Source organism: Ambystoma mexicanum, chromosome 1p, assembly GCF_040938575.1.
Source record: "Ambystoma mexicanum isolate Mex_15411 chromosome 1p, UKY_AmexF1_1, whole genome shotgun sequence".
NCBI lineage: Eukaryota > Metazoa > Chordata > Amphibia > Caudata > Ambystomatidae > Ambystoma > Ambystoma mexicanum.
In genome coordinates this window covers 1407637727-1407709815 of record NC_090921.1, presented here as the reverse complement: position 1 = coordinate 1407709815, position 72089 = coordinate 1407637727, and positions in this window count along the sequence as shown.

Below are 72089 nucleotides of genomic sequence, written 5' to 3'. Positions count from 1 at the left end.
AAAACACATTATTGTTTTCGGAGATCTTCTTCAATTGACACCAGTGAAAGGCGAGCCTATTTTTAAAACCTTAGGACACAAACTCTGCCGTAAAACTGTTGGCAGCATCGGAAATGTCAACCTTTGGCAACATTTCGTATACAGAGAATTAACAGAAAACATGCAGCAATCTGCAGATCTCACTTATGCCAACATCTTAAAAAGTATTAGAGTTGGCACATTATCTCAAGAAGCACAAGCAATATTGAAAACCCGGCACATTCATGCACTTTATGGCGACAATGCATGTGCTACGGATGTTATGGAACAATTAGCCTACAAAAATGTCAATTGTATGGCCGTAATGACAACTCTTGCAAGCTGTTTGAAATTCAATAAAACAATGCTAAAAAAAGAAATGCAACCAATAATTGAAATTAACGCCACAGTCAAACTAGACATACATGGTATGACAGTACCCATGTGTGAACAAGCCACACCAAGACTATATAGTTTAGAAAATTCAATCTCCAACACAGCTGGATTGGAAATAATATTAGAATTACCCTTAAATTGCAGAGTAATGCTTAAACGTAACCTTAACGTGGATCAAGGACTAGTTAATGGAGCACTGGGTACAGTTGTTGGCTTTCAAACATACCAACGTGACAACAACATTCAGTTTGTCAATATTCTCTTTGACAAACTTTCAGAAGTGAAAAGGATAGGACGCTCAACAGCTCGATTCCTTCTCTTCAAAGACATGTATGTACGCAGAGAACAATTTCCTCTAACTCTTGCATACGCAGTCACCATTCATAAATCACAAGGTCTTACCCTAGACAAAGCATTGATAGACATTGGTAACACAGTCTTTAAAGAAGGCATGAGCTACGTAGCACTATCACGCTTACGTACACTTGACGGTCTATTTCTAATCAACTTTGATGCAAGTAAACACTGATATTCCTTGCATTTTAGAATACAATAGACTTTGTTCACTATACACTCCTCCATCTAAAAACATATCCTGTTCCACATAAAGTGAAATGTTCTAAAAGAAAACTAAATCAAACAGAAATGCAACAGGATGTCACTGCAAATCCTCCAAAGAGATTAAAAGAAACTAATACTTCATCAAGTACCACAATCAAAAAAGAACCTATTAGGGAAAGTAAACCAGGTACTTCTTCAAAGAAGGAAGACAAACTCCAAAAAAAACACTCAGATACAGAACTACCTGGTCCATTTAAACTTTCAAATGTAATTGGTATAAGTTGCTACGCAAATGTAGCAATGAATATTCTATTTCAATTACCACCAATTGTTGACAACATTTACTTACACAGTACAGACAAATTGTGTTTGCAAATGTTAGTACTTCATAGAAACGCAACAAACAATCCTGACAACACGTATAGTGTTTATGGAATAAGACAACAATTGGACTACTGTGCTGGAATGTTGAAATTCACTATAAACTCACAGGAAGATCCACAACAATTTCTAATGGACTTACTACAAGTACTGGAAAACAAAAACATACCTACAAATGAAATCTTCCAGATTTCATACATGTGGAAACATACATGCACTCTCTGCAACAATGTGACACAAGAACAAATCCCCACTGAGCGCTTTGTGTATGTATCAATACCTAATTGTGAATCTGTTCCATTTCAGCAAATTGTACAAAATGCAAACCATGGTAGATTATGTACTACCTGCAATTCGGATAATCGCTCCACCTTACTAATACAATCACATAGTAAATACGTAATACTAATGCTTCTGCGTTACAATGCAGATGGTACCAAAAACAACTGCAAACTGACTGGATTCACACATGGTCAAATATCACCTGGTAAGAAAACCTTCACAACAATAGGTATAATGTACCACACTGGGGCCACAACCAATGCAGTTGTCTATACTGCATATATAAAAAATGATAGTACCATTACTCTAAAGCAGATATTACCTGCAAATCTTACAAACGCTTATTTAATGTTCTTAAAACCAAAATTTATTAACTAAACTGTACTTAAATATTAACTAAACTTCTATTAAAAAACTATAAACTGTTACAATATGCCAACAGCTATATAACTGCCCCAAGATTCTACAACAACTAACCAGATAAATGAATACTACTAAATTATATCTAAAAATAGATAGTTAGAATACGCCAACTGGTATCTAACTGCCCCAAGATTTTACAATAACCAAACAGATAAATCAATACCACTTAATTATAAAAAGCTATAAACAGTTAGAATATGCCAACAGGTATCTAAATTCCCCAGGATTCTCCAACAACTAAACAGATAAATGAATACCACTAAATTATATACAAAAATAGACAGTTATAATACGCCAACTGGTATCTAACTGCCCCAAAATGTTACAATATCCAAACAGATAAATCAATACCACTTCATTATAACAAAAAATAGACTGTTAGAATATGCCAACAGGTATCTAACTGCCCCAAGATTCTACAACACAACTAAACAGATAAATGTTGTGAATAAATTCCAGTCCGAAACAACTGTGGCGAGTTTCCTGTTCTGATAATGATTTAATCAGATGATATAGTATGCAGGACCTGTGTCTGTTCCACTGCGACTGACCAGTGTGAGAGTTAAGTACAGGAAGAAATAATAAAGACAGTGGTGCGCACCAATATGTTCATTTTGTATTTTATTTGATAATTTTGAGTTATTTTTTGAGACGTAAGTTTCAAAGATAATCTGTATTATATTCATACAGGAATAATGGTTTCCACACAATTTCTTCAATTTCAAATAAAAGTTTCAACATGTAATTTTTGAGTTAGTCATTCAAATCATAGACGCTGTCGCAAAAACAAAGAAGTCCCCTCAACACGTGTTTCCCCATCCAGTTTGGATGGTTCATCAGGAGGGTTTAGAAATTTACAATTGTTGTTAACACAAGACCTTATTTTTCAATTTTGAAGTTAAGCCTATAAAAAAAAACGGAACAAGAAGCAATATATTCATATTCTTGAGGTCACAATAGCCGTTTTGAATGTGAAGAATGAATGTAAAGGATTGACTTACTCGTGTTAGTGAGCTGAATATAAATATTCTGATTTGTATAGATCCATTAGTGTAAACCGTTAGGTTTGTCTCCCATTTTCTGTGTCTAAACCTGGTAGAAAATGTCCCACTGATGAAAAGAAAATATGAGGAGAAAAAAAGAGAGAAAAGCTTTGTAGACACGGGGGGAAGGATACACTGAATTAAATTGTAGATTGTTTAAGCCCTTATGTGGTTTAAACATGACCTAGTGTTGGCCCACTATGTCTGTTTACCTGGATATTCCGCTTTCGCCTGCTGTTGCTTGTGTTTCTTGGGCCACATGGGAGATCCGATCGACATCCTCGATTCGGATCTCTCAAGATGGCCGCTATTTTTAAACATCATCACGTTCCAATGTGCTGACGTCATCGCGTGCTCAATCGTGCGCGCGTGTTTGTAAGTAGTTAGATCACAACTTGCTGGTCACTATCTGTATTTGGCTGATATATGCATTGGGATGATCATACAGACTGGTAGGCAGGGCTGTATTTATGTTATTACGGGATGATTGTGTACTCAGAGTCTCTTCATGATGTATGCTAAAAAGGCATAGATAGTTGGCAGTTGCAGGAAAGGGCATGCTAACATGTTCTTATTATCAGCTTGCGTTACATATGATTTCACCTCGTTTTACTCATAGTTTCATTTTCACCTTATTTGTTGACATAAAAGTTGCAAGTATTAAAGATTACAAATTCTTATGCATTATATATTAATGTACAAGTATTTCAAATTGCAGGTTCTTATATGTTAGGTCCCAATATTTTATAGGAAATGCCCAAGTTCAGAGTCAAAATTCAAACCACTATAACAACAGTCCAGATTGCAGATCCAATACGCTTCTCTCTGGCGTATTCTTTTCTCTCTATTTCCACCCCTGGGTGGTGATTTGACAATTTCCAATCCAAAAAACGATATGCCTTCCAAATTGTCCTGATTGTGTTCCATGACAATATGTTTGCCTAGAGGATATCTGATGTCACAATTTTTTATGGCTCTTAGATGTTCTGATATCCTGTTTTTAAGTGCTCTAATTGTGCTCCCCACATAGAGTTTCTTACAAATACATGTGATGACATAAATCACATATTTTGAATTGCAATTTATGAAATCATTCATTTCATGTTTCTTGCCATTAGGTAAGGTTATACTTTTTTTTGGCATTTTCTGAGAATTTACAGACATTGCATGTACTACATTTGTAGTTGCCCCTGAAGGCAAGCGTCCCCAACCAGCACGAGCCTCCCCGCAATGAGAGACAATGATGCGCTCTACCAGAATGGGAATAAGGCCAAGACAAAGTGCGGGTGAGCGTAAATGGAAGTTTATCAATCAGAATAGGGCATGCAAAGAACTCTGCAAACTCCGAGAGCGCTCTGTCTGACAATAGCAAAGACAGGCGTATATATTTACAAAAAACGTCATCAAAACCTACACACTATAGGGGGCACAAGTTCAATGGGATTGGGTGGTGACGACTAGCTATAGGTGTTGCTGTGATGTGGTTGGTCTTGGCTGGAGGACAACACTGGTCAGCCTCGTGGGTTGGGCTGGGCCTGGCGGGTCAGCTGGGTTCATCCGGGCGGTGTTGTTGTGCCACTGTGGCCAGTGTCAGAGATGAATGTCTTTTCCTGACTTCTTTGCCCTAGGCCATGCACACCGCAGTCATTCAGCCATTTGCAATATTATCTTCTTTAGTAAATCTTCCAATAGGTTATTCTACAGGTTAATGCAACACAGGAGGAATGCACCTTGAGAGGGGTTTGAATGCGATTCATCAGTACATGGTTACCAGTGTCCTGTTGACCGGGTACCATAGGTCGTGGGGCTGGGTCTCAGGGCATGGGACAGGCGGTACATGTCCTCCTGTCTTGTTAAAAGTCATTATGAATGTGTTGCTGTAATGTTGCCATAATATTGGGTGTCCTTATCTTACCGGGGCCATTAACCTAAGGTGATCCGGTGGGTTGTGGGGCTTAAGAGAGGGCGCCTCTGGATTTGTGTTTTCAGGCGGAGGTTTACTGCTGGGCTGTAAATAATACAGGTGGCGGGCCGTGGCCTTGGGTGCTGCAGAGGGAACTACAAATCTTTGAAGCGGCTCCAGCCTAGTTGGGGGAGGTGGTGCAGCGCGGCGCGGGCCTCTGCTCTCTCGTCTGGCAGGCTTCACAGGGAGGGAGGGGGAACGGCCTTGCATATAATCACAAAGGTATCTTCCTCGTGTGTTGCCGATTTTAGGTGAAAGCATCATAAACATTCAAATAATATACAATACTAATTGAGTCATTCCAAGGCTCACATTTTAACTTTGCTAATGCCTCTCAAATATCGCTAGTCCGAGCACATTATTTGTACACTGTGTTTTAACAACTACAACATTTTGTTATATGCATATACATTTGCAGTAAGTGAGGTAGTAGTGAGGTTGGTGGAGCGCATAGGAACGACTCGCCATCGTACGTGACGGTAGTGGCACATAAGGGGCTTGGAGATACACACATGAAGGGTGCATTCTCGCGCCCTTTACATGAGCCCTCAATATGGTTGCATTTGTCTTTCTCTGCACTCTAGCAGCATTATTTCGGTTATGGCGCGGGACCGTGGGGTGTAAACTTTTCAATGATACGCATAACAAATAATCCCCCGGGACGCTTTCACTATTTGTACATAACTGCAGTTGTGTGGGTGCTTCATTGCTAATGCCATATGAACATGCATTCTGCCATATCTATACATTTTACAGGTTTTTTAGTCAAAGAGGTTTGTGGAGAAAATGCGTCCATCGCAGGTAGTTTTGTCATTAGTATTTGGGAACTTTTGCTTTTATCTGAGGGCCATTTTACAGTTCTCTTTCCACCCAGGCTCTGCTGGCCGGGTCATGCTGGAAGCAGCGATACACTGCGGAAGGTGAAATGTTACAGTGTTGGTATTTTACACTAGCTCATGCCCGTCTTGTTTGTCTGAAAGGGCTCACGGCGGATCTGCCAGGGAGCTGCGGCCACGGGGATAATTGAAACTCTCCAAAGGTGGGGGCCGCGCTGCAGTGCGCCGAGCTCACACCATCTTTATTAGACAAAATGGTTTCTGAGGCCTAGCTAAATTCAATATGTGTGGGCGATGTCTTCAGCAGGTGAGCCATCCACCACCTGGGCCCTGGTGGTAAGGAGGGGACACCTGATGAGCCATGGCCCTCACCGGGGGAGGGGTTGTAGGCGAGGGGGGTCTTTTGGACCAATCCTCCCCTACATTTCCCCCCTTTCGTTACTTAAGTAACAAATTCTTTAAATCCTCCAATCTCCTGCACTCTTCCTCGTCAATTATTGCGTCATCCCATGCAGGTGTGCCTTTTATGGGCATCCATGCTCTGCACACCCCCCTTAAGCTCTCACCTCTCCTAGCATATTCATCTGGGGTACAAGTCAGGTATATACATCCGCTCTTCCTTCCAATTCTACCCATACCTCCTTGTACCATTCTAGTATACAGGGCTCTCTAATGGTAGTATGCCACAGTTTATCTACTATATCCTTGTCGTGATACCTAGGCACTAGCTGATATCTTGGTGTGTCATCTGTTCCTGTTTGTACCTGCACTTCCTGCATGACTTGTATTGTACCACGGGTGTTGCCCATTGTCACCATCATCATTGCACCATTCGGTACTTCGTTAGCACAACACCGAAGACCCACCTGGCACAGGCAAAAAATAAAGAGGAGGAACACCACAGCCGGCATCAAAAATTTCACAGTCATTCCCAGCCATGATGGATCCCAGGAGAAAATATTGTCGAACCAAGTGCTTTCTTCCGCTCCACCTTCCATTCTCATTCTTTCACCTAGGTTATGTACTGCTTCGATCACATGGGACAGGGATCCATTGTCTGCGTCTTCGGAAGGTATGAAAGTGCAGCAGGCACTTACGATTTTTCGGCAAACACCTCCATCCATCGCTGTCAACAGGTCCAAGACATACCTGTTTTGCATGGTCATCAGCTGTAATGCTCTTAGTTCCACTTTTATTACGTTGAACCCTTCTTCAGTGTCATTCGCCAGCTGGATCAGCTCCCAACATGTTATCTGGAGCCATTTTGCGTTTGCTCGTGCCTGGATACTTGGGATGAGTGAGGCGAAGAATGATTCTGCAGAGCTAAATAATCGATACCTGTCTGGGATCTGTGCCAGCAACTCTGGCGATGCCTTTGATATGTAGTTCGATGCTCGTCTGTTTCGGGACAGCACCTCTTCCTTGTTCCCGGAAGACAGGACATAGATTTGTGACTCTGCAGTTGGCTGGGCCGCATTCTGTTGGGTGTTTTCTCACGTCCTTTTGCTCCCATCAATGTGGCTTTCCGGGATTACCATTAGTGCTGAGTGCAGAGTGGCCATCGAGCAGCTGCCACTCCATGATTGTGGGAGGTGCAGGTATGCCTGGTTGCCACATACCCAATACGTGCCCATCAGGGCTGCTGTCCCTTTTCTTAAATCTGGGATGGTGAGGGTCTTGTTACAGTTCTTGTTTGTCCCCATGGAGGATTTCCCCTCTCCTTTAAAACACAGTTCATAGTCTATTTCCTTCTGCAGCTTGAAGGGTTTTTCAATGGCTGTTACCCAAGTTAGTTTTGAAATGTGTTCCTTCCATACTGGTGTGCACGTTTCTTCTATCCATTGCAATTTCTCTAGTGCCACACCCCTCAGCGCTTCAGCCTTACACATTACTTCTTCGTCCTTCCACTTGTTGTCTGAAAAAAGTGTCCCTTGTATTATAAAAAATGGTTCTTCCAGACATACCACTCCTACTGTCTTTGGATAGCAGGTTTTCTCGTTCTGCAGCATTCTAAAAGTAACTTCATGTGCCTGGAAGGTGTTCTTAATTCTGCACAACGTGAGATGAAGGAGACATTGGGCATCTACAATAGGCAACTCTTTAGGTAACAATACTTTGGGCGTGCCTGAAGCATAGGGAATGAGGGAGCAGACATAACAGCTCTCATTTGTTGTTTGTTTAGCTGTTGCACTCATATCCGCATACCATTTATTTGTCTGGTGGGGGTGTCGCGGGTCTTCCATTTTATCTAGCCCTAACCCATAATACTCATCATACTTCCTCCTCCCCGCCTCCCTTTTTCGTCTGTTATTTCTGTTCCTAATGTACTTCCCGGCTTCATGGGCGATGGACAAAGTGGGCCCCCCTTTCTCCTTCCCGCCCCCCTTTGCCCAGTCATCAAATAATATTTCATGTGTTGCTGTCATTTTTTCATTTTCTTCCTTTCTGTTATCTGACAGTGTATTTTTGGCTATGGGGGCAGGCTGGCTGGTGGGGGTGTTATACAACCAGGATATGGCGGAGGGGTTTTGATCATTTAAACTGCGGGCATTGTAATTAGATATTTTGGGCGGATACACTGTGTTGTTTTGCATTTCTCCCTGCAGCCCTTCCTTTTTCGAGATGACAGCATTGGATGGTGTGGTATAATATCCCCATACAAGTTTAGTTCCGTCCCATACCAAAAAATCACCTTCTCTAGTATTTACACTTGCTGTTGCATTAGTCGCATTAGTGCTGTTAATTCCTCCCCCCTGGTTCATCTCGATAGAGATGAACGCTATGAACCAATACGTAACCAGGCCAAACATGATTGTAAAAAACAATGTAATGCACACAGATAATCCACACTCATACGAATATCTGCATCTCTCAGCTAACAATTCTCTATATCTACTAAATCTATCCGTTGCAGGCTGCCCGTTAGATGCCATGGTAGCTCCTGTTTGAGATATAAAAGTGCATTAAGTGTATGAATGTAAACATTTTGTTGGCACTACCAGTGCCAGTATATATTGAAAGGGAATGGAAGTGGGTAGGGCAGTAGGGTTGGGGATGCACAGACAAGGGAGTAGACACTACATATTTTCATCACATTATTATTTACATATAAGTTCACACATTTTTATTTTTAAATACCCTTAAATGCAATTATACTTGTCAACAACTTTCTCAATCAGGTGCGTTTCCGCCACACACAAGTTCATATTCACTCATTATTTTGATTTGCATTGTTTGTTGTTGTCTGTGCCCCCTCATCCACCTCTTCCTGCACATTATTATATGCTCTTCGTACATCCGTCAGATGTATCCAATATTTTAGGCCCTTCACTTTTACAGCCGTAGGCGTGCAAAATACCACTTCGTATGGGCCATGGAACCGTGGTGCATTCCACCGGCGCACAAAGCTCTGGACATAAATGAATTCACCCGGCATCAGTTGTACCTGGGCTTCAGGCTCCGTAACTGACCCTGTTGTGTTCCCCTCTTCTCTCGTGAATGGTGGTAAAAGCTGCTTTGATATTGCGTGCGCTGCCCTTGTTAATTTTTTCAAGTAGTCTGTGAACTCATTTCCCAATATCGCAGCGCTTCTGTGTGCATCTGAGTGTTCGCGCAGTGGGGAGTGTGCTGTGTGCATTCGTCTCCCAGTCACGATTTCGTGCAGGGACAAATGGTGGTCCTTGCTTGGCTGATTTCTCAGCTCAAACAGTGCAAGGGGTAAACAGTAAATCCAGTTCTTTTTTAAAGAAAAGCATAGTTTCGATAATCTTCCTTTTAACAGGCCGTTCATTTTTTCTACCATGCCATTACTTTGAGGATGATAAATCGAGCACAACTTATGCTTTAGTCCCAATAGCGTCGTTACTTCCTTGAAGAGTTCGTTTACAAAGTGAGTGGCGTTGTCTGAGCGAATCACTTCACAAATTCCCCAGCGCGGATATACTTCTCTCACTAGGAATTTCGCAGCGCTTTTAGCATCAGGTCGTGCACATGGGCCTGCTTCCACCCATCTTGAAAATGGGCACACAACCACAATCATGTAACGTGCCCCATTACACCTTTCTCCCATGTCCGCATAGTCAATATGTAGCTCTCTGAATGGCCCAATCGGTTTTGGAATTGTTCCCCTTAGTGTACGTAATGTCATTCCTGAACTGTATATCTGGCATGTTGTGCACTCCAATGTCAATCTAGATAAGTGCTCCTGAAGACAGGGCACAAACCACTCTTCCTGTATCTCTGCTGCAATGTGTTGTTTCGTGTTGTGTGCTGGGAAGTGTAGTTGTTGAAACGCTATTTCTAATAATTTTACTGGCATTACCAGTTTTCCTGAGTTATTTTGTCGCCACAGTAAGTCTGTTGCTGATTGGCTGCACCCTCGTTTCACCCACATCACCTTTTCATCTGCACTTTCTCCTTCCTGTAACTCTAGTATTTGTGATATAGGCATTGTATTGTACCCTTCTGGAAGCTCCTCGTTTGTCTTGTGCTGCAGCATGTACTCACCTGCTTCACATTTCTCAAAGTATGAGGCTTCTTTGGCAGCTGCGTCCGCTGCCGCGTTTCCCAAAGACACAACGTATGTGTTGGACGTATGTGCTTGGCACTTCACTATTGCTACCATTGTGGGATCTCTTAGGGCTTCAATTAACTCCTTCAGTAATTCTGCATGTTGCACTGGAGTCCCATCTGCTTGTCGAAACCCCCCCACCCCCATCTGGCCAGACCTCTGTGTACTGTTGTCGTCATATTAGCTGAATCTGTGTAAATTGTCACCGCGCACCCTTTAGCTGCGTGCAATGCTTCTATTAGGGCAATGAGTTCTGCTGCTTGTGCTGAGAAATGTGATGGAAGGCGGTACTGCACTAGTGTCTCATACTCACCGTCTTCTAATCTCACCACTGCCATACCCACATGTTTTTCTCCTGTGTCCACGTCAATTGATGCTGATCCGTCTACAAAGTACACTTCCCCCTCGCTCAGGGCATTCTCGCACACCACTGTGTCCTCCCCTCTTTTTCCTGTGTAAGTTGCACAATCATGTTCATGCATGTCCTCTAGTGTGCATGCTTCTGTAATGAATGTTGCCGGATTCACTGTACTGCATCGCACCACATGGATATTGGCGCTGGACAATATTATTTCATAGGCGGTTGCCCGCTGTGTGGTCAGTGTACTCTTTGACCTTTTGAGTATTGCAAATAATGAATGCTCCACAAACAATGTCACAGGGCATCCCATTACTATTGTGGCACTTTTCTCAATTGCGAACGCGGCTGCAGCGAGCGATTGCTCGCACGCAAAATGTCCTTGCATCAGAGCATCCAAAGTGCCACTATAGTAAGCCAATAGTTTGTGTCCTAGGGACGTCTTTTGTGTCAGTACAGCTGTCATGAGTGTCCCCTTGCAGTGTGAGAACAGGTAAAATTTGCGTCCATAATCAGGATATGCGAGCACTGGAGCGCTTGAAATCAACTCTTTTAATGATTTGAATGAGGCGCTCATTTCTTCTGACCATTCTATTTTCTTGTTCTCCTGTTGGGCCTCCTTGAGCGCTTGCAGTAAGGGTCTGGTGTATGCTGCATAATCTAATATCCATGCTCGGCAATAGTTGCACATTCCCAAGAATTTCTGCATCTCCTTCACTGTTGTGGGTTCTCTTACTGATCTTATTGCTTCTACCCTGTCGGGGATTATTCTTTTTCCATCTTTTGATATTAGCTGTCCCAAGTATAGACCTTCTGTCAGACAATATTGTAGCTTTTCCTTGTCTACTTTGTACCCCTTATTAGCCAACAGGGTCAGGAGTCTTATCAAATCTTTTCGGGATGTTTCTTCATCCTGTGCACAGACGAGTAAATCGTCATGTAGTATGCGGTTGAATATGCTCGGGCTCTCACAGTATCCCTGAGGTAATCTACAATGTTCATATCTCTTCCCCCTAGTGTAAATGCTGTCAGGTATCTGCTCTCTTCAGCCAAGGGGATGGAGAAAAATGCGTTTTTCAAATCGACCACCGTGAAATGTGATGCCGTTTTTGGGATGCTGCATAATATTGATGCAGGGTTCGGGACCAAAGGGAACTCTTTCTGTATTACATCATTTAGGGGGCGTAAATCCTGGATCATCCTCCAAGACCCTCCCTTTGCTTTTTTAATCGGGTAAATGCATGTGTTACATGGGGAGTTTGAAGACACTATTATCCCTTGTGCTAGTAGTGCATTTATTGTCTCTTTTATCCCTTCTTCAGCTTCACGGGACAATGTATATTGTTTCACTCGGGGTAGAATCGCTCCTTGTTTGAGCTTTATTATCACTGGTTGTACTCCATGCAACAACTCTACGTCATGGGGGCCTGTTGTCCACAAATTATTTGATACTAGCCCCATGTCATCATCGAAGAATGACGGTGGTGCTCCCACCACTGCCATCAGCTGGACAGGAATCTCTCTAGCCTGAATCAAAATGTCACAGGGCATTGCTATTTCCATTACGATTTCACCATCCCCTTCCAAATCTGAAAAGAGATCCTCATCAGTTAAGTCTCTCAGGGCAATATTGGCATTGGTACACAGTACTGTACGCCACTCACATCCTTCTATATCCATTCCAATCACAGAGATCCTTTTCGCAGATACCTGTACAGGGTGCAAGTCTAATGATACCACTGATCCTGGTGCTATGTCAGGGTGCACTATTGGCTGAAAGAGGAACTCCGCCGGTATTCTCCAATCCATTCTTTTTAGCTCAGAAACTATGAGGGCCAGCGTCTTTAGTCCTTCAATAAACATTCTCTCGTCCACTGGCAAACCACGTATTTCTGGTGCGGTTGTGTGAGCCTGTACTACCAGCATTACACGTAATGGGCATATTCCTGGTGTTGAACACACTATACCTCTCTCAGTGAATGATATCGTCATATTGAGTTTGCTAAGAAGATCCCTCCCTAGTAAATTTATTGGCGAATGTTCATAATACAGTAAGGGTGTTTTTACAGTTTTACCCCCTACCGTTACATCCAATGCTTCTGTATAAGGAACTTCAATTACAGCCCCAGAGAACCCCTGCGTCTCTAACTTCCGGTTAGATAACGGGAACCAGCCCTCCCTAATACATGATTTCTCTGCTCCCGAATCCACCATGAATATGAACTGCTTGTCTCCTATCTGCGCCCCTACCAATGGTTCCTCTGCTGCATCGTAGGTGGTAGATAGAACTGGACACGCAAGTGTTCTCTGTGGGCTGTCCTATGCAGGGTGCCTCATTGCCCCCCCTTGGTTGAACACACTCCCTGAAACCACTGACACGCCACTATAGGGGGCTGGTGCTGGGGCTCCGTTTGCTGTTGTCGCGAAAGGGTTGCCTGGCGTGTAGTGCATAGTGTCATTGTTTTGTGGGTGATTCTGTGTTCTGTATTGGTGTCCCTGTTGTTGCTCATTGTACCCCTACCCTGGGTTCCTTTGTTGTTGTCCCATTGGGAGACCATATGGGCTCCCCGGATGGGGATGGCCATAGTGTTCTACCTCTGGAAATCCGCTGTTTGGTCTGCTTCTGCACTCCCTAGAGTAATGTCCCCACCCCCCGCAGTTCCAACAACTCCCTTGTGCACCTCTGGGACCCTGCCATCCATTTCCTCCCATTCCCCCGTACCCTTGTCCACCTCCTCTTCGGCCCCTGTACCCACCTCGTCCCCCTTGAGGGGCCCGCTCTTGCCACTGCAGACCTCCACCCTGCTCCTGCTCGTTCCACTGCCGCTGTCCTGCTCCTGCCCAATTAGTTGCCATCCTTCCTTGTATTGCTACCAGCCCCTCCTCTTCCTCATCTCCCTCCCTGCTGTGTGGAGCGCGGCTACTGCTGCTGCGACCTTCACCAACTTTGTTTGCACTAGTTTCGCTTCGTCTGCCAATCTTTTCTGCGCCACCTCCTTCTCCCTTTCTTTTATTCGCTTACAGTGGTGCACTATTATGCTCTGAATCTCAGGCCATCCTTTCGCTTCAATACCTGCTATCTTGTCGAGCGCCTTTTGCACCTCTTTTGGGAGCCCTCTCTTTATAATGAAGTAAAATAACGATGTCGATTGATACCAGGGCGTGCCTGTTTCTGCTCTCCACATCTCTTGGACCCGAAAAATGTAATCCATAGCATCTTCCCCGTCATTCATTGTACACTGCATTACTGGCTGTAAGTCTGGGGTATCTGGAAACGTTTCCCGCAAAGCATCCCACACCCTTGCACGCACTGTGTTAAAGGAAGCCCCATCATGGCGATCGCAGTCTAATGTTACTCCCGGAAAAACCAGCCTTGACCCATACTCTGTCGGCATGATCCCCCACTGCTGATACGAGCAAGCTCTTCACATCCCCTGCTGCTAGGGGTACCCTGGCTGTGTGTTTCTCAAAGGCATATATGCACTTGCTCGCCCCTCCTGATAACGGGGGCAATAACTTTAGTAAGTTGGCCTTATCCATCTGAGCCCAGGGTATGTAATTCGGCCTCCCTCCTCCCCTATGTATTAGCGGGAGCTGCAACTTTCCCTTCGTTGTCGTATCTGTACCCACCTTCATTCCTGATTTTCCTAATGATGCCATTTTCCCCACCCGGTTCCTTAATCGCCCCGTCCACTCATCATCTAGTGTCTTCATTGAGCATGCACCATCCAACCCTTCGCTTCCCCCTCCCATTGCCATACTCAACCTGTCGCTTTCTTCCAAATCATCCCTTATATCACATAGTAGCTCCTCCCTGTCTCCTATAGGCCTCTCTTCATTGTCAGTACATCCCTCTCTTGCCTCTAGTTCAATTATTCGGGTTGGTTCTTCCTGTATTCTGAACAGTATCTCGCCTTTTTTCCACCCTTCTTCAAATGTTCTACTCTCGCTCTGCGCTCTAGACGCATGCTCTGATCTGGCTGCATTAAGTGCAGTCCGCTCACATTTGCTTTTTATCCTCGAGAACTCATCTTTGGCTATAGAGAGCCTTGATTCTAGATCGTCTGTTAGTTTTTCTATATCCACCCTTGGTGTGCTCACCTGAGCTCGCTCCCTATGACTCTCGTATGGAGGGGGTGCTGCTGGCCCTTGGGTTGTGATAGGTGTCGGTGGGGGCACATAAGTAGGGTCACTGTATCCCTCTGCGGGCACTTGCTTGTTTAGTATTGGGTACAACCTGGTTACTTCTATCGGTGGCTCTTCCTCTGGCAATACCTTATCATCTTTTTGTATCATTAGTGGATTATCAGTGGTAGACGGTAGATCAGGATCTAATTCCCTTGCCTTAGGTGGCGGTATCTCTTCAAACAGTCTCCAGAGGTCTAATATTTCTCTCCTATTATGCAACTGCTTCCCCTTGTATTTCAAACAAATGCATGTGGCTACCATATCTAGGACACTCTTGTCAAATGAACCGCCTTTGGGCCATATCTGAGGCAACCCCTCCCCCTTCAACTCTGTGATCCATTGGTCATGATATTTCTTAATTATTTCTTAATCTGCTCTGCGTACCCAGGTAGGTTTTTCCAAATATGTGATAAGGGTGTTTCTGCCCCCATACTTTGTGCCCACCTGGTACTTATGTATCTCTATGTATCTCAATATCTCAATATAAACGTATCACCATGTGAATCCGCGTATTTTATGTCTTACTGAATCGTGGGGACCTTCGTGTTCCTCCCTCCGCCTGCACACCATAAGAATGGCTGCGCACCGCCTCTATTCTATCCTCTTTGGGGGCACGTACAAGAACAAACCGTCAGTAATCTCAACAATGTTACCCCACAAATCAAAAAGTTACACACTCGCTTCACCACATTACTCTTGTCTTTACGGTACTTCGTCTGCTCTCACTTACCATGACCACTCAATGGTTATACATTTCTGACCACTTTTACACAACCATTACACCAAATTATGTCCTGACACATACAATGTTCACACACCCCTATGTAGCACTCTATTCACAGTTCAGTTTGTCCTCCCTTTCCTCCCTAGCCAGCTGTCCCTGTCCGTCTTATTCAGTTATATGTATATATATCTGGGTTTGCCCCTCAATTTTAGAGTAAAGCTCTCTTTCTCTTTAGTTTGTCTCTTTGGTTTTGTACTAACCCACTTTTATTTTTCCCGTAAACCTAAAGAAAAGAATAGAATGAATAGCAGTCACTAATATATTCTCTGTGTCTCCCTTTGCCAGACACCTTTATCTCATTTTCTACTTCTTCATATATTCCCAGTACTAGTCAAGATAGCACTATGCGGCGTCGCCTTCCACCCCCTCTCGGAGCTAGGTTCCCGTCACTTTTATCTCTTATTCACCTCTTAATCCTAATGGCCATATGCAAAGAAAAAGCAAAGAAAGTTTAAGATGGTCCTTAGTAGACCCAACGTGCCCCTTTTTACCCCGCCTCGTTCCCTGTCTAAATCTCCTCCTCTACTCCCTTTATGATCGCTCGCACTCAATACTCACGTGCCCGTCTTGAACCGAGAGTCTCCGAAACTGGGTCGGTCCAGGCAGTGCTGCCGTACGCTCAACAGTCAGCCCCGGCTCCGACGAGCAGTACTCAAAGGGGATTTTTCAACCGGGATCCCGTACCCTCTCTCTGTTGAGTGCGCACTTCTGAGCGTACTGGTCGCCGTTGGTGGGCAGCCTCCCGGAGCCGGCGCACTGTGCGTATCCCTTTTCGACCGGAGATTTTCGTGCCAAAGGGGACGGTAGGGATATGTTGGGAGAAAATAATAATCACGCTTTCGGGGTCACCACTGAAGGCAAGCGTCCCCAACCAGCACGATCCTCCCCGCAATGGGAGACAATGATGCACTCTCCCAGAATGGGAATAAGGCCAAGACAAAGTGCGGGTGAGCGTAGATGGGAGTTTATCAATCAGAATAGGGCATGCAAAGAACTCTGCAAACTCCGAGAGCGCTCTGTCTGACAATAGCAAAGACAGGCGTATATATTTACAAAAAACGTCATCAAAACCTACACACTATAGGGGGCACAAGTTCAATGGGATTGGGTGGCAACGACTAGCTATAGGTGTTGCTGTGATGTGGTTGGTCTTGGCTGGAGGACGTCACTGGTCAGCCTCGTGGGTTGGACTGGGCCTGGCGGGTCAGCTGGGTTCATCCGGGCTGTGTTGTTGTGCCACTGTGGCCAGTGTCAGAGATGAATGTCTTTTCCTGATTTCTTTGCCCTAGGCCATGCACACCGCAGTCATTCAGTCATTTGCAATATTATCTTCTTTAGTAAATCTTCCAATAGGTTATTCTACAGGTTAATGCAACACAGGAGGAATGCACCTTGAGAGGGGTTTGATGGCGATTCATCAGTACATGGTTACCAGTGTCCTGTTGACCGGGTACCATAGGTCGTGGGGCTGGGTCTCAGGGCATGGGACAGGCGGTACATGTCCTCCTGTCTTGTTAGAAGTCATTATGAATATGTTGCTGTAATGTTGGCATAATATTGGGTGTCCTAATCTTACAGGGGCCATTAACCTAAGGTGATCCGGTGGGTCGTGGGGCTTAAGAGAGGGCGCCTCTGGATTTGTGTTTTCAGGCGGAGGTTTACTGCTGGGCTGTAAATAATACAGGTGGCGGGCCGTGGCCTTAGGTGCTGCAGAGGGAACTACAAATCTTTGAAGCGGCTCCAGCCTAGTTGGGGGAGGTGGAGCAGCGCGGCGCGGGCCTCTGCTCTCTCGTCTGGCAAGCTTTGCAGGGAGGGAGGGGGAACGGCCTTGCATATACTCACAAAGGCATCTTCCTTGTGTGTTTCCGATTTTAGGTGAAAGCATCATAAACATTCAAATAATATACAATACTAATTGAGTCATTCCAAGGCTCACATTTTAACTTTGCTAATGCCTCTGAAATATAACTAGTCCGAGCACATTATTTGTACACTGGGCCTCATTACGACCCTGGCGGAGTGGGTTTACGCCAGCGTTATTCGCGGCGGACCCGTCCGCCCTACTACGAGTTCCCGTAGCGCCATGGAGCGTTTTCCGCCTGGTTTTTCCGGGCGGAGAAATCCATGGCGCTACGGGACCTTGTAGTTAATTACGCCACCGTATTTTACGGTGGCGTAATTAACGCCTTCCCCACTCCCATTATACCCTATGGGGCAAAAATGGGAATTGGGAAGGGTAAAATGGGGGATGGGGATTTACCGCCCCGCCAAGGTCGGAATGGGGCGGAAAATCCGCCAACCCCCATGGCGCTATCGGCAGCTTTCCGCCGTGCTCCATGGTGCATTTTGCACCGCGATTTCCGCCAGGGTCGTAATGAGGCCCACTGTGTTTTAACAACTACAACATTTTGTTATATGCATATACATTTGCAGTAAGTGAGGTAGTAGTGAGGTTGGTGGAGCGCATAGGAACGACTCGCCATCGTACGTGACGGTAGTGGCACATAAGGGGCTTGGACATACACACGTGAAGGGTGCATTCTCGCGCGCCCTTTACATGAGCCCTCAATATGGTTGCATTTGTCTTTCTCTGCACTCTAGCAGCATTAGTTCGGTTATGGCGCGGGACCGTGGGGTGTAAACTTTTCAATGATACGCATAACAAATAATCCCCCGGGACGCTTTCACTATTTGTACATAACTGCAGTGGTGTGGGTGCTTCATTGCTAATGCCATATGAACATGCATTCTGCCATATCTATACATTTTACAGGTTTTTTAGTCAAAGAGGTTTGTGGAGAAAATGCGTCCATCGCAGGTAGTTTTGTCATTAGTATTTGGGAACTTTTGCTTTTATCTGAGGGCCATTTTACAGTTCTCTTTCCACCCAGGCTCTGCTGGCTGGGTCATGCTGGGAGCAGCGATACATTGCGGAAGGTGAAATGTTACAGTGTTGGTATCTTACACTAGCTCATGTCCGTCTTGTTTGTGGGAAAGGGCTCACGGCGGATCTGCCAGGGAGCTGCGGCCACAGGGATAATTGAAACTCTCCAAAGGTGGGGGCCGCGCTGCAGTGCGCCGAGCTCACACCATCTTTATTAGACAAAATGGTTTCTGAGGCCTAGCTAAATTCAATATGTGTGGGCAATGTCTTCGGCAGGTGAGCCATCCACCACCTAGGCCCTGGTGGTAAGGAGGGGACGCCTGATGAGCCATGGCCCTCACCGGGGGAGGGGATGTAGGCGAGGGGGGTCTTTTGGACCAATCCTCCCCTACACCCTTTATTGTTTCTTGTGACCATATCTTCTGTCTTCCTGTTTGTGGTAGTTCACGTACAAAATGCGAAGGGCAAAGCATCTGTTTTAAATTTTTGGCTTTTCTATAGGTGATGCTTGGTTTGTCTTCTATATGATTGCTAAGATCGTTGTCTAGTTTGAGTAGGTGCAAGTGTTTCCTTAGAATTCCTTTCAATGTTATGTGGTCTGAGCTGTATGATGTGATGAACCTCGTTTTATTTTGTGTTGGTTGTTGATTTCTTTTGGGTCTATTTTGTAACAAATCGTTCCTTGAGGATTTCTGGATTTTAGAGTAAGCTTTAGCTAGATGAGACTTGTCATATCCTCTGGTCTTAAATTTAGTAATAGCTGTCTCCACATGTTTTGTCACTTCACTCTCCTGAGTACAGTTCCTTTTGATTCTGGTGAATTCTCCTAATGGTATATTACTGATGATGTGATGAGGATGATTGCTCTTTGCATGTAATATGCTATTTCCTGCTGTGGGTTTGGTATAAAGAGTTGTTTGGATTTTATTGTTGTGTACATAGAGTTCTAGATCCAAAAAGTGTATTCTTTGCACACTTTCTTCCATTGTTAGGTGCAAGTTATATTCATTGTGGTTGAGATACTGGTGATATTCTTTCAGTGAGTTGACATCCCTCTTCCAAATAACCAGAATATCATCTATGTAGCATCCCCAAAAGATTATGTTATTGATTTCTGTGAATGATTTATGTATCCAGGCATGTTTCAATTCGTAGTACCCCATATAGAGGTTAGCATAGTCAGGGGCAAATTTTGCCCCCATTGCAGTTCCTTGACGTTGTTTTTATATTACTTTGTCAAATAGAAAGTAGTTGTTATTTAGTACGAAGTTGAGCATCTCTAGGATCATTCTATTCTGTTCCAAGTAGGAAATTGATCTAGCTTTGAGAAAGTATTTTGTTGATTCCATCCCTTTTAGATGCAGTATGCCCGTGTAGAGTGAGGTGACATCAAATGTCACTAGTCTGAAGTCTTCTTCCCAGTGTATATGTGTCACTCGCAGTCGCGGCCATCACCGCGACTGGCGATTTCTTCCGCGTTGGAGTTTGAGAGGACGCAGAGGAGGATTACTTTAGTCCTTTTTCTGTGTTTCGCTCCGCAGCTCCGAGTGCGGGACGCAATGCTGCCGGGAGTATTTAAATCCCCGCCTCCCGGCAGGTCGTTGCATTGCAACCCCCCTCTGTTGTTTACTTTTCGACTCTGGGTCCTTCGCTCTTCCTCTGCACCTCGCTTTGGAATTTCTCAGGGGTTACTCCCCTTGGATACTTTTCTCCGGGGTTCCGGCCTTTCAGAACACTGTACTTTGTCTCCCATTTCTCTTCGCCGCCTTCCCTGGGCGGCGCTAGCTGTGACTTTTTTCTCCGGCGGTCTCTCGCACTCTCTCTCTCTCTCTCTCTCTCTCTCTCTCTCTCTCTCTCTCTCTCTCTCCCTCTCTCTACCTCTCTCTCTCTCTCTCTCTCTCTCTCTTTCTCTCCTGTTCTCTCACCTCGCTCTTTTTGGTCCAGTCAGCGTGGGGGTTCCTTCCGTGCTCCTCCGCAGTACTTTTCTGGAACATTATCGACCTCCACTGCATCCTCCTCTGCTGCTGCCTTCTCCGCCTGCGCTTCAGGCCTACTGCTATTGTTGGACTTGGACATTTATTGGCCACCCTTCAGTTGTTGGAGATCCTTCGCTTCCTTCTTTTTCATCTGGGAACAACTGGCCTTCGCAGACAAATCTTGGCACCTCTTATCAGGGTTTTTTCCCCTCTGCGGGTTTTTCCCTGCATTTTCTGGCTTGGTCCCGGAAAGGAGGTCACTGTGCCGCTGTTCTCACCCAGCGGCCACAGTGGCTTCTCTCCGTGACAAGCCCACGCACCAGTAAAAGGAGAGAGACTACCTGGCACGTCGAGGACTGCAAGAAACCATTGACTCGGAAAGCTCAGGTGTCCATTTTTTGGGAAGGGTAAAATGGGGGATGGGGATTTACCGCCCCGCCAAGGTCGGAATGGGGCGGAAAATCCGCCAACCCCCATGGCGCTATCGGCAGCTTTCCGCCGTGCTCCATGGTGCATTTTGCACCGCGATTTCCGCCAGGGTCGTAATGAGGCCCACTGTGTTTTAACAACTACAACATTTTGTTATATGCATATACATTTGCAGTAAGTGAGGTAGTAGTGAGGTTGGTGGAGCGCATAGGAACGACTCGCCATCGTACGTGACGGTAGTGGCACATAAGGGGCTTGGACATACACACGTGAAGGGTGCATTCTCGCGCGCCCTTTACATGAGCCCTCAATATGGTTGCATTTGTCTTTCTCTGCACTCTAGCAGCATTAGTTCGGTTATGGCGCGGGACCGTGGGGTGTAAACTTTTCAATGATACGCATAACAAATAATCCCCCGGGACGCTTTCACTATTTGTACATAACTGCAGTGGTGTGGGTGCTTCATTGCTAATGCCATATGAACATGCATTCTGCCATATCTATACATTTTACAGGTTTTTTAGTCAAAGAGGTTTGTGGAGAAAATGCGTCCATCGCAGGTAGTTTTGTCATTAGTATTTGGGAACTTTTGCTTTTATCTGAGGGCCATTTTACAGTTCTCTTTCCACCCAGGCTCTGCTGGCTGGGTCATGCTGGGAGCAGCGATACATTGCGGAAGGTGAAATGTTACAGTGTTGGTATCTTACACTAGCTCATGTCCGTCTTGTTTGTGGGAAAGGGCTCACGGCGGATCTGCCAGGGAGCTGCGGCCACAGGGATAATTGAAACTCTCCAAAGGTGGGGGCCGCGCTGCAGTGCGCCGAGCTCACACCATCTTTATTAGACAAAATGGTTTCTGAGGCCTAGCTAAATTCAATATGTGTGGGCAATGTCTTCGGCAGGTGAGCCATCCACCACCTAGGCCCTGGTGGTAAGGAGGGGACGCCTGATGAGCCATGGCCCTCACCGGGGGAGGGGATGTAGGCGAGGGGGGTCTTTTGGACCAATCCTCCCCTACACCCTTTATTGTTTCTTGTGACCATATCTTCTGTCTTCCTGTTTGTGGTAGTTCACGTACAAAATGCGAAGGGCAAAGCATCTGTTTTAAATTTTTGGCTTTTCTATAGGTGATGCTTGGTTTGTCTTCTATATGATTGCTAAGATCGTTGTCTAGTTTGAGTAGGTGCAAGTGTTTCCTTAGAATTCCTTTCAATGTTATGTGGTCTGAGCTGTATGATGTGATGAACCTCGTTTTATTTTGTGTTGGTTGTTGATTTCTTTTGGGTCTATTTTGTAACAAATCGTTCCTTGAGGATTTCTGGATTTTAGAGTAAGCTTTAGCTAGATGAGACTTGTCATATCTTCTGGTCTTAAATTTAGTAATAGCTGTCTCCACATGTTTTGTCACTTCACTCTCCTGAGTACAGTTCCTTTTGATTCTGGTGAATTCTCCTAATGGTATATTACTGATGATGTGATGAGGATGATTGCTCTTTGCATGTAATATGCTATTTCCTGCTGTGGGTTTGGTATAAAGAGTTGTTTGGATTTTATTGTTGTGTACATAGAGTTCTAGATCCAAAAAGTGTATTCTTTGCACACTTTCTTCCATTGTTAGGTGCAAGTTATATTCATTGTGGTTGAGATACTGGTGATATTCTTTCAGTGAGTTGACATCCCTCTTCCAAATAACCAGAATATCATCTATGTAGCATCCCCAAAAGATTATGTTATTGATTTCTGTGAATGATTTATGTATCCAGGCATGTTTCAATTCGTAGTACCCCATATAGAGGTTAGCATAGTCAGGGGCAAATTTTGCCCCCATTGCAGTTCCTTGACGTTGTTTTTATATTACTTTGTCAAATAGAAAGTAGTTGTTATTTAGTACGAAGTTGAGCATCTCTAGGATCATTCTATTCTGTTCCAAGTAGGAAATTGATCTAGCTTTGAGAAAGTATTTTGTTGATTCCATCCCTTTTAGATGCAGTATGCCCGTGTAGAGTGAGGTGACATCAAATGTCACTAGCCTGAAGTCTTCTTCCCAGTGTATATGTGTCACTCGCAGTGGCGGCCATCACCGCGACTGGCGATTTCTTCCGCGTTGGAGTTTGAGAGGACGCAGAGGAGGATTACTTTAGTCCTTTTTCTGTGTTTCGCTCCGCAGCTCCGAGCGCGGGACGCAATGCTGCCGGGAGTATTTAAATCCCCGCCTCCCGGCAGGTCGTTGCATTGCAACCCCCCTCTGTTGTTTACTTTTCGACTCTGGGTCCTTCGCTCTTCCTCTGCACCTCGCTTTGGAATTTCTCAGGGGTTACTCCCCTTGGATACTTTTCTCCGGGGTTCCGGCCTTTCAGAACACTGTACTTTGTCTCCAATTTCTCTTCGCCGCCTTCCCTGGGCGGCGCTAGCTGTGACTTTTTTCTCCGGCGGTCTCTCGCACTCTCTCTCTCTCTCTCTCTCTCTCTCTCTCTCTCTCTCTCTCTCTCTCTCTCCCTCTCTCTACCTCTCTCTCTCTCTCTCTCTCTCTCTTTCTCTCCTGTTCTCTCACCTCGCTCTTTTTGGTCCAGTCAGCGTGGGGGTTCCTTCCGTGCTCCTCCGCAGTACTTTTCTGGAACATTATCGACCTCCACTGCATCCTCCTCTGCTGCTGCCTTCTCCGCCTGCGCTTCAGGCCTACTGCTATTGTTGGACTTGGACATTTATTGGCCACCCTTCAGTTGTTGGAGATCCTTCGCTTCCTTCTTTTTCATCTGGGAACAACTGGCCTTCGCAGACAAATCTTGGCACCTCTTATCAGGGTTTTTTCCCCTCTGCGGGTTTTTCCCTGCATTTTCTGGCTTGGTCCCGGAAAGGAGGTCACTGTGCCGCTGTTCTCACCCAGCGGCCACAGTGGCTTCTCTCCGTGACAAGCCCACGCACCAGTAAAAGGAGAGAGACTACCTGGCACGTCGAGGACTGCAAGAAACCATTGACTCGGAAAGCTCAGGTGAGGAGAACGTGGGTACAGGGGAAACTCAGCCAAGGGTACTTGTCAAGTCACAATATGTTCCAATTGCTGGATGATGTGTTTTGTGTCTTGTACATATGATGCAAGACTGGCTGCTAGGGGTTGCAGATGTTGGTCAATGTATGCCGATATTGGTTCACTGATTGAACCTATTCCATTAATGATTGGTCTGCTTGGGGGCATTGCATTGTATTTTTTGTGAATTTTTGGAAGGAAGTATATCGTTGCAAAGGTTGGTTGTTTGTTACGTACGAAGTCAAACTCATCATCCGTTAGGAGTCCATTTTCGTGCCAATCTGTGCTCATAATATTCCATTTGTTAAGTATACGGGGCATTGGGTTCTCTGAAATTGTTTCGTAACAGTTAGTGCTTTTGAGATGTGTTTCCGCCATTTGAATGTAGTCCATGGTTTTCATTAGAACTATTTTTCCTCCCTTGTCTGCTTCTTTGATTGTTATTGCAGCATTGGTTATTAATTCTCTTATCGCTATCCTTTCCTTTGTAGTGTAATTTTTGTTGGATAGGTAGTTGTGCCTTAGGTCTTGTTGAACTGCTAGTAGAAATATATCAATCACATTTTCTGTAGATAGTTGAGGTGTGAATGTTGATTTCACTTTTAGTTTGGAACTTTCGATTTGTCCAGTATCGATCTCAAGATCTGATGCAAGAGTTTCCAATGTATGAATGTCTTATGTTTCACTAATGTTAAGAAGTTCAAAAGTTTGTTCAGTATCAAGAATAGTTAGCTCTGATGGTTGTCTAGTTTCCTCTTGATTCAATTTTTTAGTGGTTCCTGTGAAGGTTGCATAGAATTTTTTGAGCTTCAAAAGCCTTCCAAATTTGAAAAGATCCACATTCATTTGAAAATAGTCACTTTGATTTGAAGGGCTGAAAGATAGTCCTTTGTTTAAAGTACTAGTTAGTTCTGGTGATAGTTCTTGTCCTGTTAGATTGAGCACTAAGTTATGTGATAAGTTTGTATCCATTATAGTACAGGTAGATATCACTTGCGCTGTGGGTTCTGGGATCTTGTTTGGACACCTGTATTCATGTTTGTTGCTCTTATATCTCTTCTTGCCCCTTCTGCCCCTCTTGGTTGGCCACCATGTGTGTTTCCTAGCTGTAATTGTTGATTTATGAGCAGTTGGGTGCTTTGATAGAGCGGGTAGGATCTGGCCTGTCGATGTTTTTGAAATTCTTCTAAAAAAGAATAGGGTGCCATTTTTCCTTTTGTCTTTGTAGCATCTTGTTGTAATTCAATGGGGTCTTCATTTTCACTTACTGTCTCTGATGAGCCTGAAATTGATTCAGGCATGGACAGATAACAGATAAATGAATACCACTAAATTATATCAAACAATAAACAGTTAGAATACGCCAACTGGTATCTAACTGCCCCAAAACATTACAATATCCAAACAGATAAATCAATACCACTTCATTATAACAAAAAATAGACTGTTAGAATATGTCAACAGGTATCTAACTGCTCCAAAAATCTGCAACATGCCAATATATAGAGCATTAGCCAGAAACAAGTGAACACTGAAAACAAACAAATAGACTGTAGCATAACAAAAAAAGTGTTTTTTTTTATCCAACATGGATTTTTTTTTCTCCCACAGACCCAATGATTTTAGCAACAAACACAGAAACTGAGCAAATTGCACAGTACACTGGTTTGTAATCTACTAAATATGAGGGTCAAAAAATACAAAATACCAATACTAACATGATCTTTTCTTTTCTTTTATCACAGAAATGAACAAGAAATACATGTACTCCAGTTACTCAACCAAACAGTAAGTATATTATAATAAGTACAACCCCAGAGCATATCACACCCATAGTGGCTTATAACCCAAAGTTATAAACCACTCATATGACCATGCTTCCAAGACTCTATGGCCTGGCCACAACCACCGCAGCATATCACACCCATAGAGTCAAACATTTTTACTATGCCATATGGGCACTTTTAATGTCCGCGGACATGATGAGTGTTCTTAGAACAGTTTCAACTTGCCTATGAACAGTATGGTCAGGCATAGCGTCCTCAGGACACCCCCATTTTGTTTATTTACGAACATCCCAGGACACATGCTGTGTTCTTAAAACACTTTTATCTTGCCAGCGAACAATACAGATAGTGTCCTCAGGACACCCCCATTTAGTCCATTTACGAACATTTCAGGACACTGCATGTGTTCTTAGGACACAGTACGGACAGGTATAGCGTACTCACGACACCCCCATTTTGTTTATTTACGAACATCCCAGGACACATGATGTGTTATTAGAACAATTTCAACTTGCCAGGAAACAATACAGACAGCGTCCTCAGGACACACCCATTTTGTTTATTTTCGAACATTTCAGGACACTGCGAGTGTTCTTAGAACTGTTTAAGCTTGCTTGCGAACAATACGTACAGGCGTAGTGTCCTCAGAACACCCCCATTTTGTTTATTTACAAACATCCCAGGACACTTCATGTGTTCTTAGAACAATTTCAACTTGCCTGCGAACAAAACGAACAGGCTTACCATCCTCAGGACACACCATTTAGTTTATTTTCGAACATTTCAGGACACCGCGTGTGTTCTTAGAACAGTTTCAGCTTGCTTGCGAACAATACGTACAGGCATAGTGTCCTCAGAACACCCCCATTTCGTTTATTTACAAACATCCCAGGACACTTCATGTGTTCTTAGAACAATTTGAACTTGCTTGCGAACAGTACCGACAGGCATACTGTCCTCAGAACACCCCCATTTTGTTTATTGACGAACATCCACCGTCCTCAGTACACCCCCATTTTGTTTATTGACAAACATCCCAGGACACATGATGTGTTCTTAGAACAGATTCAACTTGCCTGCGAACAAAACGGACAGGCTTACAGTCCTCAGGACACACCCATTTCGTTTATTTTCAAACATTTCAGGACACCGCATGTGTTCTTAGAACAGTTTCAACTTGCCTACGAACCATACATACAGGCGTAGTGTCCTCAGGACACCCCTATTTCATTTATTTAGAACATTTCAGGACATCTGTGTTGTCTACGGACAAAGCGAACACAACAGGGGGGTCTGCCACCTAAATAAATACAACATTTAACCCATCTCTTACTCCCCCACCCTCCCAAAACAGTTTTACACACCAACACACTTTACAAAATAGTATTTTTCCACCATGTTTCACCGCCCTGTCCGCGGACATCCGCAAATCCAAGATGGCGGGCGTTCCCGAAAATCTGACGCGCTTCACGCTCTTCACCGTCCAATCAGCGAATACGTTGCATGTCCGTGGACAAGACGCAAACCGGTTGGCCAATCAGGACACTGTCCGCGGAGTGAACAGAGAAGTGTGTCCGCGAACTGAACATAGATATCACTAATTTTTTGTGACCTACATTTTGGTCATTTAAAAAAAAAACTACTGGACGGATTTTCACCAAATCTTCAAAAGCATGCTTTTGGGACCAAGCCGCTGCTCCTGGTCCAAATTTGGTGAAAATCCGTCCAGCGGTTTGGGCTGTAGGCATGAGCAAAGTTTTTTCCCCATTCAGTCTATGGGAAAGAAAAAAGTTTTGGGACCCCCCCTATAACTTTGCCCCCCCCGGACATTTCCTTTTATGTGCCTCAGATGTGCATGCATTGTAGGTCTTCATGTACATTGTTTATAGTAACATAAGTATGAAGTAAGTCTTCAATTATTAGCTATTAGCTATTAGCTATTTATTCCATGTTGATCATTACTCAAATCTCTCATAAGGTACTATTCATTATTTTACTATCCAAAAATATCAGATTACAAATATTGTACTTCTATAGTGCATGCCACAGCCTTTGCCGATGTGTATGTATGAATATGTCCCTGTATCAACAAAACTCCAATATCATGTTTTGTTCTGATGAGTACATTATTTAATACATCAAGTAGTTCATGACAGGTCTCCCGATCACCCTTGGCATCTTGTTACTAACATTTTAAACACACCTGTTAGAGACTTTTTAAATCGAAATTAATTTCATATGTGATGTCATCAGTGATGTCATCAATTACATTTGGGATGCCATCTTTGATGTCCTGGGTGTTAGTCTTAGCAGTGCACGGAGGTGGTGTGGGTTATGGTTGCTTAGTGTACCATAACTGGGGAATTTCAAGGGGTTTTTATTTTTACTTGTAACTTAACATCCCTTTAACACACTTTTTTCTGTGAATTTTATAGGTTTTTACTAGTGCACCCTTAATCTGCAACACATTCATTATATTATACTCACCCCAATGTGGCACATATAGAGTCCACAGCCCAGAATCATACGGCAGACCCAAAAATGTTATACCCATGAACCAAAAAAGACATTTTAATGTTTATGACACACAAATATACTTTTTTGTGCAAACAATTACTTCACAAAATACTATTTTTTTTCCATTTAGCACACATCATATTGGAATGCACCAATCAGAAACCATAACTGTACACTTCACATAATCCCCTCAGTGTAACTCTGCATACAGATCGAGAAACACTGGTTTCTTATTGGAATCAAATTCTCACTAAATAGTAAGTGCATTGTATTTATTTTCAAGTAACAACAAAACAAATATATGTTTTAGAAGCACCCCCCATACTCATAAGTGAGTGGTAATCTGCACTTAGCTGCTGATTTTTCCATAGAATTTCAACAATAAAGAAACCTAATTTCTTTGCAAACTTACTAGTGGACAGCTCCAGAGACTAAGGGGCCGATTCATGGTACAAATGTGTGCCGAAAATCTTGGCGCAAGCCCGCGCAAGTGTGAAAAAGCAAGTGCACGCGCACGTGTGCAAATCATGGAAGGGCCTGCGCGTGTTTAATGCGGGATGTGCGTCAGGCATCAACACATCCGCCACACAAAAGCAGGCGGAAGCGTCTCCGCGCGCAATATAAAAGTGCACACAAACAACAAACACATATATACAGCTACAATGAATGCCCCATTTGTTGCAGCACTGATCGTGGGACACCGCAGGAGGAGGAAAATAGCCAGGCCCTGCATTTTCTCGCCCCGGACCAGTCTTTTCAGAATGCCTGATGGCCAGGTCTATGGCAGGTATAGGTTTCCACCTCGTATCATCCTAGACCTGGTCAGGGAGTGGGAAGATGACCTTACATCCCCCACCCTGTGCTCCCAAGCATTGAGCGCCTTTGAGAAGGCGCTCAATGTCCTGCATTTTTTGGCGCTGGGTCACTTCAGCGGACAACTGCCATAGTGGGGGGGTCTCACAGGCCACGCAGTCACGCTGCCTACACCAGGTGTTGGCAATCATGACTGCGTGCCCCTCAGTCCGCAGGCACATATACATGCCCAGAACACCCGCAGAAAGGCAGGCTGTGGTCCAGGACTTTTACAGGGTGGCACACTTCCCCAAAGTGCTCGGTGCCATAGATTGCACCCATGTGGCCCTACGTCCACCTAGGGCCACTAAGCACATCTATCGAAACCGCAAGCACTGGCATTCCATCAACGTACAAGTTGTATGCGATGCCCATGGAATCATCCCCTCTGTCTATGCAAACTATCCTGGGTCTACCCGTGACAGTTTCATTTACAGAATGACTGCCCTGAGCCGGGACCTGGAAGCTGGGAAGCATGGCGACACATGGCTCATTGGTGAGTACAAATGCCTATGCACATGCATGCATGTCACAAACAGACAAATACACAAACCCAACTAATCACAGCCATCATGACCTCCTTAGGGGACAGTGCCTACCCTCTGAGCAACCACATGATGACACCAATCCGGAACCCCACCATACCACCCCAGGTAAGATACAACGCTGCCGATATTGCAACCAGGGGCATAGTGGAGTGCACATTCGGAGTGCTCAAGTCATGGTTCCACTCCCTTGACCGCTCTGGCGGCCAGCTACTATATGCACCCCCAGTAGTGTGCAGGATCATTGTGGCAGCATGTGTCCTGCACAATGTTGCAACACGGTGGGATGTACCAGTGGACATGGTGGTGCCCCCACATCCTGAACCACATGCACAGGCGCTGCCCATGGGAGGGGAAAGAGCACATGGTGAGGCAGCCCGGACCCAGCTTGTGGCCACATTTTTCACCTAAACTCCCACCTCTGCGGAGTACACATAGGCCTGGCACATACCTGGTGACAATCGATGATGACAAAGAGACAGTCAACTGTCACAACCTTACCACCCTGAGAATGTTGCCATGGAAGTGGTACATTGTGTGCATCCCTAGCTACTTAAACATAACCAATCCTGTATGACAAAAACGAACACATTCAAGGTGTGTATCACATCACCCCCTGCAAAACAGGCCATGACAATCACTGGTATGTCACCCAAACCCTCCCAACCCACATCACCCTTGTATGCCACACCATCATATGGCATGCAACAGCAAAAGCCCAACACATGACCAATAAGATACAAAGTGACATGTGATAAATGGAAAGTGCCCCGAGACAATGACGCCTGACATGGAATCAGATGAAATGACTGACCAACAATATCCCACACATACCAAGTCATACACAAATGCTTTCCACCAGTGGTAGCATGAACAAAAGACTGAATGCCTGTTCACATGGACAGTGGGCAAGCCAAAATTGCTACTCCCTAGCCCGTGTGCTGTGTGTGCCTCCTGAAACACACTGCTCAGCACACAGCAGAGTGAGCAGCCATTGTGTTGGGGATACACCTTGAGCATCACATAAAAGGGATAAACAATATAAACAACAGATTGATGCATGTCCACGATCCCCAAATGGCAATTGATCATGCGCTGCAGGGACACAGCGTGCCCGAGAAGGAAATCTGTGTGCACCTGTGGGCATGGAAGGGTGGTTGTACGTGTGGTGGAAGATTATGTAACTGTGTGTGTTTGTAGGGACATGCACTCAATATATGCATGTGAAATCAAGTGACCCTCAGTGTCCTGTACACATCACATGCGAACATTGCCCATGTGTACACCCCAGCATGTCAAACCACAACAATCCCCTGACACCTGAAAAGTAAATAAAACACAGGAACAGCCTTTGACCAGCATAACACATCATGTACATAGTACCCCAAAATGACAATGTCAGAGAGTGTCCAAATACTGTAGCCCAAGCTTACTGTCCAACAACAAAAGGCCCTCCCTCGTTTACACATCACCATGACCTTCTGAACAACTGTTTCTGGGGTATGTAGCCGTCTTCCTTCTGGTCTTCCTGGCTACAGGATCCCCCTACCCCTTGGTCTTCATGTTCCACCTTGCATGTAAATGGGGTCCAGCCCCCTCAGAGGCCACCTTGACTGGTAAAAATACCAAATCACAGAGAACTCCAAGGAGCCAAACCCCCAAACCAGGGAAAAAGCCTCTAGGCACAAAAAAAACCTGCATGAGTCTGCAGTAGATGACTTGAAGTTGCAAAAAATGTCCAAGCACATGTACAAGCAGAATGCTAGAACAACCAAGGTAGCACAGTTCAACAATGGTTCAACAGGATGGGTACCATTTTCAGGACACAATATACAATGAGGATGCAACAACTGATGGCTAGTGTCACAGCTCCAGTCTCCAGGTGCAGGAGTGGCATGAACCAAACACCCCCTCTGTGGTCTGGGCGTCTGCAAGGTAAAACTTACACAGGCCTCCGAGACCCCAGCGGGGAAAGTGGGTCAGTGGTCCGTTGTTTGGACAGGCATTGGTATTCAGGATAACCGGAAAGAGGGGCAGGAGAGGGGAGTTGGATTGGCAAGGGATAGCAGGCACTCTCAGGTCCGGTAACAGGAGCAGTTCATTGCTGCAATGAGAGCGTGAGTAACTAATCTGTGTGTGTCTACAACACACACACAACACCATTCATGCCCCAAACTAAGGGACTTCTCCACAAACAAACACTCTGGTCTGCTGCTTTGTACGTATACGTTAGCTTGCCCTTGTGATGGCTCATACACTGTCAATGCAGTAAGGCAGCTGCGCGTGGGCACGCGGTAAATGGAAGACCAATGCTTCAAGAATCACACATTATAGAATGGTCCCTGGGTGAGCTGCTAGACGCGTATAGCGAGGTGCGACTTCAGTATAAGTCGTGTTCTGGCAGTCGCAGATTTCAATAGGTAGTGCATGTGGCAATTTGCACATGCAAATGATATGCACTGCACTTGAGTCTGTGCCTCGCTGGGTGTCCCTGTGTGCTGTATTAGTTTCTGGCTAGGAACGCTACTGCGCTAATAACTCAGCTTCTATGGAGCAGGGGGGACTTAAGTGTCACAACCTTCTCTCTTTCTCACCTGTTTTTCCTTGCGTGTGGTCTTCTTGGATGCGGCTTCCTTCTTCCTCACTTTCTGAAACTTGTACAGGTTGGAATGTGAGTCTTCGGGTTCTAGTGTGGGTAGCCGGCTGCCTAAGCCGGATTGTGTTTAGTATCCAGGAATGTTAGCCACGAATCCAGGAAGGAGGAGGGGCAAGTGTCCTATGCTCAGAGGATGTTCGAGACACCTTAGCACGAGCGCAAGACGGGGTCCGGGATGTGGGATACAGTTAGCGGGTAAGGCAAGAATATGAAAGGGTGTTCCAGGAAGGGAGAAAAAAGAATAAGAACTGGAGATAGCACGGTTAACGGACTCGAAACATACATCTAGCAACTCCAAGCAGTTGCGTTGAGACGCACAGAGCCACAGTGGCATGCCTGTTTTGTAGGAAGCCGAGTGTTGCGCGCAAAGGCTAGAGCGCAGCGTTTCCAGGCTGCCGGCCATCTTGGAGGAGTCACTGAACTCATGACATGGTGCATCATGGACCACGAAGTCCAGAAAGGCCGACTTCGGTGGTTCATGACAGTATGCCTCCTCCTGAACTCAGAACCACTGGTTTGCCCGGGTGGACTCCATGAAACCTTTGTATTACACGGCGGGCATTCATGTTTGAGACTGGTTTCCAAGTGCGCTCGCTGGGTGGGTATCCCTTCCATTCTACCAAATATTGGAGCTGACCCCGTCTGTATCTAGAATCACATATCCTGGAAACCTCAAACTCAATCTGGTCATTGATGAGCACAGGGTTAGGTCTAGAAGTAGTTCTGGTGGATTGTACATTTGGTTTCAATAAGGAAGTGTGGAAGACCGGATGTATTCTCTTCCAGGATTCTGGAAGCTGGAGCCGAAAGGCCACTGGGTTGATGATTTCCTTAATGGAGAAAGGTCCATAATACTTGGGAGCCAGTTTATTAGGCAGCAGGTGTCGAGGAAGAAGTTTTGAGGATAGCCAAACCTTATCCCTGACTGCATAAGAAGGGCTAGGTCTTCGCTTGGTGTTTGCATATCGTTTGACTTCTATCCTGGCCTTTTCCAGGTGTTCCTTAGCATCTCTATGTACGTTTACCAGTGTTTCAATGCAGGAATCAACTGCAGGTACCGGGGTAGGATGTGGTAGAACAGATGGTAGAATCGAAGGATGAAATCCTTGACTGAACAATCATCCTGGACCTTGGTTGCAAAACAGTGGAGGTACTGTTCTAGGGTCTAATTTACTCATTCTGTGACCCCATTAGTCTGAGGATGATATCCCGAAGATAATGCAGGCTCGATGCCTAATATTTGGCATAGTTGTTTCAGGAACTGGGATATATACTGAGGTCCTCTGTCGGAGATGATCTTGGAAGGTAATCCATGGAGCCTAAATATGTGCTTTATTAATATTCCATCCAATTCAAGCGAGGATGGCAGTTTGAACAATGGTGTGAAGTGAGCCATATGGGTAAACAAATCGATGGTAACCATTATGGTTGTATATCCTCTGGATGGGGGTAATTTTACGATAAAGTCTATGGCGATGATTTCCCAAGGGCATGTTGGTAATGCGGGTTGAGGTAGGAGAGCGGCAGGTTTTCTGTTGTCATGTTCGTTCGCATTGCACACTGCACAAGTTTGGATGTAGGTTCTTATGTCAGCAATCATTTTTGGCCACCAGAATTGTCTCTGCATGAGACAGAGAGTGGTAGTGATGCCTGGATGTCCCGAATGGAAAGTGTCATGGAAGAGATTCATGATTTTGTCTCTCAGCCTTTGTGTGGGTATGGCCAGCCATTTGTCCTTGAAGAGATAACCATCTTTTGTTATTAAGTTCCATTGATTGTTCCTGGTGTATTCCTTCCAGAGAGCAGAAGAAGGTGTTCTTGCACGAATGTCTTCCAGGAGGGAAACTGCTTGTGCCACAAACACGGTATTAGGGAACATCTTCGGAAAGGCCCGGACTTCGACAGACTCATAGTCAGGTCGCCTAGATAAGGCATCTGCGACAATGTTATTAGTTCCAGGAAAGTGATGAATTTGGAACTGGTACTGGGCAAAGAAAAAGGCCCAACGGGCTTAGCGACTGTTTCTGCATTCCAGGGACTGTAGGACTTGCAAGTTTCGATGATCTGTTCATACTTGCACTGGATGTTTAGCACCCAAGAGTAGATGGCGCCAGTCGGTGAAGGCTTGTCAGATGGCCAATAACTCCTTCTCCAGGACGGAATAATGGCTTTCACTGGGAGTCAAAGTGCAGGATAGGTAGGCGATGGGATGTTCCATCTTGTCTTAGAATTCTTGTTTAAAGACTGCCCCAATGGCATAGTCAGAATCGTCTGTTTCCACCAAAAAGGGCCGATCTATGTCGGGTTGAGCCAGGATTGGACCTTCAGTAAATTTTTGTTTCAGTTGTTGAAAGGCCTTCTCTTGAGCAGTAGACCATTTAAATTGTTTATCCTTCTTTAGGCGTGCCACTATGGGATGTACTGTCAGAAAATGTGGGAATTAAATTTGCAAGTCCCAGGAAGGATTGAATCTGTTTCAGAGTGGTGGGTGTTGGCCAAGAAAGTATGGTGTCGATCTTGGCCGAATCCATCCCTATTCCTTTGGGGCTGAGCACAAATCCAAGATAATGAACGGTTTGTGCATGAAAGAGACATTTTTTGGGTTTGGCCAGGAGTTTTTGTTCATGTAAACGTTGTAAAACTGCTTTTACATGTTCTTGATGAATCTAGAGGTCCTTGGAGTAAATCAGTATATCATCCAGGTACACGATGACAAAAAGGAACAGCATATCAGAGAAAACTCTATCCATGAATAGTTGAAACGCGGGGCGTTGGCGAGACCGAAGGGCATTACCAGATATTCAAAGTGGCCGAAAGGAGTTCTGAAGGCCGCCTTCCATTCATCACCTTCCTTTATTCGAATGAGATGGTAAGTACCCCTAAGGTTGAGTTTAGTGAAGATGACAGCACCACAAACTGCCTCCAGGATGTCATAAATGAGTGGTAGCGGATAGCGGTCTGTGAGGGTACATTGGTTGAGACCACGATAATCCAAACAGGGCCGAAGTTCTTTAGTGTCTTTCTTTGGAACGAAGAATAGGGAAGCACTGGCTGGAGATTTTTAATGCCGGATGGTCCCATTTGCCAGGTTGGTAGCCAGGTATTCTCGTAGAGCCCTTTTTTCGGGTTCGGATAATATGAACATTCTCCCGAATGGAATCATTGCTGAGGCATCTGTGTCAACGGCGCAATCCTCAGGTCTGTGGAGTGGAAGAGCTTGAACAATGGCTGTTGAAAACACACTGAGTATGTTTGATAGATCTCGGGTACTTGGATAAAGTTGGACACACTTAAGGATGATTGCTTGTGGTTCTGGGAGTTCACTGGAAGGTTTTGCAATGTGTCTTGAGACAAGCAGTGGGACATACAAAATTCAGCACCTAGAAATAGGGATCCGGCTGCCCAGTTGATGTAAGGATTGTGCTTCTGAAGCCAGGGCATGCCTAGAACCATGGGGTAATGAGCGGCCTTTATGATGTCAAATCAGTGCTTTTCTTGATGGTTGTTTATTGAGAGTAGTAATTCTTTGGTTTGGTGAGTAATGGGTCTTGAAGACAATGGTCTGCCGTCAATTCCTTCAAAAGGTTGTATTACCTCTTTGGGCTCTCGAGGGATGTTATGAGTGACAGCCCAGTCGTGGTCTATGAAAATACCCAGGGTACCGCAGTCCATTAGAGCCAGGATGGGAAAAGATTCTTTATCAGTAGATGTCAAGAATGTCTGGAGAATCACTAAGGTGTTTTGACCTGGAGTATTCAAGGAAGGAATGGATGCGGAGCAGGCATCTTTCTCCCAAAGCTTTGCTCTGCTTATTATCGGGAGCTGGCATTTCCCGAACACCGGGGTGGCGCTATAGGGCATTCTCTCACAAGCTGTTTATCAGAGGCACAGTACATGCAAAGTCCGGTATTGATCCTACGGATCCTTTCTTGCAGAGATATTGGTCCATGGAAGGCACCCAATTGCATAGGTTCTGGATCTGAGGCACGTGGAGCGGGTGTTTCCTTGGAACAAGGGTATTCTGTGGTTGTTCTTGGGGATGTTGTCTTAGCCTTTCTTTTCTCTGCCTTTCTCTCCTGGATCCTGAAGTCTATCTGTAGGGAAAGGTCCATGAGGGCCTTGAAGGAACTCAGAGGGGCTACTCTGGCTAGCTCGTCCTTTACCTCCGCATTCAAACCCCTTCAGAATAGAGTCAAACTGGGTTCTTGGGACCAATCGGCTTCTTTAGCTAGCTGCTTGAAGCGAGTCACGTAGGTGAGCATATCTTGACTCCCTTGCTGGAATTCAAGAAGTCTTTCTTGTGCACTGTAGACAAGTTCTGGTCAATCAAACATGGCATTAAGGGCTTCCACAAACCCATCATAATTATTTATTTGTTCATTTGTTTATTAGATATAAATATAGCCATTTGGCTTTGTATAACACAATACAACAACATTAACATACAAATATACCTATCCATGTGTTAAAAAGGTCCATGCCTATAAAAATACGTTATCCAATACATTTAAAAATGTCAACGATTTTAAAATAGAACAATACCATAAACTATATTAAATTAATCTCATTGCCTCTCATAAAATGTATCCACAATTCATTGTTATTATGCACATCAATAGAATTGTCATATGATTTAAAATACTTCAACCTCAAATTCACTAAGCTTTCACAATTCATTATTACATGGTGGAGAAAATCAATTACATTGTTTCCGCATAGCCGACAATTCCACTGTGGGTGCGCTAGTCTTAATCTATTACCTTTCGTCTCCAATACTTCAGATGCATTAAATTTAAGCAACATGTAAGTACAGAATGTTCTGGTGCTTGGGTAGGCCCTTATATTCATGTGGGGCATCGTTCGCATTAGTCTCTCATGGCAATAATCACCACTGTGTGCAAATGAATCCAAGTTCACCAATGATTGCTCAAAACTGCGTTCACACATATTCTTTTCTACCCATGTTTTTAATTGTGGTATGGTCCATGTCAGGTCCCTACCCTGCCCCATGTTGGTATGCATGCTTTTCATGGGGCCCATAATACCTACAGGCGCAAGACCATCAAGACTCAGGAGTGCTTTCACATACGGGACAATTATTGTGTCGATTTCCAATTTACATAACTTTTCATATGACATGACACATTGACTCATATATGCGTACCGTATCGCTGTGATGTTGTAATCCAGGTACAAATATTCCACACTCCCACTTTGTGGCAATCTAAATAACTTTCTTAACATTTTGGCTTCTAGCCTCACAAGGCGAGTTACATATTTGTGGCCCCAAATTTCAACTGCATACATAAGGACTGATCACATTTTTGTCATGTATATGGTGATTACTGCGGCAACAGAGTATCCATTATTTCTCCCAATAAAAATGCTCAATGTATTGGTGAGGACCAGACACCTAATTTTCAGAGCTTGCCATTGTTGCTCCCAGGTTAACTTTTTGTCAATAATGATGCCGAGGTACTTGTAAGTGGATACCTGTTCAATCTTTTTGTCGTCCAAGTTCCATTTATACGTTCTCGGACACCTTTTGCGGGAGAAGACCATTATTTTGCTTTTTCCACATTAATAGTTAAACCATTCACCCCAGAGTAACCCACTAGTGTATTAAGCATGCACTGCATCAGAATTATCCAAGAGCAGGTCTCCCGAATTGACTAAGGGAGTCGTCCATGTTAAGGCATTGCCCGTGAGGTGAGATATCATGAATCCGACCTTCGCTTGTGGTGTGGAAAAATAGTAGGGTTTGAAAGTGAAGGGCACTAGGCAGGAATCAAGGAAGGAACGAACGCAGGGACTTGGAAGATCCATCATATTTGTCCACTACACCCCCTACCAGGACGCTTTCTTTGACCGCGGAATCCCGGGACAGGACAAGCTGTTTTAAGGCTGCATTTTCGGCCTTGAGGTTTTGGACCTCTGTGGTTAATTCTTTCATACCTCTCATGAGGTCTTGAACTGCAGCTTCCATGTCTGTATCAGGTTTTTGGCGTCTCAATCTGTCACAAGCTTCTCTCTTTCTCACCTGTTTTTCCTTGCTTGTGGTCTTCTTGGATGTGGCTTCCTTCTTCCTCACTGTCCGATACTTGCACAGGTTGGAGCGCGAGTCTTCGGGTTCCATCGTGGGTAGCCGCTGCCTAAGCCAGATAGCGTTCAGTATCCAGGAATGTTAGCCACAAATCCAGGAAGGAGGAGGGGCAAGTGTCCTATGCTCAGAAGATGTTTGAAACACCTCGGCACCAGCGTAAAACAGGGTCCGGGATGTGGGATACAGTTAGCGGGTAAGGTAAGAATCTGGAGGATGGTCAAAGGAAGGGAGAAAAAGGATAAGAACTGGAGATAGCACGGTTAACAGACTCGAAACATACGTCTAGCAACTCTAAGCATTTGCGTTGAGATGCGCAAAGCCGCGGGGGCCTGCCTGTTTTGTAGGAAGTAGAGTGTTGCGCACAAAGGTTAGAGTGCAGCGTTTCCAGGCCCTTGCCCATCTTGGAGGAGTCACTGAGCTCATGCCGCGGTGCATCATGGACCACAAAGTCCAGAAGGGCCGAATTCGGTGGTTCATGCCATCTAGGATATGTGCGGCAGCCCCTGCGTGTGCCCCTGACAACTTGTAAAGCTACTTGGCATTTGTTCCTCAACGCATCTTAGCTGTACTCTGCGCTTCTACAACAATGCCTGGCCAAGCTCCCCAGCACTGGCACTACTTAGCATGCATGTGCAAGTGGCCTGGTGGAAGGTTGGCTGCCGTGTGGCCCCTTGTGCTGCTCACCTTGCTTGGAGCTCCTGGAAACACGTCTGCTTCTGTCGGACGTCTGATCACAAGCCCTGTGCTTCTGCTTGCACAAACATGCACACGTGTGCACCGCCGAATGTGGCCAGGTTTCAGTAGTACTTGGCCCCGTGTCTGCTGGGAAAGGTAGTTTGGAGGCTCATTTTTCTGCAGAAAGGGCATAAAAGATATTAATAAGGCTGGAAAGTTCCCTGTGTGTGTGTCTTCATGCTGGTTGTCACTGGGCCATGTTTATGTCTACAGCATGAAGTGCATCAAGCACATATACAGGGAAGAAAAGAACATACATCACAATCTGTGGAATTGGATAAAATGAGAAGCCTGGAATTGTTATCATTATTAGAAATCATAAGTACTAGCTGTAGAGAACCATTACCCATTATTAGACTCACTGTTAGAATTACCATTGCCTACATTGTTACACTTTGCTATGGAATTATTCCATTATTGCATTCTGTTTAGTTCTGATTAGTACATTGCTGAAGTAGACACTGTCCACATATTAGACTGTCACCTTTGTATGCATCTGCAATTTGCTTATAGATTCACATATTAGGCATGTGAAGAGATAGGCCCTGTTATATGAAGGGTCTTCTTATAGATTGATATGTTTAAATATAGCGCTTGCTATGAGAAACATTAAGCCATTTTGCACTTTGCCATTTGAAATAGAATGACACTTGCACATATTTGAAGTACCATGGTAGTGTTTTAGAGACACCGTATATTTGACATGTAGAGAATGATATGCTGTGCATTTATGTTTGCATTAGAAATAGCACTTAGGCTGAGAGAGAACATGCATTGCTTGCACCACACAAACACTGTCATATTTGGAAATGCACGTAGAGACATTTAGAGTACACATGTATGCTTTGCAGAGACACATTTAGAGACTGTCATGTATGTATGTATGTTGAGTCATTTAGAATGAGTTTTGCATTATGTTAGTGCTTGCATTGGGAGAATAGTGTAAACTCTAGAAAGCGACGTCCTTGTTGGGCTGGCACCGCCCGCCGCTGCAGGACTACATTCCTCCATTGACGTGATGCCCCAGGCACATCAGTAACTGGTGTGGAGGGTTACCCTGCATCCCTATCCACAACAGGCAGAGGTCCCACCACCGTCTGGCCCCTCAGTGCAGGTGTCGCGGGCAGAGGAGCATCCACATCAGAATCACTCACCCCTGATGAATGGACCCAATGCACATCCAACTCGACATTGTCGTCAGAGTGATCATCCGGGCTAGACTTATTGCCAGCTGTAGACAAGATGGTCTGTAACACAAGTGGGTTCTCGTGGTCTACCACCCCACGACCCCCACTTGTGCTGGGTTGCTGGTGTGATAGCAACCCTGTGCCTGGTATGACAACACCATCTTCTGGCTCCATTGCGTCATCATCTGAAAAGTGGAGAAAAATTAACATTAGTACACATGTCAGAAGCACATAACACACACACACATAGACATCACATAGACAGCCAACACATGAAGCAGACATGTCACACACCAATGAGAACTTGGCATGCATCCAGTGGCCTTGATATGCAAACACATCGCAAAAGCAGAAATATGTGTCAAAATAGCAAAGCCTACACAAGTACAAAATGTAGTATATGAACTCCATCAGACACCACCTTTGTCAGGCAATTGTCACAGGCAGAAAAGACAGATGGCAACTAAGAGATGCAACACACCATAAGCATTTCTGAACTGCAAATAGACCACTGCTGCAAGTGAATCCAAACACACAATGACACAGGTAGCATGCATGTAGACATGCATCACTAAAGCATCATCTGTAATACAGCTCCATCCATCTGCAGCTCGGCCCGTACCGGGTGTCATGGGCCATGTAGATATAGTGAATGTCCCAAGTAAAGCAAGGGCCTGCAACCAGGCATGAGGGACCATAACGCTCAGTACCGTCCGAGCTGCAGGACATGAGGCCTCCACAACACCCCTCAGGGCCTGATTGAGCACTTTGGCTATGAATGTGCCCTATCACATCATTCCTTGTGAAAATCTCTACGCCCAGGACCCACCATATTACCTAAGTGGGCCTGCACATACACATACTGCACAACAGTGAACCTTCTGGATCATGCCAGTTCCACATAACATGCACAATGCAGAAATCTCACCAGCATGAATGTCAATCAACTACATATTAGTCAGTCAACAAAAAAGCTGCGGAAGACACATGTGTAAATGAACACTTTCAAAAACACGTAAGTGAGTACTCGCAATGTTGCACTACACAACGTTGAAGCTGCTTGCATATATAAATGTGAAAGCGTTCAAAAACACCCATTTCCACATACACCTGTATTGTGAACATGACCAGCATCCAATACACAAAAGCAAGCAGCTACAACGCTGCTTGCTTTGATGTATGTGGAAGTGCACACATACACACGTGAAGGAAGCTACACAGTCATTACAACCCTATTGGCAGGCTACATTCAGCGCCCTATGCCAGTTGGTATAGGCCGCAGATTGACCAATCAACTCATCTAAACAAACACTAGGGAGTTCCAATACTGACTACATGTGTCAAGAGATGCACCTGTGCCCGTCACATTCATGACAGAGAAGGGATGAAAAACTGACCATACATGCCAGGTCACTTTAACATTGCATCAGTGAGTAGGCATGTTGAACGGTGTAACACAGCTCAGAAGTGGGTTGATGCAGTGCAGAACATGTGTACGTTACCCACTATCTACATAAACAAGTACATTATGATGTCTATCAATAAACGTGAAGGCAGTGCAAGGGCAAGTTCAGGCATCACGTGCAATGTGCATGCAATGGGTTGCATGGCTACAAGCAAACGCCCCCCCTACTAAGTGAAAATGCAGGGAGGCATTGCATGGCAGTGAAAGTGGGACCAGAGACCTGTGTATTGGCAGACAGTGTTGACTAGCATCAATTGCATCAACTGAGTCAACTGACAACACAGCAGATGATAATGGGACAGTAAGCAGGACACATGATGAACCCTCAGTAGTACACCCATGTGTGCAGAAGCCACTACACCAGATGAACAGAGTCAGTGGGCCTGAAACAGGGGGAGGCCTGTGCCCCACACATACTGTGACACCCTAAACCTGTGTGTGATGCAGGACTGAGCCAGAGTGGGCATGGAATGGATGATCAAATGCCATGAAATGTGGGTCATCCTGAACACGTACTACAATGATCATCCAGTCAAGGACACATAGGGGCATGCATGGAATGCACATGGAGCATGAATGGGCACTCATGTCCCTACGGAGCATCTGCCATCTGCACAGTGCCAGTGAGACATCATGCATCAAGGACAGAGGATGTACACCAATTTATGTGTCTGGCAGGTTGGCTGGTGGAAGTTTGCCTGTACACAGGAGCCTTGAACAGGCCATTGCAGTACTCCAACATATACACACCAGTGCCATGGTGGAATTGGGGTGCAGGGGGATGGAGGGGCAAGGGAGCATGCCTACGTGGAGTAGCCGCATGCAGGCAGAATACACATGCACGTCAGTCATGCAATGACATAGTCCCAGTGCTGAGAGGAAAGACACCCCAGGCTTCATGCAGAAGGGCCAGTGAACTGGAACATGGACCGGAGGGGCAGCCGGGTGACTAGCATTTTAGTAGGGTGCAAGTGTGTTGATGAGGACAGTCCCCGTCTGCTCTACATGTCCAGCATCCTGTGAAGCATTGCATGACTTGCACATGAGAACCATGTACACATGACATGTAGTGGCAGTCAGGCACAACACTTCACACAAGCAAACCACACATGGCCTCGACAAACACTCAACAACACTCACTGGACGGGGCATCAAAGTCCAGCATCTCTCCCACTCCTTCGACCATTCCTGCGGGTATGAACCCCGCAACGACTGAATTGTGCGAAGTGAGGTCTTTCTCCTCAGGTGGTGGCCCACTGGCAGTCACCAGAGTCATGTTGTAATTAGAGGCACGCTTCACCTTACTACTGCGTTTGAGGTCATCCCAACGCTTTTTGCACTCTTGAGCTGTGCGCATCTCATGGCCGAATGCACTCACACAATCCGCAACTTGCTTCCAGTGGGACATACGATGGGCAGCCATAGTTTGATAATTCGGCCCACTAGAATATCACAGTTGGGGTCCCGCACGAAGTCCACAAGGAAGTCCAGTTCCTGCATGCAGAAAGGCTTCTTCCTCGACGTGCCAGAGGCCGGAGCTGTGTCGGGGGTCCCAGCCTCTACTGCAGGTGCAACCTTTCTCCTTTTGGACAGTGGTCCAGACCCTGGCTGGAAAAAGCTGCCCTGATCAGTATGGGCAGTGGCGCTGGTGGATTGAACTGAGGGAGTGACAGGTGGAACAAGGAAGGATGGAAGCCCTGACTTGCGTCAGTGGCTGTTGGGTGCCCTGGAATGGACCCTGCGCAGCAACATCCACTGTGCCAGGGTCATTGAGCAAGACTGTCCTGGATGGTAGACTCACAACCGGGGTGGTGTCGGATCCATCTGCCCATGCACTTGCCAACACCTGGTTGGTCGGGGCAGCAGATGACATTACTGCCCCAGGGACACGTGCCTCGGTCAGGGCAGCCCTGCGTGCACTTATGGTGTGCCTCCTGACCTCCTGGAAATCTTCCAGGAACTCTTCAGGTGCCAACGCAGCCTGTGCTGGCAGACCCTGAGCCTGGGTGGTGGTGTCCACAGCTGCACCTGCAGCTACCACTACCCTTGGGCCCGTGGCAGTCGATGAAACGGACTGCCGGGCCACATGGGCGCCAGTGCCAGATGCAAGAACTGCATCTCCCGGAGCCGCAGGGGGTGGTGGCATGACTGCACCAACACGTGGCACAACATCGTGCCGAACTGGCGCACCCCTGCCTCTTCCCCCTCTGCAGCCACCCTGGACACCCTGGAGTCCCCCTACTCCCTGGTCACCCCAGCCACGTCCCTGACCACGCCTTCTACGTGGAGTAAGCCCAGCTGAGGCACCCCTCACCTTTCGTGGCCTTCCAGCCATGGCACAGATGTAGTAGTGCCGGCACAGATGTAGAAGTGCCAATGGGAGGTGTACATGACAATTGTCCTGGGCAATTGGGGTGAAGTGGGTGGGATACAAGATGTTAACAGCACCCCTGCACCTGCAAGGCTGTATGTGACCCCGGTGATAAAGTGACGGGTCACGCAACACTCAGGCACCCCAAAACTGCAGTAAAACCATGCACACAACCCCCGGTAGCCCACGTGTGTGTAATTAACCTCCCGCAGTATGCGGTGGCACCCAGGGACACGAAAAACATGTACGTGTGGGACACGCAGGCTACCAAGACCTCGAAAATGGGTACGCGATTCACAGGGGCACCCGCAGTGGGAAAAATAGTATGCGCGACTCACCGTCAGACTAGCGTGATAATGAAAAACACGCGTAGCCAATAGCCCGCCAAAAGAAGAGATACGTCCTTGATCTGCTGTGAAGTTGTGATGGCGCACGAAACAACATGAAGTAGCAACACACACGTCGGTCTCCACGAAAGGCACGTACAGCAAACTGCTGGCCCCGCTCACCTTTAACCTGTGTTGATGAAAACGCCTGCGCGCTTCACTTCACTTATGCGCTAAGGCCCTTTCCTCGAATTACACGCAGTGACACCCAGACATGCAGTTTTTGCATGTGTACAATCAACATGCACCCATGTGGAGGGAAACGCCCGCGCGTTTTACGTCACAGACGAGCTTACTCGCTAAGGGCCTTTCCAAGAAATTACATGCTGACGTGCATTTTTTTCACGTGCCAAATCACTCCTTATCAAGCTGGCCATGTGGCAACACACGGAAGACCACGCCCCTGCCCAGAAGGCCATTTTCCTGCCCCCCAGAGCCCCGAGCACGCTCCCACCTGCCATCTGCTGCTACCTGCCTGCCTGCTGGCCAGGTGCCCTGTTATTTGGTGCCTGCACGTCAGCCATCTGTAGGGGTCCAGTTGCTGTGACCACCCCTGCTGGAACAGAAGACTGCCGACTGGTATTCCATCGGTCCACAGCCCAGCACCAGGACCCAGTTGCCCACCCACACCTGCCTCGGGGGTTGCCATGTCTGACACAACACCATCTGGCACCAGTGGCAACCCCTCAGCAGAGAGGCAGAGGGCTGCCTGCTTCACTGCCAATGAAGTTGGCATCCTTGTGGAGCAAGTCCTGGGGCATTACAATGCCCTCTTTGGAAGTTCACGCGCCGAAAATGAAGGACAGAAGAGGATCTGGAAGGACATTGTGGCTGCCATCAACGTGGAAGGTGTGGCAGCCTGCGACATGCAACACGTCCGGAAGCTCTGGGAGGACTTCAGGTCCAGGACCCTCAGCAAGGCCCGGCGCCTCTTGAAGGCAAAGCTTGCAGAGGGGTGCAGGTCCACCTTACCAACATCCAGATGAGGGTCCTGGAACGCATACACCCAGTGCTCCACCTCCAGATCCTTCAGACGCAGACCCGTCCGGAGTCGAGCGGTAAGTGTCCATGCGTACTGATTGGATGCTATGCATGTAGAGGTGTGGCAGGAGTGTGCAGGTTGAACATATGTCTTGGAAGGCCCATGTATGGATGTGTATGTACAGGGACCTGAGCCTGCCGCATGCGAGTCCAGTCATGTGTTCAAATGCATGGTGCCCAAATGCATGTGTAGGTGCACACATGTTTACATTTCTGTGTATGTACTGTGGCATGGTTGTGGTGTGACACATGGATGTTGGTTCCACCTTCATGTATGTGCACAATGTACATGTGCGTGTGTGTGTGTGAACGGAAAGAAGTGAACATGGAGAAGTGCAAGGAAAAAGGACAGATGGAGGATCGGCCAAAGTTGGAACACCGCGGTAGCGAATGGGAAACAATCTGAGTGCCCGCTCAGTGCGAAATACCGAGAGTGGGAAAAACATCGATGTCTATATGGCTTCCTGGGACTAATCAACATGCGGCTGATGCCGGTGAGACACCTGGAGCCGAGGGCACAGGAGACCCGAATGAAAGTGCCCCGGCAGTACCCACTCCCCTGTTTTCTATATATCCCTTGAACATGATTCCCGACAAACGAGAAGGCAGGTCCAAGGGTAACAATGCCGTACGCGCACCCGCGTCCACTCCAGTTGGGGAGTGTGATTCCATGTGTGAAGTTTGAGACTGCCACTCATGTGCAACTGTCAAGTGTGTATCGGACCATTTTACAGTGCCCTGATGCCTGTGTTCTGTCTCTCCTTGTCTGCAGCGTCAACTGATGAAGAGGGCGGAGACGTTGCTGTGGAGCAGAGCAGCAGGGATCCCACATCCAGCTGGTGACGCAAGGCCCAGCTCCCCTCCCATGCTGTCATCTCATTGAGGAGTGAGGAGTCTGGTGCCGCGTTCACGGCCGCAGCTTCCGAGGGTAGGTCCAAGAGGCAGAGGTCGGAGGTGGACTCCTCGGCAGCAGAAGGGGCAGCTGAGACCCCACAGAGGCCTATGGAGGAGGATGGCACGGAGTCATCCAGGTTGGTGAAGGGTTTGGTTGAGGAGGAGGCCATGGAAGGGCCACACACGGGGTCTGGAGGGGGGATTCCATTGGTGCTAGTGGTGCAGTCCAGGGGCAGGGACAGGAGGCAGCACAGGTGGCTGCGGAGGTGCCTGTGTATAATCCTGTCCCCAATCCTGTGACTGCATCATCCCGCACCAGCAGGGATGCCTTTGTCCAGACCCGTTTTCAGCCAGGGAATCTGCTAACAACAACTGGCCTTCCTCTCTCTGCGGACATGGCAATCCAGACCGTGTTGAGCCTGTCCTGGCTGGTGTAGCATTGCATCAACTTGGCATCCGGGATGACGTGCAGGGTTCTCGTCTGGATGCTGCACGTTATTTCAGATGCCTCGTTGACTGCGTCGACCTACTAGGACAGGTCACCGGTGCTGGGTTCCTCCATGTGCTGAACCTTATACCAACCCGCTCCACAACTGAACCACCTATGCGCCAGTTGTCCTCCATGCCATCTTCCTGCCCAAATATCACCTGGGCACCCTGTGGAGCTTCCTCTGACCCGGCAGCCAGGCTGGTGAAGGACACATCCCTGCCACAGTCAGGAGTCAGAGGTCCAGCAGGGGTGGCCACCCCAACAACTGGACCCCAGCAGGAGGAGGACATGCAGGCATCAACAGGCAGGGCACATGCACGGCAGCAGCAGGCTCAAGGTGGGAACGATGATGGCTCGGGGCCATCAACATCAGAGGGGCAGGCATCGGCTGGAGGTCAGGTGGACTCCGGATTGGGAGTGTCTTCCGTGTGGCAGTGGTTGGGCTGACAAATAGATGTGGAGCGGCGGCGGGTGGAAGAGGCATGGCTCACTATTGTCAGGGAGGAGAACTCTATGCGCAGGGCATTGAGGCGGGCTGAGTGCCTCGAGGAAATTCACAGGGAGTCAGAGGTGGACATGGCTTTATCCCTGCAAGACTTCGGGGCCAGGGAACAGGCCCACCTCCAGGACGTTGAAGAGGAGTTCAATGATGTCCTGGCCTGGGACATCAACAAGTGAGCCGTTGGACTTGCCCGCCGGCATGAGTCGGGGCCTGCTGGCAGGTGCCCACCGCTGGGGGTGGATGGATGGGTGGGGGACATGGGTCGGGGCCTGCTGGCAGGTGCCCGTCACTGGGGGTGGGTGGATGGGTGGGGGACATGAGTCAGGGCCTGCTGGCAGGTGTTCGTCACTGGGGGTGGGGTGGGGAGACATGAGTCGGGGCCTGCTGGCAGGTGCCCATTACTGGGGGTGGGTTGGGGGGACATGAGCCGGGGCTTGCTGGCAGATGCCCATCATTGGGGGTGGGGTCAGGGGACATGAGTCGGGACCTGCTGGCAGGTACCCATCAATGGTGGGTGCCCATCCTGTGTGGGTGGGGGACATGAGTCGGGGCTCACAAGTGTGCTCACAAATGCATGGTGCCATGTGGGCTGCCTGTAGGGCATGATGAGGGTTGTAGGGTAGTCCCCTGTGGTGTGGGCTGCCCGCAGGGCATGGGGAGAGGAGAAACCGCACACCCGGGAGGGCCCATGATGCCAAATCACAAGTGAAACTCCCCGCGTACCCCCCAAATACACGTAACCCGCTCTAGCCTGGAGTATCATGTGTGAAACTTCCCACGCACCCCCAAAATACATGTACCCCGCTCACACAGGGCCTATCGCGTGTGAAACTCCCTGCGTACCCCCCAAATACACGTACCCCACTCACACATGGCGTATCGCGTGTGAAACTCCCCACTTACCCCCCAAATACACGTACCCCTCTCGCATAGGGCCTATCGCGTGTGAAACTCCCCACAGACCCCCCAAATACACGTACCCCACTCGCACAGGGCCTATCACGTGTGAAACTCCCAGCGTGCCCCCCAAATACATGTACCCTGCTCACACAGGGCCTATCGTGAGTGAAACTCCTGCATATCCCCCAAATACACGTACCCCGCTCTCGCCTGGAGTATCGCGTGTGAAACTTTGCGCCACCCCCCAAATACACGTACCCCGCTCGCACAGGGCCTATCGCATTTGAAACTTCCCACGTACCCCCCAAATACATGTACCCCACTCACACAGGGCCTATCGCGTGTGAAACTCCCTGCATACCCCCCAAATACACGTACCCTGCTCTCGCCTGGAGTATCGCATGTGAAACTTCCCACGCACCCCCGAAATACACATACCACGCACACGCACACACACACTTTGTTCACAGGAATGGCAAACACATCTGAGTGGTTAGAGGAGAACTTCCCAAACAAAGAAATGAGTGACAATAACATCTCTAATGGTGTACAATAAATATGTTAATGTAAACAAATAATGTATTTTGTACACACCTTACTAAAATAATAATTTATGTGTTTCTTACAGTACATAGTTTTCATGAAGAAACCAAACCCAGTTTTATTATACACAATCCCAAGAATCACAAAAAGAAGCTCTATCCTTTACTACACATAATCAAATCATGAACTTGTCTACAAAATTGGATGAACTAAGTAAAGATTTTATGGAACTTTTACAATACGTGAAAAATCATGTCATTAAAATGTTTCCCTATCACTGTCCTTCGTGCACCTATCCCCCTTACCCCCATCAAATTTAGAGCATTTTAATGAAAGAAGCTTTGATGAAACCTCACTCCCTTCCTCCCCTCATCATTATTGTCCAGAAATTCCCAATTCTTCTATTTATGTTTCCCATTCTGATACCCCATCCCTTTCATGACTAAATGTATGTTTATTCTGTACATGTGTTGTATATTATTGTGTGTTATTTTATTTTTTTAAACATCAATTATCAGTCAGTGGACACTACGACTGTCCGGGGTGTCTGCACTAAAAATGCAAGTGCCCCAAACAGACATAATATCCGGACATGTCCGGTTTCGCATGTTGCACTTTTAATTAGTCTGCGGACACCACTGCTGTTCTACGTATACCCAGCGCATGCGCATTGAGTCTCCCATCCGATGGGTGTCAGCGGACAGCCGCCAGGGCCACAGAAGTCCACTGATGTCATCATGTGACTGCACCCGTGCCTTGTGATGGCCTGTTTGCGAGCAGTGTTTGCGCTCTGTGTACAGTTTAAGAGTGCGTTTTCAGCCACTCTATGGTGTTTCAAACATAACCTTTACCTTTCCACAGCTCCAAGACCAATTCTTGGTTGATCTGGCAACTTTTTACAACTTTTCAAAGCCTTTTTGCAACTCAGTTGTCTGCGGACAGTACGACAGTACGACTGTCCACAGATGGATCATCTAATGGGATCCACCCATTACTGTACAGACTATCCAAGGGAGAGCATATTGCAGCACCTGCTTTGCAGAACGTTGCAGAAATGTCTTTGAGGAGAGAATCATGACATCTGCTATAGCCACTTCTGCTCCCCAACCACCCCCACCACAACCACCACCACCATAAACTTCTCGAAGGCCTGGAGAGGGGAACAGTCATGGTGATACAGAAGAGGAGGATCAAGAAGAAGATAAGGATGGGGTAGTGGAAGTCGCTATCTCCAGCACCCTGAGTGTGGCAACTTTTCACCAACTTTACTTGGGCAGCCATGGTTTCAGTGCACTGAGTGCAAAGTTCTATTCAGTCATGGAAAACTGATCTTGGACTCCTATGGAACCGCCTCCATGCAACTTCACATCAAGTCCAACCACCCTGGGGCAGCAAGGAAGGCGGTACCTATCTCAGGCAAAAATTAGGTTGATGCCCTCTACCCCATCTTCTTCCACTACTCCTGTCAACACAAGGGATACTCTTTTTGGGCAGAGTAGTCCAGCAGTGACCTCACAGGCCATACAGAATGATGTTAACCCTTACCTTTCGAGGGTCAGAGTGCTACGTTTGTACTGTGAAGCAACAATCTGTATGGGGTGCAGTTTTGCAGTGCTTTCAAGCACAAGAAACATGGCCACCTACCTGATTAAGGCCCACCCAACATCTTCCTCTCTCCACCTAGCCCTTCTTCCCTGTGGTGGGTGCTCCTTCCCTTCCTTGCTTTCCCTCCCCTACCTTTCCTCTCCTGCTAAAAAAGCCCAAAAAATTACAAAACCAAAAAAAACATAAACATAGGTTCCTTTAGGAGCCACCTTTCACAGTTTAAAAATATGGATGATGGAGAAGGTGCTCAATGTCCTGCATTTTTTGGCCACTGGGTCATTTCAGCGGACCACTGCCATAGTGGGGGGGTCTCACAGGCCACGCAGTCACGCTGCCTACACCAGGTACTGGCAATCATGACAGCGCGCCCCTCAGTCCGCAGGCACATATACATGCCCAGAACACCCGCAGAAAGGCAGGCCGTTGTCCTGGATTTTTTCAGGGTGGCACACTTCCCCAAAGTGCTCGGTGCCATAGATTGCACCCATGTGGCCCTACGTCCACCTAGGGCCATTGAGCACATCTACCGAAACCGCAAGCACTGGCATTCCATCAATGTACAGGTGGTATGTGATGCAAAGGGAATCATCACCTCTGTCTATGCAAACTACCCTGGCTCCACCCATGACAGTTTCATATACAGAATGTCCGCCCTGAGCCGGGCCCTGGAAGCTGGGCAGCATGGTGACACATGGCTCCTAGGTCAGTAAAAATGCCCTTGCACATGCATGCAAGTCACACACAGACAAATATCCAAAACCTAATTATCTCAACTATTATCATCTCCCCAGGGGACAGTGCCTACCCTCTGAGCAACCACATGATGACGCCAATCCGGAACCCCACCACACCACCCCAGGTAAGATACAACGCCGCCCATATTGCAACCAGGGGCATAGTGGAGCGCACATTCAGAGTGCTCAAGTCACGTTTCCGCTCCCTTGACCGCTCTGGTGGGCAACTACTCTATGCACCACCAGTAGTGTGCAGGATCATTGTGGCAGCATGTGTCCTGCACAATGTTGCAACACGGCAGGGCGTCCCGGTGGACATGGTGGTGCCCCCACATCCCCAACCACAGGCGCTGCCCATGGGGGGGGACAGGGCACGTGGCGAGGAAGCCCGGACCCAGCTTGTGGCCACATTTTTCACCTAAACTCCCACCCCTGCGGAGTGCACACAGGCCTGGCACATACCAGGTGACAATCGATGATGACAAAGAGACAGTCAACTGTCACAACCTTACCACCCTGAGATAGTTGCCATGGAAGTGCCACATCGTCTGCATCCCTAGCTACTTAAACACAAGCTATCCTGTGTGACCAAAAGGCACACATATGACATATGACATGATATGGGCCATACACAAGTATTCCAAGGCGCAAAGAGGCAGGGAGGGGGGAACAAGGGAACACAGAGAACGGTACTACTAGGCCAGGTGTCATTGGGATCGTGCAAGTGCAGGGGTAGGGGGAATGGGAAAAGTGCAAGGGGAAGGGTGGGGGGGGAGTCCAGTACAGGGGAAGTAGCCCGAAAAAATAATACATAGGTCACCTGGTGGCAACTACAAAGGTGAGTGCAGACAAGTGCTGGGAAGGGAGGGCTGTAGGGATAGAGAGACAGTACTGCAGTGCAGGGGTTGCCAGGGAGGCAGTGCAAGTGGAGAGTGGCTGGGCCAGGGACCAAGGTCGGTGAGAGTGGCCCAGTTGCAGCTCCTGTGCAGTTCCAGTGGAGAATTCTGCAAGGGAGAGGCAGACAGTAAGCAGAAGCAAAGAGGAAGGACTTGAGGTGCTTCCAGAACTGGAGATGGTTCCCCTCAAGTTCAAGTCAGGCCGGAAGTCTGTTCCAGGGGGAGGGCCCTGCTGCGGAGAGAAATCTACCCCCAACTAGTTGCTCTGAGAAGCGGATGACACGGACATGCAAGGTTTGCATCACACACACCTGCAAACCAGGCCATGGCCATCACTGTCATGTCACACAAACCCTCCCAAAAATCAACATGTCATGGCACGCAATACCCATACACCAATGCAGTAACGATAAGGTACACATTGCCATATCCTAAATGCACAGTGGCATCGGACACTGCTGCCTGACCCGGAATCAGATGAAATGACAGACCAACAACCTCCCACCCAAAATAAGTCATTTCCAAATGCATTACAACAGTTGTAGACGTAACATCACAATGAATGCCTGTCTACATGCACATCATGCATTGCAAAATCAACACTGCAGCTCATGTGTGCAGTGTCCTACTCCTGCATCACACTGCTCAGCGCACAGCACAGTGAACAGCCATTGTGTGTGATGCACACCCTGAGCATCACATCTAAGTGACAGACCACGTCAAACATCAAATCAGGCATGTACTGGATCCATGATCGGTCACAGAACATGTGCTGCCGGGACACAGTGGGCACCAGAAGGCAAACAGTGTACACGTGTATATGCAAGGGTGGGAGTACATGTAGTGCATCAGAGTGCAAGTGTGTGGTTCTGCAAGGACATGCACTCCACATATGCATGTGCACTCAAGTGACCATCAGTGTTCCCTACACATCACATGTGAACATCCACCATGTGTACACCCCGGGATATGCAGTCGGGACAGGTGTTGACACACTGGATGACTGGAATGAGCGGCAGGAGAGGGGAGGTGGAATGACACATGAAACTAGGGAATGCACGAAAATGTACAACCTGCATGAACACATACACAATCCAAACAGACTTGGACAACATTGTCATGGCCTTCTGTAGTCCAGGCTCAGGAGTGGTACGAACCAACCACCCCCTCTAGGGTTTTGGCGCCTGCAAGTTCGGGGCTTACACAGGCATCCGCAACCCCAGTGGGGAAAGAGGGTCAGGGAACCTTGCTTGGATAGGCACGGGAAGCAGGAACACCGGGTAGAGGGTACAGGTTTCAAAATTGCATAGGATCACGGGTGATTAGGGAGAAAATAACATACCAAATTGAACCACATATACATCCATGCATCAGTACACTCCCCAGCAAGCCTATGCAGAGCAGTTTGTAAGAAAAACAACAAGACACTTAGCTCTGGTTTTGAGTGCTGGCCTCCTGCCTGCGCACTCTCAGGTCCGGTTACAGGAGCACTGCAATGCTGCAAAGAGAGACACAGTCAACAACCTGTACGTGCCAATTGCACAAAAACACAACACCAAACATGCCCCATGGCAACAGACTACTCTACAAACAGACAATCTGTGGTTGATGCTTCGTACCCATATATAACATCACCCCTGTGACGGGTCATACACAGTCAATGCAGTAAGGCAGCCGCTGCTGGGTGCGTGGCAAATGGAACACCAATGTGTCACAATTCACACAACATGCAATGTTCCCTGGGTAAGCAGACAGACCCATATTGCAAGCCATGACTACAGAGCAAGTTGTGTACCACCATGACCGAAACAAAGTTGGCAGTGCATTTATCATGAAGTACGTGGAAAAGACATGCACTGCACCCGAGTATGTCCCTTGCTGCATGTCCCTGTGAGCTGCCCCTTTCCATGTCTCGGAAGGCTACATGGTTGATACAAGTGGCTCAATGGACCTTGGTGTACCGGAGGGTATGTGCCACTGCCCCTGCATGTGTCCCAGACAACCGTACTATCAGCAGCCATCAGTCCACAAACACATCTGAGCTGCATTGTGTGCTTCAACACCAATATTCGTCTAAGCTCACCCTCAGTGCTGTGACTAAGCCTGCATGTGCAACTCGCCTGGTGCAAGCTTTGCTGTGTCGTGGCCCCCCTGTGATGCTCACCTTGCCTGGAGTTCCTTGGAACATGTCAGCAGTACTAGGATGTGGGTCTGCAATCACTGTGCCTCTGCTTCTGCACACATGTGCATGTGGGCACCAACAAACGGGTCCAGAATTCCGTCATCCAATGGGACATGTCTGCTGGCAAAGGTGCTCTGGAGGCTCATCCACCTGCAGAAAGGGCATGTAACACATGATTAATGCTTCAAAGTCATCTGTGTGTGTCTCATCAGGCATCTCATTACTTGACCATGTCAGAGAGTCACATCACAAATCACACCATCAGTCCGTCTTTCACCTACAAAGTGTGGAACACTATCTACAGTATGAATTGCAACAAGCACATGTACAGGAAAGAAATGAAACATACTACACAATGCATAGCAATCAATGTCCACATTAATCATGATACACCCCATCTAGCAAAAGCTGAACAGTGGACAATGACACCTAAATCATCCCCACTAGGGGTGTCAACACAAGTCACACAGCACCAGACATGCCACAGATATGACAGTCCAATGCCCTTGTGGAAAATGCTGTAACACCGAACCATCCTTGCGAGCCCATGGATAAGGGAGGCAGGAGTGGCATATGTGAGTCAAGGAACCCAAGCAGCAAACAAATACCAAGACAACCATGAAGGGCCCAGCTGGAACAGACAGTGGATGCCTTCAAAAGCCACAAAGCACCGCACCGTCACATGAAAGCACAATAGACTAGCAATTTTAAACTAAATCAACTATTAACTAATTACACTAACTATGGAAAACCTACATTACCTATTTAAACTAACTATCAAACAGAAACTTAACTAACTAAACTAGAGGAAAAATCAAAAATGGCCACATACGACCCGGGGGGGAGGGGAGGCAACCAGGAGGGGGGAGGTACAGGGTGCTGCTCAACATCCACATGTGATGATGCTGAGCCAAAAAAAAAACCTCCATGGGCTCAACGCCTGCACAGCACGACCTATGTGGGAGATAGATGGTCGTCCGAGTCTGGCTCATCCTGGAAAGGAGGACGTGGCACAGTAGCCTGGCCACGCCTAGCCGCAGCTTGCCCCTCGTCGGCAGCAAGTCTGCCGGACGGGTGAGCCTGGTTCTGTGTGGCGATGTGACGTAGGTCTGCATGCAGAACCTCCCGTGATACACGTGCTTCCTCTTGCAAGGTAGCACGTGTAACACGGAGTTCCTCCTGCAAGGCCTGGCTGGACAACCGCTGCACCTCCCGGCAAGCCTGTAGCTCAGCCGAGATGGTACACTCAAGCTGTGCAAACCTCTCCTCTGCCCGCTGCCTCTGGGACATCATAAGGACACCCAGAGTGGATCTGAGGGAAGCAGACTCCTCCCTCAAGGCATCCATGTACGCCTCTGCGTGAGCAGCAATTGCTTGACGGAGAGACGACATTTCAGCCTGGCGTGCCCTGTCTGAGGCCGCCATGCCCAGCCTGAGTGAGCGGGCCGTGGACCGTGCCGCCTGCTGCTGGAGAAGCACCTGCCTAGCAGGGGGGAGCACAGATCGGGCCACACGCTCCATGCTCTCAGCGATGTTCTCCATTGCTGCCCCCTGCCGTTCGGAATTGGCAGTCATGTCTTGCTCCCACTCAGTATACAGCGGTTGCGCGCGGCGACCGCGTTGCCGGGCTTGACCCCTGCGGGACCCAAGGACCAGGGGTCCTCGCTGTGTTGGCACCGCCTGCGGCTGCACGACTACATGCCCCCGTCGACGTGATGTCCCAGGCACATCAGTGACTGGTGTGGAGGGTGACCCTGCGTCCCGATCCACCACGGGCAGAGGAACCAAGACTGTCTGATCCCTCAGTGCAGGTGTCGCAGACAGAGGAGTGTCCACATCAGAATCACTCACCCCTGACACATGGACTTGATGGTCATCCAACTCAACATGGACGTCAGAGTCGTCATCAAGGCTGGACTCATAGGCAGCCAGAGACAAGATGGACTGCAGCACTTGGGGGGTTTCGTGGCCTACCACCCCACGACCCCCACTAGTGCCGGGTTGATGTGGCGTTACCAACCCTGTGTCTGGCATGACTCCATTGCGTCATCACCTGAAAAATAGAGAGGAAAAGGTCAATACACATGTCAGAAGCACACGACACACACACACACCGACAGCAAAGGCATCAGGCAGACATGTGACACACAACATATGACCTGGCATGCATGCTGGGTCTACTTTGAATAGCTTCTGTGATCAGACCTGTTGAAAGGTGGCAGTTTCCATGGAAGTGGGTCTATGCAGTGCAGAAAATGTGTACGCCACTCACTACCTACATGTACAAGCACTACATGGTGTGTGCCAGGAAATGTGAAGGCAGTGCAATGTCAAAATCAGACATCACGTGCATTGTGCATTCAATGTGTACCATGTCCAGAAGCCAAGCACCCCTCCACCCCAGTACCAAAGCAGGGATGCCTATCATGGTATCAAAAGGCTGACCATACACCTGTGTATTGACAGGCAGTGTTGAATGGCATCAACAGCTTCATGTGATTCAAATGACAACACTGCAAATGATGCTGGGACAGTGGGCAGGACACATGATGGAAACTCCGGAGGCAGCCCACGTGTGAAGAAGACACAACAAGAGTTGGACAGAGTCATTGGCCATTGAACAGGCTGAGGCCTGTGAGCCACACAGATTGTCAGAGCCTAAACATGTGTGCAACGCAGGACTGAGGCACAGTTGACATGGGAAGGCTGATGAGATGGCAGGCAATGTATGTAACCAAGGACTGATATTACAGTGATCATCCAGTCAAGGACACATAGGGGCATGCGTGCAATGCACATGGAGCATGAATGGGCACTCATGTCCCTGCGGGACATCTGACCCATGCACAGTACAAGTGAGATACCCTGCATCGAGTACTAAGGCTGTACGACATGGCATATGTCTGGCAGATTCTACGCTGGAAGTTAGCATCTACACAGGACACATGGACAAGAAACTACACATTGGCAAGATTGGAGCAGACCAGTGCAAAGGTGGAACTGGGGTGCAGAGTGGCGGAGGAGGGGCAAGGGAGCATGCCTACATGGAGTCCCGCATGCAGGCAGAGGAGACATGCATGACGGTAGCATTGCATTACTTACACATCAGAACCATGTACACGTCACATGTAGCAGCAATCATGCACAACACATCCCACAAGTGAAACACACACGTCCTCAACAAACACGCATCAACACTCACTGGACTGGGCATCAAAGTCCAGCTTCTCTCCCACTCCTTCGACCAATTCAGGTGGTATGAACTCCGCAACGAGAGCCTCATGCAGAGTGAGTTCTTCCTCCTCTGGTGCAGGCCCACCGCCAGTCACCAGAGTCAAGTTGTAATTTGAGGCACGCTTGGCCTTAGTGCTGCGCTTGATGTCATTCCAACGCTTTTTTCACTCCTGCGCCGTGCGCACCTCATGGCCGAATGAACTGACATGTTCCGCAACATGCTTCCAGTGGGTGTCACGTTGGGCAGCCGTGGTCTGACTATTGGCACCCACTAGCATGTCACGGCTGTGGCCCCGCACGTAGTCCACGAGGAAGTCCAGTTCCTGCTTACAGAAAGGCTTCTTCCTCGACGTGCAGGAGGTCATGGCTGTGTGTGGGGTCCCAGCCTGTGCTGCAGGTGCAACCTTCCTCCTCTTGGACTGTGGCGCAGACCCTGGCTGGCTAATGCCGCCCTGACCAGCATGGCCAGTGGGTTCGGTGGATTGAGCCAAGGGAGTGGCAGGTGGAGGGATGACCAGAGGCCTGACTTGTGTCAGTGGTAGCTGGGTGCCCACTAATGGACCCTGCGCAGCAGCATCAGCTGTGGCAGGGTGGTTGGCCGCAACGGTCCTGGTTGGCAGACTCACAACCAGGGTGCTGTTGGGTGCATCTGCCCCTGCACTTGCCAACACCCGGCTGTTCGGGGCAGCAGATGACATGACTGCCCCAGGGACACGTGTCTTGGTCTGAGCAGCCCAGCGTGCCCCTATGGTTTCCCCCCTGGCCTGTTGGAGATCTACCAAGGGCTCTTCAAGTGCCAACGCAGCCTGCGCTGGCAGACCCTGAGCCTGGGTGGCGGTGTCCACAGCTGCACCTGCAGCTACCACCACCCTTGGGCCCGTGGCAGTCGATGGAACGGACTGCCGGGTCATATGGGTGCCAGTGCCAGATGCAGGAGCTGCATCCCCCGGAACCACAGGGGGTGGTGGCATGGCTGCAACGACACATGGCACAACATTGTGCTCAAGTGGCGCACCCCTGCCTCTTCCCCCTCTGTGGCTGCCCTGGACACCCTGGATTCCCCCTACTCCCTGGTCACCACGGCCACGTCCCAGACCACGCCCACCACGAGGAGTACGCCCAGCTGAGGCGCCCCTCACCTTTGGTGGCCTCCCAACCATGGCACAGATGTAGTAGTGCTGGCACAGATGGAGTGGTGCCAATGGGAGGTGTACACCACAATTGACCTGGGCAATTGGGGTGAAGGGGGTGGGAAGCAAGATGTTAACAGCCCCCCTGCACCTGCAAGGCTGTATGTGACCCCGGTGATGTGGTGACGGGTCACACAATGCTCAGGCACCCCAAAACTGCAGTAAAACCGTGCACGCAACACTGCAGCCTACGTGCGTGGTTTGAACCTCCCGCAGTACGCGGTGGCACCCAGTAACACGAATAACGCATACGCGTGGGACACGCAGGCTACTATGACATCAAAAATGCGTGCGATACACAGGGGCACCCGCAGTGGGAAAAAGAGCGTGTGTGACTCACCGTCTGACTAGCGCGATGCAGAAAAACACGCATAGCCAATACCCCCGCCAAAAGAAGAGATACGTCCTTGAGAGCTGTGAAGTTGTGATGGCGCGCGAAACAACAGGAAGCAGCAACACACGTCGGTCTCCACGAAAGGCACGTACAGCGAACTGCTGGGCCCGCTCACCTTTAACCGGTGCTGAGGGAAACGCACGCACGCGTCACGTCACTTACACGCATAGGCCCTTTCCTCGTATTACACGCGGACGTGCAGTTTCCACGCGCGCGCTTACGCGCATGGCCCTTTCCTCGTATTACACGCGGACGTGCAGTTTCCACGCGCGCTTACGCGCATGGCCCTTTCCTCGTATTACATGCGGACATGCAGTTTCCACGCGCGCTTACGCGCATGGCCCTTTCCTCGTATTACACGCTCCCACCTGCCATCTGCTGCTGCCTGCTGCCCACGTGCACTGCCATTTGCTGCCTGCACATCAGCCAGGGGTGCTGTTGCTGTGACCACCCCTGCTGGAACCGAAGACTCCCGACTGGGATTCCATCGCTCCGCAGCCCAGCCCCAGGACCCAGTTGCCCACCCACTCCTGCCTCTGGGGTTGTCATGTCGGGGCAAACACCATCTGTGACCACTGACAACCCCCGGCCAGAGAGGCAGAGGGGCACCAGCTTCAGTGCCACAGAAGTTGGTGTCCTGGTGGAGCAAGTCCTGGGCCAGTATGATGCCCTCTTCGGAAGTTCCCACGCCAACAAGGAAGGACAGACTCGGATCTGGACTGACATTGTGACTGCCATCAACGCGGAGGGGGTGGCAGTCCGCGACTTCCAACATGTCAGGAAGCACTGGGAGGACTTCAGGTCCAGGACTCTGAACAAGGGCCGGCGCCTCTTGAAGGCAGCGGATGCCAAGGGGCGCCGGGGCCACTTGTCGGAAGAACAGATGAGGGTCCTGGAACGCATATCCCCAGCGCTCCACGTCCAGGTCCTAGAGAAGCAGACCCATCTGGAGTCGAGCGGTGAGTGTACATGCATCCTGATTGTGAGCAGTGCGTGTGGTGATTATTCGGTAGTGTGCAGGTTGCACATCTGTTTGTATGGGGTCGAGTATGGCTGGGGGTGTACAGGGCCGTGGGGCTGACACATGCGAGGGCTGTGATGTGTGAGACATGGATGGTGCTTGTGTGTGTAGGCTTGCATGCCAAATGCAGTTGTGTGGGCACACATGTTTGGATGAATGTGTATGTGAGTAGACATGTCCGTGATGTCACGCATGTATGTTGTTTTCGGCTGCATGTATCAGCACTGTGTACATGTGCATGTGTGTGTATTTGACAAGGGTGCAACAGTGATGCCACATGGATGCATGTGACAGCGGTATGTGGAAGCCTGATTGGCAGATGTGACATGGATGGCCGTCTGAACAGTGCGACACTTGGCAGGGGTGTACACATGCATGCAAGTGTGGTGGTGTGTGTACATGTGTGGTGCACTTCCTGTGTTGCATGTGATGTCTGGCTCCCCTTTGGCTGCTCATGCTGTTGTAGGTGTATGGATGGTGGTGGCAGTTGCGATATGGCTGTGGCATGGCTCATGTGTGCGAGTTGTAATGACATGTGTGTTGGGGATTGTGAGGACCTGGTGGAAGCTGCCCATGGTGGCTGGGGGGTGGGGGTGATAGGGGACATGAGTGGGGGCCTGGTGGGGGCTGGCCATGGTGGCTGGGGGGTGGGGGTGGTGGGAGACATGGGTGGGGGCCTGGTGGAGGCTGCCCCTGCACTGCTTGGGGGTGGGGGTGGTGTGAGGCATGGGTGTGGGCCTGGTGGATGCTGCCCCTGGTGGCTGGGGGGTGGGGGTGGTGGGAGACATGAGTTGGACATGGGTGGGGGCCTGCTGGCAGGTGCCCCACAGTGCTGGCGGGTGGGGGTGGTGGGAGACATGAGTTGGACATGGGTGGGGCCTGCTGGCAGGTGCCCCACAGTGCTGGGGGGTGGGGGTGGTGGGGAACATGAGTTGGACATGGGTGGGGGCCTGCTGGCAGGTGCCCCACAGTGCTGGGGGGGGGTACATGAGCTGGACATGGGTGGGGGCCTGCTGGCAGGTGCCCCTGGTGACTGGGGGGTGGGGGTGGTGTGAGACATGGGTGGGGGCCTGGTGGAGGCTGCCCCTGGTGGCTGGGGGTGCAGGGGGACATGCATTGGGGGGGAGTAGTGCAAGTTGACATGTGGGTTGGCTGGTGGGCATGGGCATGGTGGGTGGGGTGCCTGCATGACATGTGCTGGGTAGGCCCCTGTGGTGTGAGCCACCTGCAGGGGCCGTGGAGGGTGTAGAGGGAACACCTGGGAGGACCCACACGTGCAATTCAAGTGTGCTGCTCCCCGCGCACCCCTGTAATACACGTACCCTGTTGATATCGCGCACACCTGTAATTCACGTACCCTGATGGAATTGCGTGTGTAACTTCCCGCGCACCCCCGAAATACACATACCCCGCTCAATCGCGTGTGTCACTTCCCACGCGCCTCCGAAATACGCCTAGCCCGCTCCCCCAGGCCCGATCGCGTGAGAAAGTTCACGCGAACCCCTGAAATACACGTAGCCCGCTCCCCCAGGCCCGATCGCCTGAAAAAGTTCACACGAACCCCTGAAATACACGTAGCCCGCTCCCCCAGGCCCGATCGCGTGAGAAAGTTCACGCGAACCCCTGAAATACACGTAGCCCGCTCCCCCAGGCCCGATCGCATGAGTTAGTTCACGCGAACCCCCGAAATACACGTGCCCCGCTCGCACAATTGCTGTATGTTGCCACTTTTGTAATGCGCAGGGACGCTACCGCCTGCCTTCATGTGGCGGACGTGTATCGGCTTGTGCGTGTCTTTCGCTGTGCGTGGCTTTGCCCTATTCGTTTCCATGAATACGTGTGGTTCGGGTGCGTGTGGGCGTTCCCTCTGCTTCCCTGCAGTACATCCCCAGTTACGCCCTTGTTTTCGCAAGTTGTTCCCCATTCCGCGCGTTACGCCCCGTGTTCCGCCCACTTTCTAGTGTATGCGCAGAGGTTGTGCGCTTTCACTGTGCGCGTCGCGCACGTCTTTCGGGATGTTGCAGTGACGTGTGCGCCATGGACGGGTTTGGTCACATCCCGAGGAAGACACGCGCAGGGACTTCCATGAATCGTGCGCCTCTTTTTTTCCGCTTGCGCCTGCTTGCGCCTGCTTGCGCGTAGATTTTCGGCGCACGTTTGTTCCATTAATCGGCCCCAGTGTGTGCAAGTTCAATATATTGACAGTACATGTTTACTTCCTAACATTGTCCATTCCAGTCTTTAGCTGCTTATGCAATCCCAATTTTATCTCTACAATCTGGGACTTGTACTCCAACTTTTAGATGGGAAAAGTGGAACTACAAGTTCCAGAACGCAAACAAAAAATCTACAACTAACATATTAAACTTCCACAAACCAACTGCCATTTAAATGTGTACTACAAATCTTTTCCATCAACTGTTCTTCTCTTTTACAAAATGTTACACACAAAGTGTTTATAAAAGCACATGCTGATTTCTTAACTTTCATGAAAATGCTCCTAAAACAAACATTTTTAAACGACCAGCAATTCCATTAATTGTTTTTTCCCAACAACTCCTCCTACCTTCCTAAATAACAACCTTGCTTACTAAAAGTACTTCACCATTACCAAATATCCCCACTAACTTTCTTTTAACATTACAGGAAAGAAGCACATTGCCAAAGACAACAAACGGAAAAAGAATCCCCTTCACATCCTACAAAGTAAGTACATAAGTGTACCATGTATATGTATGTAATTGCCACAGCATAGTTTCAATATATTGTACCCCAGACTACTCTTTTCAAATCAACATTTCTTTCACTCAAACTCATTATACTGCACTGGTCACACTCTTCCTATTACCATCCAAACACCACCATTGCAACACCCACTGTTTTCCTGAAAGCAGCACAATTAATCTACTGATTTAACGACGCCACCAATCCCTTACTCACCAACCCAATGCATCACACCTCTACAGACTTACTCTCACAACCGTCCCAACCACACCTCATTTGCCACCTCACAATCAAACAGCATTGTATTAAGCTCTCCAATCACACCCACATACCCATTCACATTCACATGGATAAACATTGCACAACTTTCAAACCCAAACTTTCTCTTTTCTCAACAGACACAACAAAGTGCCTACTAAAACGCAACTCCACTGAAAAGAAAGGAATAATAAAGCAGATACAAATAAAACCAAACCATATAGTTATCCACCTCTAGAAACATGTATAGAAAACATTAAAACAAAAGAGCTAGCAACCTCACTCAACAGAACTAAACCAGCCAAGACTAAAAAAGGTAAGGCCCCTCTCGCAAAGAATAAAATTAAAAGAAAAATGTACTAAGAAAAGCAGACCTACTAATGAACCTAACACTGTATCTACCAGTCTTAACATAGTCACAGTAAAGCAATCCAAAAGATGTATGTTACAAACAATGTTGCACCATAGAGTTCTTCACAATCCTATAAACCCAGCTGAAAAGTCACGATCTACCCTTAACAACTGCCGCAGCACAGAGCCATACTTCAATGAAAAAGCTTATAGACAAGAACAACAAAAAACAATAGCCATAGAACATGATGGTTGAGGGCATGAAATGGTAGAAGTCACCGTTATGGCAAAAGAAACCCTTATAGAAAAAAATGTCCCTAACACACTTTCAACCAAATGCTATTTTCCCCCAAACAAACCATCCAGTGTACAAATTAACATGCAACTCAATGTGTAACATACGCCAACAATCATTTAAATCTTTATGACAATTCCTCAATCAATATGTGAAACTAAAATACAAAAGTAGAATGAAAACTTTAGAAACCATGGACTCTTGTCAGTGTGCAGCCACAATGGTCTGCAAGGACATTCATTAGCCTGCATTTTGGGAACTGCTTGCAAAAGCACCTTCCACAACATCAAAATGTTAGCAACACACCATTCTTCTAAACAGAATCTTGTTCATAGACTATACTATGTAAAACGTCCCGCTCTAGAACGGCAACATTTACATAACATTCTCCTACATGGAACATCCAAAGGACTGCTTCAAGAAATAGAACTCATCCAAAGTAAATACTTTGGAACTCAAGTTGAGTTCTGTAACTTCCGGGAACATTACCAAAAACATCATAAACACCAAAGTCCTAACAACGACATACAGAAAAGAAATAATTAAGTTTCAACACACATCAGCTGAAATACCAGACCAAGTATGTGTCTGTTGTCGCAGAACTTTTTACAAAAAGAGCACAACAATAGTAGATATATCCTACCAAATAGAGTACAATGAGGAATCCCAATGGTTCCAATTAGCTTTATATCGCCCACGGAAACAATATACAAAATAAGTCACTCATCAATAGTTGCCACGTACTGCAACACAGAGCTTGACAATAACCAAATGCCATCACGTGCTATCACTAATAAATATTTTCACTTCCAAAACCTCTCCAACAACTTAACTTGTATGAGAGGATTATAGTCCAAACAGTACACCCATTTCAAGCTCTAATACACCTTCAACCAAAATCAGCCAAATTACCTTCATCAATTTTCTAAAGGGCATCCGTGGTAAAGTAGTATATTTGCCATTAGATCTCAAAGAAAATGTAGAAACTATAGGAGTACAGTGACCAATAGATCAATCTTTGATTGTACTAGTTAATGGTGTACCACCAAAAGACAACATAATTTGGCAACAACTATTCAATTTAAACAAAGTTAGACAAACCCTACAATATGTAAAAGAAAACAATGCATACTAAAAAGATATAAACATAGAGGAAAACTTAAGAGAAACCGCCCAAATAATTCAAGACTCACCAGCACCTTGCCAATTTGAACATGTAGATCCTGTTACTGCAGCCAACATTTTAGACCAGTATGTAATTCACCCACTACAAAGACACCCTTGACAGTGTGTTAGAAACATATAAAATGCATCAAGCCAAAGGATCCCCAATGAGCATATGGGAAACAATTGTAGAAGCAAAAGGAAAAGGAGGAAGATTTGATGAAGGGTCCACACACATTAGTTCATCAGAATATAGCCTTTTATGAATATATTCTGAAGACCTCAGATTCAGTCAACATGTAGAATACACTTTACACCTCATCTTCAAAAGCGAACTAGCAACTCTGTGTTATGGAGTTGCTCTAACATTTTAAACATGTCCACTACCCAACTGCTTCGAAAGATAAAACATAAAGATGAAGTTTTGCAATCATGTATCACAAATATCTTGGCAAACATGTGTGGTACAAAGGAATACAGGTTCCTACGTCACACTGATGTATGTTGTACTCTAAGAAACCTAGGCTCACCCACATGGTTTGTTACTTTAAGTAATTCAGAGTACGCATGGGATGACTTGCACAACTTCTTAAGTACTGCAGATCAAAATAAAGACGGAATAGATATAAAAATACCAGGCAAACTCTTCACCCTGTCAATGTATCAAGATACTTCCACCATCGCTGCATTGCCATGCTGCACTTTATCTGCAATAAAACTACGCTTCTGCTCGGAGAAGAGCAACACTTCTTTTTGTAGAAAAGAATATTATTCCAGAGGTGCACCACACATCCATATGCTTTTGCAGATAAAAGATTCTCCTAAATCTGGTCATGATAGTGACACCACTGTTTCACAGTTTTTAGAAAAATGCATTACCTGCAACATCCCTTGAAAAGCCACAGATATTGACCTACATACACAAATCTTATGCTTCCAAAAATATAAGTATGGCAAATACTGCCAACGTAGATATCGAAACAAAGACAAAAACTTTACCAAATGTCGCTTGCGCTTCCCTAGACCAGTTTGCACAATAGGACAAGTAAATTGCTTGATGTTTTCTGTTAGAGACAGCGTAATGGACAAATCCACTAAACACACATACAGCATTAAAAGGGATGAAGCATCCGAGTACATCAATGACAACAATGCAATCATTGCTCTCTTGTTGAATGCAAACATAGACATGCAATACATTGCAGACAAGTCCAGTGCAAATGCAAGATATGTCACAGCCTATCTCACCAAAGCTGAGAAAACAGAGCTAAAATACCTCTGGAATGACATATCATCAAGAAAACACTATCACAAACATGTTACAGCTTTGTTATAAAAATGCTCTCCCATAGAGAATGCAGGTGCTATGAAGCTGCAGACCGTTTAACAGGTACAACCTTATATGACAAATCTTAGCACATTGTCTGGCTGAACCTTGGTCCAGCTCCATCCCAAAAAAGAGTACTAAAATCCTATCAAGAGATAGAAATCATAGCCACAAATGATCCCAACAGCCAGGACATTCAAAAAAACAATTTAATTGTCACATACTATGCAACAGAAGTACTTCTTTGGAAATTATGTTCCTGTACAACATTTCCCAAAACTACCCCTACAAAAACAATGTCACATCAAATGAGACAACTGGCAAATATTCAGTCTCAACTTTCGAAGGAAGCCTAGTCAAACTCACCAAACCCAGTCTAATTAATCATATAAAGCTATCATTCAAATGAATTATTAGGTGACTAAGACTGATTTGAAGCTAGATTCAAAGCAAATGAAAGCAGTATAACAAATGACATTTTCAAACAATACAAAAACATGTTGGAAAATGAATGCCAACAAAAGGAAGAAAGTAAAGCTCAACTAGATAAATACACACCTGAGGGCAGTCACACTTTCCGTACAGGAAGCCAACAACTACTTGGAGAACCACTCATTCTTAACGAAGAAATAGCCAAGACTGAGATAGAAAATACCATGATTCAATATAAACAATCTAAGGAGGTGTTATCAGTGCACGAATCACAGATAAATGATGAACAACTCACCATTCATCTAGAAGTCACTCAAGAAATTGAACATGGTTTTAAACATGAATCTAAAAACTGTAGCTGTAAAAATCATAAACCTCTGCTCATGTATGTAAGTGGAGAAGCTGGTTTATATATTTATATAGCTCAAAGTGTATCCAATGTCAAGTAACTAGTAATAAACACTTCTGGTGCAAATGGGTATAGTCCCCAGGCCTATGGAGGCCCAACCCAGCTTTTGTTCGAATCAGGCTGTTGTTGCCAATAGATAACCCATTCTCACTCCTGTCAGAAAAAGTCCCTTTGTGGTTTTCATACAGTTACAATTAAATAATATACATTTTGCATAATATAAAGCTCAATCAAATGTTTTCAAGAATACATTTCAATAATAATTGGCTTACATGAAATCAATCTGTATTTTGATTGTCTGAGTGTTATCGCACCCATTTCCTTAGTGTTAAAGTAAAATTACACCAAACATATGATACTGGGAAACTTTACAAATCCAAAAAAAAGTGTACATCACTTCTCATACAGTCAACTCAAACTCAATTGTTAAATTTGCCAACATATTTAAAATATGTAATATCCATCCTCACGGCTTCGAGTTATCTTTCATCGCAAAAGTCTACATTTACATGTTCATCTGTATACCTAGAGTGGATAGCAAATCATAGCAAACCACCCTGTAATTTCTACTTCTAATCATAAATTTTTTTTAAGTGTTCACTAACTTTCACCATTGAGTAAAACAAACACTAACCTCAAATAGTGCTAAGTACACTTAAAATGAATTCGACTTAAGAGACAAAATATATACAAATTATGATAGGAATGTACACCCCAAAGATTGATTCATAGCCTAAAGCTATACGTACACATGTCAGATAATAGGCATTTTTATAACACTGCCCAGCCTTTACTTGTTTAGGCACCCAATGGGTGGTCTTTTATGTTCAAAGCTTTCTATATGGAATCTTCTGCCTCTCTGTAACAAATAAAAAATGGGTAGAGCCATTTTAAAAGCAATACTCTATTCAGGACCATTACGTGTATAAATGCGTGCATTGAGTTTAAGTTGCTGCATGCTTGCTGCTCCCTGCTGTAAGCGGGCGGGTTCAGCAGCAGTAGCGGGCATAGCCGCATTGTTATGTCACATTGGGTAATCCAAGAACATCTTCTAAATAACTTACTTCATACTCTCCTACATGGGATGTGAGTCAGCTGACCAGAAAACTGGACAACACTCTGCATATACACTTGCTGCAGAACTGGAGCGGTAGCCATCTTGCTATGGGACTCAGAGCCCTGTGTGGGACGAAATTCCAGATTTGCAAATGTGGTTGTTTCCCAGATGGACCAATACCAAATGGGTAAAATCCGTCTTTGTTCAGAGTCAGGAATAACACCTCTGATCAGAGTCCTAACCTGTTCTGCTGCTTTTTAAAGCAACATGCACTGAAGCCTCCATTCAAAGTGTTCCAGGAGAAATGTCTCAGACTATTTAGAATACACTAAAAGAACGTATGTTACATACTTTCAAAATCTGCTACATTTACTGTTTAAAATACTTAAGGGGGTATCCCCCAATACTTATTACAAGAAGTTAGTGAAATACGCAGGTTACCTCTGCATCTGAAAAAACTATTGACATCTTCAGCATCTCTCCATAGTTGATACAAAAAGATCCTATACCAGAACCGATTTGGTCTGCACCTGTAAGAGCTATCTTCCGTCTGCCCACTAATATTATATTACATTCTGCTCCCTTGTTACACTCCCCAATCATGTGTTTCCAACTCCTCTCAGGCAAGAAGCCTGCTCACCCCCTAACATCAGTACCAGACAGAGCATAGCCTAATTTAAACAAAGCATATTCAATCACACTCACCATTCATCCCCTGCGAGGTTAGAGAGTCCAGTATGTCTATCCATGTAATCTCTCTTTGTAACAACTTCTTGTGTAAATCACCTCCCCTATTACCCACTGATACCTGTTCTAGTATGACACATTTCAGTTGTGCTATGTTGTGTCTCACTTCCACAAAGTGATTAGCTACTGGTGATTTCAAGCTTTCCATTTGTTTATTCAATGTATGCTCTATCCATCTTACTTTTGCCTTGCGCATTGTCATCCCCACGTAGTAAAAGCCAAATGGGCATTTTAGGGTGTACACTACATTTTTCAAGTTACAGGCACATGAGTGGCATAGCTCAATCGCCTGCGCAGAGTAAGGATGTGTCATTCTATCACCTCTGATTACATTGCTACAATGTTGGCAATTACAGCAAGGTTGAGTACCTCTGTGTTGTTCTTTTGGTATTTTCAGTTCAGGCATCTCTGCTCTCAATAACATGTTTCTAAGACCTTGACTATTCCTGTAGGCAAAGGTAGGAGGCTCTGGTAAAAGCCTATGTAAAGTAGGATACAGTTGCATAATAGTCCAATTCTGCTTAATGTTTCTCTTGATCTTAGCTCTTTGTGTAGAATGGGTTGTGACATATACCAATGGTGGATTCCCTTTAAATGGTTTAGGTGTCAGCAGTGTCTCTCTCTCTGTATCTTCTCAGCTTTCTCTGATATGTCCATGATCAGGTCAGTCTTGTATTTCCTCTCCAGAAATTGTGTTTGTAACTCAAATGCTTGTTTCTTGTACTCCTCTTCATTGGATATATTCCTCCTATACCTTAGGAACTGACTAAGCGGCATGCTGTCAATGGTGTGCTTTGGGTGAAAACCGGTTGCGAGCAATAGGCTATTTCCATCCATAAGTTTAGTAGAAATCCTGGTATTGAGGCCACTTCCCTTTAAGTATACTTCGACATCAAGAAAATGACATATCGTGTCACTGGACTGTGTTGTTAATTGTATCTGGGGGTGCATGTTATTCATAATTTTGAAAAATCTGTTCATTTCGTTTATTGGTTCCATCCAAACCCCAAATACATCATCTATGTATCTCACAAAGAGAGAAAGATGATGCATCCATCTTGCTGAGTTCAAGACATGATCGGTTTCTGGGTAAAACATGTATGTGTTTGCATAGCTGGGTGCCAGACCTACCCCCATACTTGTTCCTGATAGTTGCAAATAGAATTTTTTTAACAAACTTAAAGAAGTTGTTTATTATCACCAGTTTCAGTAACATGAGAACACATACCCTGTCACCTGTACAGGCGTCTGCTTCTAGTGGGAGCCATTCCATAGCTTCCAAACCTGCCATAGCTCCCTGGGAATGATGTTGCACTTGGGGATGCTCAACCCACATGGGAGACAGCTGCCCAAGGCCAGGGACAACACCCCAGACCATCCCAGAGCTCTGATTGGGCTGCATTACATAATTTCCTTCTGGGAAGGGATGGGGGCCCTGCCGGGGCTCCCTGGGACCGGCGGCGGAACTGGGGATGATCAATCAACATGGGAGACAAGTGTGCATGGCCGGAACAACACCCCCAACCATCGTGGAGCCCTAGCTGCACTGCGTTAGATTTTTTTTCACTCTGGGTAAAGAAGAGGGGCCTGTAGGATATTTTGTGTAGATTTGGGGTTTGGCGGTATTTTCTTACCGCCAAAAGAAGGGTGGTAATTTGGTGATAACTTATCCTTGCATCTGAATTGGGTTTGGCCTTACCTCCCTCCAGTGACCATATTTTGTTACACTATGTTGGATAATTTAGTAATATACAATATTAGCAGTATTTTCTGGTGGTAAATTACTTAGTAGTGAGAATAATTTTCCTCCCCTACTTATAGCCCCATCATACACAAAACCTTCCTTATTCTTATAATACTCTTGTGATCTATAGAGAGCCTTGGATCTACATTCAGGGATGCCACACTTTCACATAGAGTGCCCCCTACAACCTGTGGCTGTTATCACTGATTTATCTACACCAGTGACCTATATGTCCATAGGCCTCATTACTGATTCATTACTGGTTCATGCCCCCCAGTAATCTATATATTGTATTAGATTTCACCCAGAGAGCATGCACTGGGGAAATCACGCATATAGCTATTACTGCTAAGTCTTATTTTAGGACAGTTTATTCTGCCTGTTATTTCATCTACATGGGAAAAATGACAAATGTATTACCTAAAAAAAAATCACCCCGTGTCATAAATGCTATTCCAAATGCACCAAGAAAAGAGAAAAACAAAAACTCTACACGTTCTGCTTTTATATTGTGCATATTATAAACAATTGCAATTCAAAACAATATCTTACCATGTACATCGCGTTATTTTCTGTAATAGAAAACAAGAAAAGGAACAATACAGAGACAGAGCAACATTCACTTTGCAACATTATCATATGACAAACTAACTGCAGGGGATTTCTTTTGGCTACTCTACCTACATGACATTTTAGATTGCTACTGTTCATTCACACGTAAGTACACAGCGACCCCCTAATTTAACTTTGGCTGCTTACCAAAGATCGTGGTTTTCTCCCCCAGGTGACCTCTTACAGAAGAGCAGGCTTAGTCGACAGGGGTTGCCTCTGTAATCTCAATGTCTGATATGCACAGTGAAAATTCCAAGCCAGTGCCAAGACACCAAGATCATCCGTCTCTCGAGCCCAGCAAAAGCGAACTGCCTCTTCCTCTATCAGACTTTCCCCAGCAAAACTCTGCACCTTCCCCTTTTCTTATGTAAAATCACTGCAGATGCTTTGCACCAATCAGATTAAAAAGGCCGCATCACTCTTCCTTCCACACAATAGAGCAGTTGTATAGTGAGAAACTGTAACTAATATAATTTCCTGGTATGCAGATTCTGCTTACTGCAAACACAGTAAAAAGAGAAAAATAAATATTCTAGTGCACATTTGAAAACGAATTTCAGAACATGTACTTTCACCTCTTTTTTCACATAGAGATTACATTATAATATTAATGAGTTAGCAC